Here is a 72089-nt window from a genome sequence, read left to right as displayed (position 1 = left end):
AAAGAGTACCCAAATACACAAAATCACGAATGAAAATAAATTTATTATAACCAATTCCTCAGAAGTACAAACAATTATCAGGGAACACTATGAAAAATTATAGCTGAGCCAACAAAAATTATCCAGCCAACAAACTGGATAAACTGGAAGAAATGGACAAATTCCTAAACACACACACACTACCAAAACATAAATGAGAAGAGATAGAAAACATGAACAGACCCATAACTAGTGAAGAAATTAAATCAGTTATCAATAACCTCCAACAAATAAGAGCCCTGGGCCAGATGGCTTCCCTGGGGAATTGTACCAGACATTTAAATGAATTAATCCTCTTCTCAAACTATTCCAACAAATAGAAATGGAAGGAAAACTTCTGGACTCATTCTACGAAGCCAGCTTCACTTTGATTATCAAACCAGACAGAGACCAAGCACAAAAAGAAAACTACAGGCCAATATCCCTGAAGAATATGGATGCAAAAATCCTCAAAAAGATACTAGCAAATTGAATTCAACAGCATATAAGAAGAATTATTCACCATGATCAAGTGGGGTTCATTCATGGGTTACAGGGCTGGTTCAATATTCACAAATCAAAGTGATACATCACATTAACAAAAGTTAAAAACCATATGATTCTATCAATAGATGCAGAAAAAGCATTTGACAAAATACAGCATCCTTTCTTAATAAAACCCCTCAAGAACGTTGGGATAGAAGGAACTTACTTCAGCATCATAAAAGCCATTTATGAGAAGCCCACAGCTAATATCATCCTCAATGGGGAAAAACTGAGAGCTTTCCCCCTGAGATCAGGAACACGGCAGGGATGTCCACTCTCACCACTGTTGTTGAACATAGTGCTGGAAGTCCTAGCATCAGCCATCAGACAACAAAAGGAAATAAAAAACATCAGAATTGGCAAAGAAGTCAAACTTTTACTTTTTGCAGACGACATGATACTCTACATAGAAAACCCGGCAGACTCCACCAGAAGCCTCCTAGAACTGATCATGAATTCAGCAAAGTCGCAGGGTACAAAATCAACATATAGATATAGGTTACATTTTTATACACCAATAATGAGGCAACAGAACAAGAAATCAAGAAATTGATCCCATTCACAATTGCATCAAAATCCATAGAATACCTAGGAATAAACCTAACCAAAGATGTAAAAGATCTGTATGATGAAAACTATAGAAAACTTATGAGGGAAATTGAAGAAGACACAAAGAAATGGAAAAACATTCCATGCTCATGGATTGGAAGAATAGTGTTAAAATGTCAATACTATCCAAAGCAATCTACACATTCAATGCAATCCCATTCTAGCATTCTTCTCAAAGCTAGAATAACCTATCCTAAAATTTGTATGGAACCACAAATGACCCTGAATAGCCACATTAATATTGAAGAAGAAAACCAAAACGGGAGGCATCACCATCCCAGACTTTAGCCTCTACTACAAAGCTGTTATCATCAAGACAGTATGATATTGGCTCAAAAACAGACACATAGACCAATGGAATAAAGAACCCAGATTGGACCCACAAATGTATGGCCAACTAATCTTTGACAAATCAGGAAAGAGTATCCAATGGAAAAAAGACAGGCTCTTTAACAGATGGTGCTGGGAGAACTGGACAGCAACATGCAAAAGAATGAAACTGGACCACCTTCTCACACCATACACAAAAATAAACTCAAAATGGATGAAGGACCTGAATGTGTGACAGGAAACCATCAAAACCCTAGACAAGAAAGCGGGAAACAACCTCTTTGACCTCAGCCACAACAATTTCTTTCTCAACACATCCCCAAAGGCAAGGAAATCAAGAGCAAAAATGAACTATTGGGACCCCATCAAGATAAAAAGCTTCTGTAAGGCAGAGGAAACCATCACTGAAACTAATAGGCAACTGACAGAATGGGAAAAGATAGTTGCAAATGACATATCAGATAAAGGGCTAGTATCCAAAATCTATAATGAATTCCCCAAACTCCACACCCGAAAAAGAAATAATCCAGTGAAGAAATGGGCAGAAGCCATGAACAGACACTTCTCCAAAGGGGACATCCAGGTGCCCAACAGACACACAAAACAATGTTCAGCGTCCCTCATCATCAGGGAAATAAATCAAAACCACACTGAGATATCACCTCACACCGGTCAGAGTGGCTAAAATGAGCAAATCAGAGAACTCTAGATGCTGGTGAGGATGTGGAGAAACGGGCACCCTCCTACACTGTTGGTGGGAATGTAAACTGGTGCAGCCCCTCTGGAAAACAGTGTGGAGGTTCCTCAAAACATTAACACTAGAACTCCCCTAGGACCCAGCAATAGCACAGCTGGGAATTTACCCAAGGGATACAGGGGGGCTGATGCATAGGAGCATATGCACCCCAATGTTCATAGCAGCACTCTCAACAATAGCCATAGCATGGAAAGAGCCTAAGTGTCCATCAACTGATGAATGGATCAAGAAGTTGTGGTTTATCTATACAATGGAATACTACATGGCAATGAGAAAGAATGAAATCTGTCCTTTTGTAGCAACATGGATGGAACTCATGGGTGTTATGCTAAGTGAAACAAGTCAGGCAGAGAAGGACAGATACCATATATTTCCACTCATATATGGAACAGGAGAAACTTAACAGAGGACCAGAGGGGAAAAGAAGAGGAAAAATAGTTGGGGAGAGGGAGGGAGGCAAACCATAAGAGACTCTTAAATACTGAGAACAAACTGAGGGTTGATGGGGTGGGAGAGAGCGGAAAAGGGGTGATGGGTATGGAGGAGGGCACTTTTTGGGATGAGCACTGGGTGTTATATGGAAACCAACTTGACAATAAACTATAAAAAATAAAAAAATACAATACAAAAAATAATATTTTTTAAGTTGCATTGGGATGCTTGGGCAGGTCATTTGGTTAAGCGTCCGACTTAGGCTTAGGTCATGATCTCACAGTTTGTGAGTTTGAGCCCCGTGTAGGGCTCTATGCTGACAGCTTGGAGCCTGAAGCCTTCTTCAGATTCTGTCTTCTTCTCTATTTCTCCCTCCCCTGCTCACACTCTTTCTGTCTCTCCCTTTGAAAAATACATAAGCATTAAATTTTTTTTATTAAAAAGTAGCATGAAATTCACCTGTGAAGTTGTGTGGTCCTTTTTTGGTGGGAGGTTTTTCATTAATGATTGAATCTCCTCATTAGTAATTGGTCTGTTCAGATTTTATATTCCCTCCTGATTCAGTCTAGGTAGATTTTATATTTTTAGGAATTTATTCATGTCTTCCAGATTGTCAAATTTTTTGGTTTATAATAGTTCATATTAGTCCTTTTGATCCTTTGTATTTCTGTGATATCAGGTGTAATGTCTCTTTTTTCATGTCTAAATTTGAATTATTTTTTTTCCTCAAGGAATTTAGTTAGAGGTTTGTCAATTTTGTTTAAGTTTTCAAAGAATCAGCTCTTAGTTTCATTGATATCCGCCCTCCCATCACTGTCTTTTTAGTCTATATTTATTTCTACTCTAAGAATTTTTCCTTCTTTCTCCTACTTTATCTTTCCAGTTCTTTGAGTTGTAAAATTAGGTTGTTAATTGAGATACGTCTTATTTCCTGAAGTAGGCCTTTTTTTGCTATCAACTTTCCTCTTAGAACTGCTTTTGCTATCTCTCATTGATTTTGGTATAATTTGTTTCCATTTTTAATCGAGGTATGTTTTAATTTCTATTTTGTTTCTTCATTGAGCCATTGGTTGGTCACAGTATATTGTATAATCTCCACATGTTAGTGAACTTTCTAGTTTTCTTATTGAAGTTGATTTCTCATTTCATAATGCTGTGGTGAGAAAAGATCCTGATTATGATTTAAATCTTCTTAAATGTATTAAAGCTTGCTTCGTGGCCTGACATGGGATGTAACCTGAAGAATGTTCATGTGTGCATGAGTGAATGTTTATGTTGTTGCTTTTGGATAGAATGTTCTCTATATATCTAAAAGGTCTGGTCTAATGTATTGTTTAAGGCCAGTGTATCCTTATTTATTTTCTGCCTTGATTATCTACCCATTGATGTATGTGGGATCTGCACATTCTTGACTATTGTTATGCAGCTCTCCATTTATCTCTTTAAAATTTGTTTTTACATTATATTTGAGAGAGAGAGAGAGAGAGAGAGAAGGAGACACAGAATCCGAAGCAGGCTCCAGGCTCTGAGCTGTCAGCACAGAGCCCAGTGTGAGGCTGGAACCCACGGACTCTGAGATCATGACCTGAGCCAAAGTCAGACACCAATTCGACAATTCAGGTGCCCCTCTCTGTTTCTCCCTTTAGACTTAATATTTCCTTTACCTGTTTAGGTGCTACAGTGTTGGTTGCATAAATATTTACTAATTTTATATGTACAAGTTGAATTGACCCATTCATCATTGTATGATGACCTTCTTTGTGTGTCTGCTATTACAGGCTTTGATTTAAAGCCCATTTTGTCTGGTGTAAGTATAGCTACCCCAACTTTCTTTTCATTTCCATTTGCATGAAATATCATTTTCCAACCCTTTGATTTGTTTGTGTGTGTGCTTAAAGCTGAAATGTGCCTTCAAAGGTAGCATACAGTTAGGTTTTGTGTTTTTTTTAAACCATTTAGCACGCTGTCTTATGAATGGAAAATGTACTCCATTTATAATTAAAGGAATTACTACAATTTGAATTACTTATAACAAGTAATTGTCTATTATTACAATTTGAATTCTTTCCTGGCTGTTTTGTAATTCTTCTTTATTTCTTATTATCTTATTCTCCTTATTTGTGGTTTGAGGACTTTCTCCAGCGGTATGAGTACACACTTCAATCCTTTGCTTACTATAAGCTTATGCTATGTGCTTACCAGGAGGCTACATATAACAACCTAGGTTTATAACTTTCATTTTGATAACTTAAATGCATTCTAAAGTTCTATGTTTATACTCCCTTCACCACAGTTTGTTTTTGATGTCACATTTTCTATCTTTTTATACTGTAAGTCAATTTTTTAATTTCTTTTTTTAAGTTTTTATTTAAATTTTTGTTAGTTAACATACAGTGTAATATTAGTTTCAGGTGTACACACTTCAACACTTCCGTACATCACCTGATGCTCATCACAAGTGCATCCTTAATCCCCATCACCTATTGCCCCCCCCCCTTGTAACCATCAGTTTGTTCTCTATAGTTGAGTCTGTTTCTTGGGTTTCCTCTCTCTTTTCCCCTTTGCTCATTTGTTTTCTTTCTTAAATTCCACATAGGAGTGAAAACATATGGTATTTGTCTTTCCCTGACTGACTTATTTCACTTAGCATTATACTCTCTAGCTCCATCCATGTTGTTGCAAATGGTGAGATTTCATTCTTTTTTATGGCCGAGAAATATTCCATTGTATGTGTAGATGCCGTGAAGTAGATGGCAATGCCCTAATTGTATGAGTGTTGTCAAGCCAGCAGCCTCTTCTATCCTGCTCAAGCACAGTGCTAACTTTCTCTCTTTTCTTACAGTAGTTTGTGTGTGTGTGTGTGTGTGTGTGTGTGTGTGTGTGTATACATACACCACCTCTTCTTTATGCATTTATCAGACAATGGACATTTGGGCTGTTTCCATAATTTGGCTATTGTTGATAATGCTGCTATGAACCATTGGGGTTCATGTATCCTCTTGAATTCATATTTTTGTATTCTTTGGATAAATACTTAGTAGTGAAATTGCTAGGTCATAAAGTAGTTCTGTTTTTAACTTTTTGAAGAACCTCCATGCTGTTTTCCACAGTATCTGCTCCAGTTTGCATTCCCACCAGGAGTGCAAGAGGGTTCCCTTTCTCCACACCCTGGCCAGCCCCTGTTTTGTTATTTTGTCATTGATTTTAGTCATTCTGACAGGTGTGAGGTGATGTCTCCTTGTGGTTTTGATTTGTATTTCCTTGATGAGTGATGTTGAGTATCTTTTCATACATCTGTAGGCCATCTCTTTGTCTTCTTTGGAGAAATTTCTATTCATGTCTGCTGCCCTTTTTTAAATTGGATTATTCATTTTTGTGAGTTGAGTTTTATAAATGCTTTCTATTTTTTGGATACTAACCCTTTATCAGATATGTTACTTGTAAATATCTTCTCCCATTCTTTAGGTTATCATTTAGTTTTGTTGATTATTTCTTTTGCTCTGCAGATGCTTTTCGTTTTGATGTAGTTCCAAGAGTTTTTTAATTTTTCTTTTCCTTGCCTTAGGAGATATATCTAGAATGAAGTTAGTGTGGTCAATGTCAAAGGCACTACTGCCTGTGTTCTCTAGGATTTTTATGGTTTCAGGGCTCACATTTAGGTCTTTAATCCATTTTGAATTTATTTTTATCACATAAGAAAGTGGTCCAGTTTCATTCTTTTGCATGTAGTTGGCCAGTTTTCCCAACACTGTTTGGTAAAGAGACTCTTTTTTCCACTGGATCTTCTTTCCTACTTTGTTGCAGATTAATTGATCATTCAGTTTTGGATTTATTTCTGGATTTTCTATTTTGCTCTATTGATCTATGTGTCTATTTGTGTGCCAGTACCACAATATTTTGATCACTACAACTTTGTAATATAAGTCCAAAATTGTGATGCCTCCAGCTTTGCTTTTCTTTATTTGAGGTTGCTTTGGCTATTCAGCATCTCATGTGGTTCCACACAAATTTTAGGATTCTCTGTCTGGCTCTACAAAAATTGTTGTTGGTGTTTTGATAGGAATTGCATTAAACGTGTTGATTATTTTGGATACTATAGGAATTTTAACACTATTTGTTCTTGCAATCCATGGTCCTGGAATATCTTTCCATTTCTTTGAGTCATCTTCAATTTCTGTCATTAGGGTTTTATAGTTTTCAGAGTACAGATCTTTCACCTCTTTGGTTAGGTTTATTCCAAGGTATTTTACTTTTGTGGGTGCAATTGTAAATGGGATTGATTCATTAGTTTCTCTTTCTGCTGCTTCATTATTGGTGCATAGAAATACAACAGATTCCTGTACCTTGATTTTGTATTGTACAACTTTACTGAACTTGTTTATCAGTTCTAGCATTTTTTTGGTAGAGTCTGATTCATTTTTACATAGAGAGTATCATGTCATCTGCAAATAGTGAAAGTCTGACTTTTCCCTTGCCAATTTGGATGATTTTTATTTCTTTTTGTTGTCTGATTGATATGAAAAGCTGTATGTTAACAAATTGGACAAATTTGAACAAATGGCTAAATTCTTATAAACATAAAAACTACCAGAACTGAAACAGAATGAAATAGAAAACTTGAACAGAGCGATAACCGTCAAAGACATTCAATCAGTAATCAAAATATCCCCAATGAATAAAAATCCAAGACCGGATGGCTTCACAGGTGAATTCTACCAAGCATTTAAAGAAAGTTAATAAAAAAAAAAGAGTTAATACCCATTGTTCTCAAACTATTCCATAAAATAGAAATGGAAGGAAAACTTCCAAATTCATTCTTTGAGGCCAGCATTACCTGATACCAGAGCCAAATAAAGACTTCACTAAAAAGAAGAACTATTAGTCAATATCCTTGATGAACAGGATGCAAAAATGCTCAATAAAATACTAGCAAACTGAATCCAACATACATTAAAAAAATCATTCACCAAATTCAAGTGGGTTTTATTCCTAAGTTGCAAGGGTGCTTCCATATTTGCAAATCAATCATTGTGATATACCACATTAATAAAGGAAAGGTTAGGAACCATATGATTATTTCAATGATGCAGAAAAAGCGTTTAACAACGTACAATATCCATTGATGATAGAAAAAAAACCTTAATAAAGTAGGTTTACAGAGAATACACCACAACATAATAAAGGCCATATATGGAAAAACCCACAGCTAATGTCATTTTCAACAGGAGAAAAACTGAGAGCATTTCTTCTATAGTCAGGAATGAGACTGGGATGTCACTGTTATTTAACATAGTACAGGCAACAACTTTTAAAATCTGAAAATATATACAGTTCTTTGGACCACAGTTGAAAAGCCTTCTAGCCTCTAAAGCAGATGTTCTAGAGGTATTCTCTGGTAAATATTGCGAAAATTGGGGCTCTGGTCGAATGTATAAGCTTCCTTCAGGGAGACAGCAGAAAACTGCAGTGAGGTAGAGAGAGGGCACAAGGATGGTATCCCCATTGCTTATTTTCCCTAATGAGAACTGTAGACTCTAGATATATGGCAAACCTGAAGATTGCCCCTTTAGCTGAAGCTCCAGGCTAAGCAAAGTGGTCTCTTTCACAGAAAGTCTGGGCAAGGGTTGGGGGGGGGGGGTTATAGCTACTCTCTGTGCAGTCCTCTCTGGGGGTGGTAGACATCCCAGAACTGTCTCTCAGATTGTTACAGTCATCAGGGACCCAGGAACACAAACTGCCCTGGCATCAGATCCAGGCAGTCAAAAGGTATCCCTTGGGTCACAGCCACACAAGCAGGGCACCAGGCATAAAAACTAGGGGAACAGACACGTAAAAGAGTTCTCCTTGAAGTGATACTGGTGTGGCACAGAGTGAGAAAATAATGCCCACCTTCTGAGTTCTCTGGAAAAGTTTACAGTGAGAACTGGATGGGTGTTTAATGAGAAACCTACCCTTTTTCTTCTCTTTGATAAACTAAGAGTCCTCTTTCATAGAAAGATTGAGTTCCTGGGGTTTTTTGTTTGTTTGTTTTGTTTTCGTTTCCGTTTTTGCCTCTTGTCACACTCTTGAGTGCGGTTGATATTGAAGATTTTTTTCTGTATTGGTTATGGTCCTATGGGACCTGTGAGCCTAATGCCACTGGGGCCTGGTGATTTAGAGGGACTCCCTAAATGTTTGCAGCTACAAAAGTTAGGGTACTAGACAAGGGTATCTGCTCCTTTCTGGGGGATGCTGTCAAGCTGGAGGAAGGCAGAGAGAGAGAGAGATCAGAAAGATAGAGCTGACCGACCTTCTTTTCTTGAGAGAGAGTCTGTGGGCTCTGAGATGTGTTCCAGACCAGAAGCCTACCCTTCAGGCCAAAGCTCCTGGACAAGCAACTCTTCCTAAGAAAGACTGGCTTGTGTTTCTGTCTGTTGTCTTTGTAGCGTCCTTGATGTGCATGTCTGCCAAGAACTGTCTCTGATTGTTAGAGCTCCATGTGTTTTGGGAACACAATGCCCCCTTGGGCTCCAGAGCCAGGTAATCAGTGAGTGTCTCCTGGGCAGCAGCTGCAATAACCACGGCAACAGAAGTGAAAGATGTCTCCTGGTAAAATCACGCCTGCCAGTATTAGCAAGACAGGGAGAGCATGAATATGGTCCCTATCATTTGGGAAGTAGAGATGGTACTTGCTAAAAGAAAGAAAAAAAGTGATGCCCGTGGCTGTAACAAGGGAGAGAACAAAAACAGTGCCTGCCAACACCTTCGTCTCTGGGGAATGTCCTAACAGGCCTTTGCTCCTCTGGTTGATGCTTTAAGTTGAGCAAAATAATTTCTTCCACATGGTTTCTTAATTTGTTAGAGCCCTTTAAGCTTTGTGGATGGAAGTCCCATTGGCTTTCCAAGGCAGATGTTATGGGGAGACCACTGTTGGGGGCAGGTCTTACAAGTTGAGGTATTTGATGTGGGGTACGACATTTTTCTCCTTAGGGAGAAGACCTGGGTTTTTGGGTTCCCTCCTGACCATGGATCACAATACCAGGGGTGAGTTTTATGGTGGGGTTTAAGGTCTCGGCCTCCTCTCCTGCCATGATGTGGGCCTGTGGTGATCGCCAGTGATGTGGACCTTGTGGTGATCGCCAGTGTGAAGGAGCTGCTCCGCTAGTTTGCAAGTGTTTTTCAGGTGAAATTGGTCCACATGTAGCTGTAGATTCGACATGCTCATGGGAGAAGGAAGTTCAGGATATTCTTACGTCGGCATGTCAGGCTGCCTCCAAGATGGACTTTTTTATAAATTTTTTTTCAAGAAGGACTTTTTAAAAATAAATGACTTAATTTTGGTATAACTTGAGACTTTTCAAACTTTAAGTATAGTACAAATGACCTTTGTATACACTCGACCAAGTTTCACCTTTTATAGTCATGGTACATTTGTCAAAACTAAGAAATTAACATTAGTGCATTGCTATGAACTAAAATCTCGACTTTATTTGGATTCCACCCATTTTACCACTAATGTTCTTTTTCTGTTTCAAGATCAGATCCAGAGTACCTGATTTTGCCTGCCATATTTGGGTTTTGTCATTAGTTAACAAAATTTTTCCACTTATTCTTTTATTAGCTTTTAGTTTTATGGTCTAATTCTCTCTGAATGTTCAGCTTTGAACAAAGAAACTTCTCATACTTCCTGGAATAAGCTGGTTCTTCTTTATACTTGGATAATGTACTAATGAGTTGCTTTCTGTGATTATTACTTAAAATCTGTTAGAAGTTGGGAGGTACCTATTAAGAATGACAACTGTTGTTTTAACATTATAGATCTGTAGCTCTTTCTTTTTTAAAATATTTATTTATTTATTTATTTATTTATTTACTTGCTTACTTATTTAGAGAGAGAGCAAAAGCGTGAGTTGGGGAGGGACAGAGAGAGAGGGAAAGACAGAATCCCAAGCAGGCTCCTCACTATCAGTGCAGAGCCTGATGTGGGGCTTGATCTCAAGAGATCATGACTTGAGCTGAAACCAAGAGTCAGAAGCTTAACTGACTGAGCCACCCAGATGCTCCAGATCTCTGGCTCTTTCTTCTTCTTCTTTTTTTTTTTTTAAAAGAAGATTTAATTTTTTTAATGTTTTATTTATTTCTAGGAGAGAGAGAGAGAGAGACAGGGTGAGCAGGGGAGGGTCAGAGAGAGGGAGTCACAGACTGAAGCAGGCTCCAGGCTCTGAGCTGGAAGTCAGCACAGAGCCCGACGCGGGGCTCGAACCCACGAACTGCGAGATCATGACCTAAGCGAAAGTCTGACGCTTAACCGACTAAACCACCCAGGCACCCCGATCTCTGGCTCTTTCTAATGGCAGTTAGGTTACAGGGCCAGTTGTCTGTCTGGAATCTCCTAGTGTGTGATAAAGTCTGTGTCCTCACATGGATGACAAAATACATCCTTCAATTCTTCATGGTAGAAGGAAAAATGCCCCAGTTTAAGCAAGTTACCATAGGAGGAGCCGAGAAGGACTGTTGGAATGTTGAGCTAGCCTATTATCTTAAAGATGAGGAAATGGGGCCCCACAGATCCTGTCACCTGCCCAGGTGACACAGCTAGGAAATGGTAATGCTGGGATCAAGCTACACAACCTGTCGTCCAGTCCGTCACTGTTCTTTCCACACTTTTCATTTATTTATTTACTTATTTTGAGAGAGAGCACGCAAGCGAGTATGCACATGTAGGGTGAGGGCCAAAGAGAGAGGGAGACAGAGAAGCTCAAACAGACTTTGCACCATCAGCACAGAGCTCAATGTGGGGCTCGAACTCACAAACAATGAGATCGTGACATGAGCCAGAATCAAGAGTCTGAAGTTAACGAACTGAGCCATCCAGGAAACCCTGTTACTTCCACTCTTAGACTCCATCTGCACTTGGCCTTATGTGTTTATGTATATGGTAAATCAATAATATTTTACGTGCTGATTTAAATTTGGCTTCATATGCTTGTATCTTGACAGACGAAATGGATATTAAAGGGAGCATTCTGATTCCTTTCTCTGCCTCTTAACTTCAATTGTATTACAGTATGCACCCAGTAAGACAAAAATCACATTTAAAGACTTGATTACAAGCTATTAATTTGCAAACAAAAAGTATAGGCTTTAAGAGTTCTTTTTGGCTGGTCACCTAGGTCACTAGAGGGTGGAAAGTGTTTCCCAGCTTTCTTCAGGAGTAACTGGTAATCTTTCACAGTTTATTAGTACTGTCACCAGTGCCGAATTGTCCTCTTCACCTCACCCACTCAGGACCATTGTTCTTTATGTCTACAACTCAGTCATTCTCAGATTTGCCAGAATTGGAGGCAGTACTGTTCATTCAGTTTTTGAGGACTTTCATTCTTAAAAACAAATGCTAAAAATACTTTTCATAAGTCTTTTCTTATGAATCTCTTTGAAAGTTTTGAAATAAGACTGTTAAGAGTCAACCATACCATCTCTCTAATCTGTACTCCAATACTTTCTGTCATATAAACACATGGTCCTTTTTCTGTCAAATGATATGCGTTTTGGAAGTGTTCCTTTCTTTCCTGTAATGAAGACACTGTCACTGGAGACAGATCATTTGGATGAGCTGTGGCTCTTTGTGACAAAACATCAATCACTCTTCTGTTCCAGAGAGTCCCCATTATAATTCCCCTTGTCATCTGCCAAGAGATGTCAACAGCCATTCTATAGAATGCCATTCCTTCTGTCCTGATGACCCTAGATAAGTGTCACTTGTCTTGACCTGTGACCATTTTATTATCTGGCTTCTGAGTGTCTGATAGCTTCATTTGACCAAATACTGATCCCTTATGGAACAGCTAGAAAGGATAGCTCCCATTGTCTCTGGCTTTCAAGCCTTTCATTGTGTATTGTTCACCGAGAACAATGAGCTTCCTCTCTTCTGTCACGTTCTATACCACAGAGTATTACTATTTTTCTTATCAAAACTCAAAGCCTAGATTGTTGAATGATTGAGGTTTTTTTCTATTTTGGAAATCCATGCCAATTTCTATTGTTCTCTGAATAGTGTATTACTTTCAGGCTTGTTCTCTCTGCCAAGAGCTTTATTGCTTTGTTTCTTATTTAATATTCCGAACACAAAATCCTTCCCCTTACATCATCCAAAACCTGGTGTTTCTATAGAGTTTTGCCATTAATCTCAACTTTTAGGCAGAAGACACATCATTCTTACAACATCTCAGATTTAAATTTCCTATATATGTTCTAGGTTAAATTCTCTTTTTTCTTAATACTTCAATATTTTATGGTTCATTCTTTGCCCACTATCATTGAATTCAATACTTATTTTGACCTTCTCCTGTACCGTGCTAGACCACGTACCAGTAACCTCACACGGGAAAACACGGAGACTATCCATGTCTTCATGGAGCTAACAGCCCAGTGAGAGAGACAGACCAGATCTGATTTTCATACAGTAAACTTTCACTTGTTAGTACCTAACTCTCTCATTGATTACAGTTAGCATCTCTGAAGAGAAAACAAATAGCAACTAACTGAAGACTGAAAAGTAAACAACAGTAGGCAAATGGGGAGAGAAATAAAAACTTCAGACAGGACAGGACAAGTAAGCATCATGGCATTTTTAAAAAATCTCCTGATTTTCACCTGAGGGTACCCTGGCGACCTGAGTTACAGAACCACATAGTGAATGCAGGAGAGTAAATCCTCCATGAGAAATGCTCCTCTTCTGGCCAGAGAACCAAGAAAAGGTGCTCCTGTGAGCCAAAGATACAGGGGATGCAAATCTGTTGTTTTCTTAGATTCTTTTCCTGTCCTGCCTCACGCATGAAAGCAAGTCACCTTACAGATAGACAGTCCTTTGGTGGTGACATACACGTATGAAATCCAAGGGGGAATTCTCTTTAGGGTCTGAAGAAGTGTGGGGGGAAAAGCTCGGGGGAGTCTGACAACCTCAGGAAAATCCAAGAGAAAAGAGACTGGAAAGAGGCTTTTCTTCCATCTGTGTATGAATCTGCACAAGCCCCAAGTTCATCCAGATCCGTGAACACACAAAACAAGCCCTAAGAAGAACAGAAAAGGCTTGGAAAACTGAATTCTGTGTTGGTAGGAAGCATTGCCCACAGAAGGCAAAAAGGAATTACCCGAATCGGTATGATTGCCTGCTGAGACAGACAACGAGAAATCCACATCCTAAAAGACCTAAACAGTCTAAACAACACAATTCTTACTATGTCCAGAATATAATAAAGAATTACTTGATAGTAAATTAGGAAAATATGACCATTTCTCAAGGGAAGTACAGTCAACAAAAGGGGATAATGAGATGACTCAGATATTGGCATTAGCAGGCAAGATCTTTAAGGAACTTTCATAACCATGCTCGAGATACGCAAAAAGAAATAAGTTTCCACAGAGAAATAGTTTCTATTTTAAAATGGAACAAAATACTTTGGGATTGAAAACTACAATGTAATACAAAAAAAATGTAAGCACCAATTGGATGGGCTCAGTAGAAGAGTGGAGAGAGCAGGAAAAGACGACAGAAAATGATCAGTATAAATTATCCAGTCTGAATTTGACAAAGAACGAAGATTTCAAACAAAATTAACAGAACCTCAGGGGCCTATTGGATGATGTTAAAAGTTCTAACCCTTATGCCATCAGAGTTCCAGAACAAGACAAAGATTGGTGCAGAGAAACTATTTGGGGGGAAAAGAAAGAAAGAAGAAGGATGCCTAAAACTTACCAGCTGGGGGGAAAACCTAAACCTCAGTCAAGTCCGTTCAGGATAAACTCAAAGAAAACCATGCCAAAGCGCATAATCAAACTGCAAAAGAAAGATGTGTTTGGGGGGAGGCAAAGTGAGGAGGGGAAAAAGGAAATCTAGAAACAGGTGAACTGAGAAGGAGAGAAAATAAGAAAGACCATGAAAGCAGGAAATAAAAGCACACATTATGTATGCAAGAAGAAAAACTTGAATTTTTGAAGACTTCTCAGCTGAGCCCATAATTGGCCAGAAGAGAGTGGAACAGCTTTAAAGTACTGACAGAAAAACCTATCAACATGGAATTATATACGCATCAAAAATGTCCTTCAGAAATAAAGACCATATATCTTTTCAAACAAAAGAAACTGAATTTGACACCAGCGTATGTGCTCTAGAAGATATGCTACGAGAGTTTGTCCAGGGTAAGAGAAATGTGGGAATTTAGAAATGAAGAGCAGGAGAAATTATAAATATCTAGATAAATATAAACTATGTTTCTCCTTTTAGCTGCTTAAAATACATATGCTTGAAAGCAAATAAGTTACCATTGTATAGTGAAGTTATCAATATGTATGTGATTATAATACATACGGCAATATAACAGTAAATGGAGGAGGGTAAGGAAACCGTGGTTGTTAAAGCTTTCATGTTTTGCTTGAAAGGAGAAATTAACTGTGACTAGACTATAAAGGGATCTATATTTCAATACTTCGAGCTACCAGTAAAAAAAAAAATGCAATGAAAGATAGTAAAAAAAAAAAAAAATTAAAACAGAATAGTAATGGGGGCGCCGAGGTGGCTTGGTCCCTTAAGCATCCAGCTTTGGCTCAGGTCATAATCTCCCAGTTTGAGAGTTCGAGCCCTGCATCGAGCTCTGTGCTGACAGCTCAGAGCCGGAAGCCTGCTTTGGATTCTGTGCCTCCCTTTTTCCCACAGGCATTCTGTCTCTCTCTCAAAAATAAACATTAAAAAATTAAATAGAGTAGTAACAAATATTCAAGTAAAACAGTTTTTTTTAGAAAAATATTTTTATTTATTTCTAGGAGAGAGAGACAGAGACAGCGTGAGCAGGGGAGGGTCAGAGAGAGAGGGAGACACAGACTCTGAAATAGGCTCCAGGCTCCGAGCTGGCAGTCAGCACAGAGCCCGACGCGGGGCTCGAACCCACGAACCGCGAGATCATGACCTAAGCGAAAGTCGGACGCTTAACCGACTAAGCCACCCAGGCGCCCCAAGTAAAACAGTTTTAAAAGGCAGGAAAATGAGATTGAAAATAACAGGGCAAATAGAAAACAAAATGTGGTAGACCTGAAATCAACCCTATCAATAGCATTGAGTGTGAATAGTTTAAGCATACCCAGCAAAAGGCGAGTATTCAGACTTGATTTAAAAACAAGACTTTATTATTATTTACTGTCCACAAGAAACTCCCTTTAAATGCAGTAGCAGTGTTAAAAGTATGGGAAATGTAACATGCAAACACTAATGCTTGAGGGGCCTTATTCATCTATAAAACAGATTTCAGAAGGGGAAAACTTACCACAAATAAAAATGAATTACACAATGATAAATAGGTAATTCAAGACCCTAACACAGGATCAAACTACATGGAGCAAAATCTGATAGAATTACATTCAAGAGGCAACAAAAGATTCTGAGAGCTAATAAATTCAGCAAAGTAGTAGGATACATAAACAACATGTAAAAAAAATTGTTGCATTTCTATACACTAAATGAAAAAAATGAAAATTTCATTTATGATAGAATAAAAATACTTATTAAATGTAAACAGTAAATCAAAGGACTTGTACACTGAAACTAAAAAAAAAATAAAAAATATAAGCAAATACATGTTTATGAATTAGAAGACTGATTATTGCTTCTAAATATTCTGAATATTGCTAACATGACAATACTTCCCAAAGTGATCTATATATTCAATGCAACATTTCTCAAAATGCAATGGTATAAAAAAAAAAACCCTCCAGAAAAGCCCATTGTAAAATTCATGGGGAATCTCAAGGACTCCATATAGCAAAAACAGTTTCAAAAAAGAACAAAGTTGGAGGAGTTACATTTACTGATTTCAAAGCTCCAGTAACCAGAACAGTGTGGTACTAGCATAAGGACAGACATTAAATAAACGGAAACAATGGAAATCCCAGAAATAAGCTGTTGTGTATATGGAGGGTTGACTTTTGACAAGAGTGCCCAAACTATTAACAGGCAAAGGATAGTCTGTCTTTTCATTAACAATGCCAGTAAAACTGGATATCCTTATGCAAAAAGAATGAAGTTGGACCCTTCCCTTACATTATATACAAATATGAACTCAAAATGAGTTGAATACCCAGGTGTACATTTTGTTCATTTGTTTTTGTTTTAAGATTCCACATTTAGGTAAAATCCTATATTATGTGTCTTTTTGTCTTATTTCTCTTATAGTACCCTCTAGGACCATGCATGTTGTCCAAATGGCAAGATCTTTTTTTTTTTTTTTTTGTAAGTTTATTTATTTAATTTTGAAAGAGAGATGGAAAGAGAGAATCCAAAGCAGGCTCCACACTACCAGTGCTGAGCCTGATGGGGGGATCAATCTCACCACTGTGAGATCATGACCTGAGCTTTAACCAACTGAGCCACCCAGGTGCGCCACAAATGGCAAGATCTTAATCTTTTTTTATGCATACCCTGTATGTATAAAACACATTTTATCCACTCATCTATTAATAGTTATTTGAACTGTTTACATATCTTGGTCATTGTAAATAATGCTGTATATACATAGGAGTGCATATGTCTTTTCGTAATGTTTTCATTTTCTTTGGGTAAATTCCCAGTAGGGGAATTGCTGCATCATAGAGTAGTTCTATATTCAATTTTTTGAGGAACCTCTATACTGTTTTTCACAACAGTCACATGGTTTATATTTCCATCAACAGTGCACCAGTGTTTCTTTTTTTCCACATCCTCATCAAGACTTGTTATTTCTTGTCTTTTTGATGATTCTGACAGGTGTGTGGTGATCTCTCATTGTGGTTTTGATTTGCATTTCCCTGTTGATTAGTGATGTGTTTGACCGTCCAAATGTCTTCTTTGAAAAAATGTCTACTCAGATCCTCTGCCCATTTTTTTTCCCCATCAGATTGGCTCTTGGGTGTTGAGTTGTTTATGTTCTTTATATATTTTGGGTATTAACCACTTACCAGATACAATCTTTGCAAATATCTTCTCCCACTCACTGGGTTGCCATTTTGTTTTGTTGATGGTTTCCTTTGCTCTGAAAAAGCTTTTTATTTTGGTATAGTCCCAATAGTTTACTTTTGCCCCCATTTTTCTTGCCAGACAGACATATTCATAAATAAGTTGCTAAACATGTTTCAGAAATTACTGCATATGTTTTCTTTGAATTTTATGGTTTCAAGCCTCACATGTAGGTCTTTAATCCATTTTGAGTTTATTTTGGTGTACATTGTAGGAAGGTGGTCTAGTTTCATTCTTTTGCATATTGCTATCCAGTTTTGCTTTCACCATGTACAGAAGACTGTTTTTTCCCATTTTATATTTTTGCCTCCTTTATTATAGATTATTTTCCCTTATAGGTATGGGTTTATTTCTGACCTCTCTGTCCTGTTCCACTGATTTGTAGGTCTGTTTTTGTGCCAGTATATTACTGTTTTAATTACTGTAGCTTTGGAGTAAATCATGAAATGTGGGATTGTGATAGTCCGGTTTTGTTCTTTCTCAAGATTGCTTTAGTTGCTCAGGGTCTTTTGTGGTGCCATACAACTTTTAGAATTATTTCTTTTAGTTCTGGGGAAAATACTGTTTGTATTTGATAGGGGTTATATTGAATCTGTGGATAGGTGTAGGTAGTATGGACATCTTAATAATATCTTTCCAATGCATAAGCATGGTATATCTTTTCAGTTTTGACATCTTTAATAATTTTTTAAATTAATGTTCTGTGGCTTACAGAGTATAGGTCTTTTACTTTCTTGGTTCAATTTAGTTCTATGTTGATTTTTTTTTTAACAAAATTGTAGAAAGGATTGTTTCCTTAATTTCTCTTTTTGCTACTTCATTATTAATGTGTAGAAATTAAGATTTTTTTTCTTTTAATTTTGTATCCTACAACTTTACTGAATTCATGTATCAGTTCTAATAGGTGTGTGTGTGTGTGTGTGTGTGTGTGTAGTGTTTAAAGTTTTCTACATATAGTATCATGTATTCTGTAAATAGTGACAGTTTTACTACTTCCTTTACAATTTGGATGCCTTTTATTTCTTGTGTAGTTACTGCAGCTAGTACATCTAGTACTATGTTGAATAAAATTGAAGGGAGTATATATCCTTGTCTTGTTTTTGACCTTAGAAGAAAAGGTTTTAAGTTTTTCACTACTGAGCACGATATTAACTGCGGGTTTCTCCATCTATAGCCTTTATTATTTTGAAGTATCCTTCATTTATTTTTTTAAAAAGTTTTATTTATTTATTTTGAGAGAGAGAGAGAACCAGCCTGAGTAGGGGAGGGGCAGAGAGCGAGCAAGAGAGAAAGAGAATAGTAAATAGTCTCCACAATGTCAGCATGGAGCCAAATGCAGGCTCAAACCCATGAGCCGTGAGAGCATGACCTGAGCTGAAACCAAGAGTCAGATGCTTAACTGACAGATCTGCTCAGGTGCCCCAAGGTATGTTTCCTTTAAACTCATTTGGTTGAGAGTTGTTATCATAAAAAAAAATGTTGCATTTTGCCAAATGCTTTTTCTGCATTTATTGAGATGATCATGTGATTTGTGAATATTGAAGCATCTTTGCATCCTTGGAACAAATTGCACTTAATCGTAGTGAATGATCCTCCTAACGTATTGTTGAATTTGGTTTGCTAATTTTTTTAATTTATACTCACCAGGAATAGTGCAGTTTTCCTTTTGTTGTATTGTTTTTGTCTGGACTTGTCATCCAGGTATTGCTGGTCTTGTAAAATGAATTTGGAAGTTTCCTTCTTTCTTTTTTTGTTCCTCTTCTGTGTTTTGGAATAGTTTAAAGAGGACAGGTATTGATTCTTCTTTAAATGTTTGGTAGAATTCACCTTTGTCATTTGGTCCTAGACTTTTGTTTTTTAGGGAGAATTTTGATTACCAATTCAATTTCATTCATTACTAGTAATCAGTCCAGATTTTTTACTTCTCCCTGACTCAGTTTTGGAAGATTGTATGTTTGGAAAGATTTACTTTTTGTATGTTGTCCAATTGGTCGGCATATGACTTTTTATACTGTTCTTTTATAATCATTTGTACACTGTCATGTCAGTTGTTATTTTTCTTTCATACCTGATTTTGAGATTTCGAGTCCTTTTTTTCTGATAAATCTGGTGAGAGTTTTATTAATTTTACTTTTTAAAAGAACCAGCTCTTTTTTTATTGATCTTTCTTTTTTTGGTCTTTATTTCCTTTATTTTTGCTCTGATCTTTATTAATTTTTTCTTCTAACTTTGGGCTTTGTTCTTTTAAGTTTCTTTTACTCCTAGAGATAGGCCTGTATTACTCTAAATCTCCATCCTAGTATTGCTTTTGCTGTGTCCCAAAGGCTTTGGACTATTGTGTTGTCATATTTATTTGTCTTCATGTATTTTTTTATTTCCTGTTTGTATAAAACTTTAATTAAAATTTTTGATAACCTCTCATTGCCCCCCTCGATTTTCACCACAATATAAAACAGAAACATAAATTTTACTGACATTACCTATTTTCATTGTTCTTACTTTGCTTAAATTTGCTGTCATTTAGAAGACAATCTTACTTTCTTCCCAGTCAAAAATAACCACCAGCAGAGGTTGCTAGAATGCAAGCATCCCTCTCTAGAGAAATGAGGGAATTCTGCATTGCTTTGTCTTTGCTCTAACTGTCACAGGCATGTGCCATGGGAAAGCATTTAATGGTAGGGATTTTTCATAGAATGTTGAATGTTTGTGTGTATTCTCAAGGATGATTTGTATATACTCTTAAAGACAAAAGACAAATAGTCTGGACACCTGACCACTGGAGTGGATTCTTCTCTCTTTTCTGGATGTTAATGTATAAGGAGAATTAAAAGAAATATATTTATTTCACTTTGTCGCCACCAGAGTTCTGATTCTACCTAAGGTCTTAAGAAAAAGAACAAATTCATTTAGGTTAAGTAACAACTGTTAAGTAAGTGCTCCAGGTTTTGGCTTAAAAAACTTTTTTTGAAAGAAAAGTTCTAGGAAGGAAAAGAATAAAGACACTAAAAACTTGATTAGAAATACATTTCTCAATTAATTTGTGAAATCATCTTATTTTCAGATTTTTCAGTACCCAAGGAATGTTTTGAGTTGCTAATAGGTTCCTAAGGAGTTTCATTTAACTCCCTCAATAAAATTCTGAATGCGATTGTGCTTTATTCCCAGAGGTTATCCAAGAAAGGAAGTGGAGAATGTTCTTTTAGAAAGCATGAAGTGGGAAAATGTTTAAAACTATTTATAGCAGCACTTAGCAGTGGAAATCCCAGACTTTACCATCTATTTATAGTTATTCTTTGGGTTAAAAGGGTGAAACCAGAAATCTTGAAAATGCTGTGTGCTTTTACCCAGCAGTTGAAACTAATAAGCTGTCTTTTTGTGGTTATGATAACCAGATACTTATAGAATAATTCTGGAAGTTACAATAAATATATCTTGGCTAGGGGGAAAAGACCAATTAAGTCTAAAAGAGCAGTATTTTTCTTGATAAAGTGACTCTTACTTAGTTTTCTTAGGTTTTCAGGTTAGCTGCAAGTTGGATTCTGTGTGAAGCATGAAAGCTACCTAATGAAAAGTGGCAAAGAGAATGTGCTTACAAAAATTTCTGGTTGAGCTAACTGGTTGATGAATCTGAATAGAAAGAAAGCCAGGTAAAATTACTAGGCTTCTAAAGAGCAGACTTGAAACATTCCACTGAGGAATATCACTTTCTGAAAATTCCACCAGACTAGAACGGAAATTTTCCTATGGTCTTTAACACGTAACACAGGATTTGCACTTAAGATGTATGGACCATATAGTGTATTGACTCTTAGGAATTTGTGTTATTTTCTTACTATGTTTTTCTGGAGGAATAAAGACAGGTTATTGCAGTAGAAGTTCAGGTTTACGGAAGGTGGTCATGATCCTGGAGGGAAGACCTAGCCGTGAGTCTTTAGGAGTATAATCAGCTGGCCTTGTTGAAGTGGTAAAGTGTTAGGAATGAACTCTTTGAACCAAAGGGAACATTTTTCTGCAGGTATAATGTTATCTTTGGCATGTATAAAAATGTGGAGATGCTTAAGAATGAATAAATAATGATGGATAAACAAAAATCTCATGTTGCTGCCTTAACTTCCTTTGCATACATCTCACGCTAAATCCCACCTAACTGGAAGTTAATAATCAGCATTAATGTGAATCCAACATGCTTTGGTGTCAATCAGCTTAGAAAAATCAGGCCTCCCCCAGGCAATCGTGTATGCACAATGCACTAAAGTACATTATCCACCATTACCATTTTTTAAATGCCATTGTGTTGCGTGGGTAGTATATCCTAGAATTCCCTAAGAGCATAACCTAACTCTCCTCATGAACCTGACATGTTCATGCCTTTTAAGCAGAAGGATAAAATTTACCCAATGATTTCCTTTCCATCCACCTATGCTAGTGATCTTTTTACAATTTCCAAAGCACCAGTTGCTGGAGGCATGCATTTGTACTTAATGACATGCTGCCTTACGCCACCTCTGACGCCATTGTCCTTTCTATTTGTTCCTGTCACTGCTCCACTTGAGCACTTGTTTCCTGTGGCATTTTTGTTTGCATGCATCACTGGAACCTCTCCTAATCCCCCTGGTTTTCTCTAATTGAGGGCCTGGCCTATTTCCTTGGAAACCATGTGTGCTGCACTCACCAGAGGAAGCCTGGAGTGACCAGTTAGAACCCTGGAGCTCTCACCCCATCCCTGCCATCAACATTTTGGGTAATTCTGGACAGCTGCCTAACCTCTCTAAGGTTCTAATTTTTCTGGTCTGAAATGAAAGATTGGGCCAGATCATCTCTAAAGTCTCTACATGACTTCGTTCCTGTCCCTTCTAGCTAGCCCCTAGCCGGACTGTACTAAACACCAAAGACCTGTAGACCATCCATCCCACTTAAAACCTGGTCACAGGACTTGTAGGTAATATGTGCAGCCCTACCCTCCCTCCACCAAAATCTCCCTGGGAGGGAGTCCAGGCAGGTTAATGAAGAGATGGTTACTCACAGAGACTACGGAAACACCCTCTTCTACAGTGGATGCGCCCTGGCTGTATATTGAACCTAAGTATTGCTTTCCATATTTGCATGAGAAAATTGGCATAAAGCACTTAGCCTGAGGGCCCTCAGTAAATGGGGCTGTGATGATGATCATGAGGACTCTACCTCTCTGAGTCAGGTCCTTGAATTTTGGCCACTCATGTCTGCTTGACTTTGCCTAGTCTTGTCAGGAGGCAGAATGCCCTTCTGCAGGGATGCTGGTGGGGTGGTTCTCAGTGGGGCTGAGTCCAGATTGCCAATTAGCAGGAATTGAAAGTGGAGTTGAGCTGGAGGTGGATAAGTGGCAGTCAGGCCAGGGTCTGGGATCCTCAAAGATGAGACCTCTGCTTCCCTTTCCTCCTAGATCACAGCTGTGCTCCCTGGTAATGGTTTCGGAGTCCTAGCACCCAGCTCCAAGACTTGTCAGCCAAGGCCATCATTATTCATTTGCCATGACAGAGCCTTGAATGAGGAAGAGACAGAGACCTGGTTGTTACTGTTAATCTTTTCTGGCATTATTGCACTTCCCCTAACCTACGATGGTGACTCTCTAATAGCTCAGGGTTGGACATGTACACCTCCCAATTCCCTTTTTCCAGGCTGACTAGTGTCTTTGGGCAGATCTGGTGGGTTTTATTTTTTCTGGAGAGAGGGAAGGATGGGCTAATGTGTGTTTAAGTTACATGATGTAACGTTGACCCAAATGTAAGTTCAGAAACACCCAGGAAATCTTGGGGAGTATGAGTTGTCTCAGAAACATGCTGGTAGGTACCCTGAGAACACACATTCTTGTACAGGCCTTATTCCACTCCCTCCAAGGCTGATATATTCTGGGTATGCATACTTTGGCTAAAGGAATGACGTTGAGGGTCATTTTTAGTTTCTTCTGAAAGGTCATTTGTTTTTATGTATCATGAATACAAGACACAGTAGAAGAATGAATCATTTGGAAGTACACACGGAGGGCTGTACTGACTCTCTGGGACTGCGGCTTAGGCACAGTACTTTTGTATGTGTGTGTCGGGGGAAGAATAGTCCACTCACGTGGCTCAGATCCATAGCCAGGGTTGAAATTCACTGCATTGGAATCATGACAAGAAAACAAATGATTCAACTCTCTGCCTTCTGTCTTTGGCCTCATTTGTATTCAATCGCGCTGCAAATCTTGTTTCACATTGGATTGATTTTTTTCTGTGTTCTACCCTGGTAGCTACTTTGGCAGAATTTTTGAAGGAATCACATTGCTTACCATACATCACATCAAAGTAATTTAGCAGTACAATCAAATCAATCATGAAACTAACTTCCCAATTTTATATGAGAAAATTAACTATAGGAGCACCTGGGTGGCTTAGTCAGTTAAACTTAGTCCAACTTTGGCTCAGGTCATGATCTTACAGTTTGTGAGTTCCACCCCCATGTCAGGCTCTGTGCTGACAGCTCAGAGCCTGGAGCCTGCTTTCGATTTTGTGTCTCCCGCTCTCTCTCTCTGCTCTTCCCCTACTCATGCTCTGCCTCTCTTCCTTCAAAAGAAATAAACATTAAAAAATAAGAAGAAAATTATCATTGTGCCTAAATTTTTGTGATAAAACTCTTTCATGTGCTCAGATAAGAAAGTGGCCTTTTTGCTTGAACCAATAAGCAACCATTACAGCTATGTGGTCATTGGTAGTGATAGTAGAAGCCTGGTATGGAGTTGGAATTGAACTCTGAGCCCGTGCAGTGGATGATTTGCATGACACATGGAATCTTTCTGCATTCCAGCGTATATCATAGAAAGATATATGGTTGAAGGCTGTGTAGCTAGAGGCTTTGAAGAATTGCCTGAGACACTGTACATGGTCAGCACAAGAGCATAGAGGAGGAAAGAAAGATGACATCCACTAAAATGAACATGATAACTTATCCACCATATTTTTCATTGAATCCGAAAGGACACCCTGTTGAGAAATCAATAAATTTGAGCATCCACTGGGAAGTCCATGGGAGCCACCAACATTAGTTGACTTAGGGAGTTCTTCTGCAGCCAACGTAGAGGTTCAGTAGAGCCCTAAGATAGTGGGAAGCCTGAGGACTGAATTACAAACACAACTTCAGACTTCTCATTGGGTGTGACAAATGGCTTTTGTGGCCTTTCAGTGTTTATTCATAGACAACAGCTTAAATCTTAAACATTTGTATTATTTAGTGTTCTTCATTCACTAGGCTTAATGAATTAAAATGTTCATTTTAATTCACGGATTAAAACGTTCTTTCTGGGATTCAGTCATTCAAGGATCCATCCAACTGGCCCTTAGAGATTTTCCTTTGGGCATCCTACAATCTCCCAAGATTTACTTAGTATGTATTCAAATCTTTGTTCATTCTTCTAAGGCTCTTTGTCCTTCTAGTATCCATAGCTCATGGAAGTAAACTATCCTCCTAACCATCTGTATTCCCTATAATCTAAGGCAATCAACAGGTCCTACTTGTTTTCTATTTGAGAAGACTCCCAAATCTCTCCCTTACTTTCCGTCCTCACTGTCACAGCCCTAGCCCAGATCCTCACAACCTTTCAACCATCTCCTGCAATAAGCCTACAGGCCTTCTTGCCTCCAGTCTTGCCCCACCCAAGCCATCCACTACGCTCTCATCAGAATGACCTTCCCCAAACACAAATTCAGCCGCACTATTTTCCTGCCTAACATCTTCTGGTGGCTTTCCAGTGCTTTCTAAGTTAAGGCAAACTGTGTTAGCATGTAACTCCCTGCTTTTCACTAACTTGTTCCAGTCTTCACTTTTGGCTTTATAACCATCCTCTCCCCTTCTCAAACCATATGCTCTAGTCTACTTAGGTGGGTAAATTACTACTTTGTATATTAGGACCATAGAGTTACATCTACATGTCTTTATCAGTACTGCTTCTTTCTTGAAAGGCCTCTTTACCACCATCCCTCCATCCAGAAATCCCATAGACATTTTTCAAGGCTAATTCAAGCGCCATCTTCTTCTCCCTCCTCTTTTCCTCTGCATCCCTCAGCCGGTTTAATTCTTATCCTCACTGTAGTGTAAATACACCTCTATGTGATAGACTCAAATACAGCTCTTTATTGTAGTCAATGAGTTTCCCAGATATATCTATTTTTTGAAACCTCTATGTCAAACAGATACTTAGAGTGCATTTGATCAAACTGGGAAACTGGAAGTGACTTATTTACTGAGATAGAACTCCCTGAAATTTCAAATAGATCCCTTGGCTTTACTTCCCACTCTTTCACTTGGAAGAATTTACTTTACAGCTCAATGGATTCCTGTTCGAGACTCTGAAAAGCAACAGACTGTTTTCCAGGGTAACTACAAATTCAGCCCAATCTCTTAGGCTTTCCACAAACCTAACATGGTCAGTAATTCTGAGGTACTGGAATAAAGATTCTCTGGTGAGTATATTGTACTTACTAGGACAAGAAAACATTTTTGAAAGATTTTCAGAAAGAAAGATTGAACTCAAAAAGGGTTTCTGGTTAACCATACTAACTAGGGAATTCAGAGAAGTATGACATTCCTGTCTCTGAATATCATGATTAGCTGAAGGCTTATTAAATTTGAAAGAAGTAAATAATGTGACATATTTTTTAGCAGGCTGTGGAGCTCCATTTGTGAACCCAAGATCCTCATCCCTAGTTGCCTCCCCCAATCCCCACAGCTTAGTTTTACTGTATTAACATAATTCAGTTAGAGGGCATATTTGATTCTTGACATCATTTTAACTTATCTATGACTTTTCTGTTATTGTGTGTCCTGGCAACTTTGAGAATCTCATCCACTGCATGAGAAGTATGCAGCCATTGTACTGAATTCATTTGGCTATTTTTATTCCCAAGGGATAATTTATCTTGTTGGGTGGAGGTAGCATTATATTATTAGTTAATTCTAAATTATCTCAAAATTAGCATTTTGGTTTGAAAACCAAAATTCGCATGGTGACCACGAAATGTATTGGATTTAAATCCTCCCATTTTCCCCTTTAGAGGCTGTTGTTCGTTATTTGGCTTAATTGGTACCTGCTGGCAAGTAAAAACTCCAAAAAGGAGATGGCATGCCATCCTGATGCAGCAACTACTTGGGGCTGGCACATTTGTGATTTGTGCCAACCCGTGTTCCCTCCTCCAGTAATGCCTCTGTTCTAGAAATTTCCCTGGGCTGTGAGGGAGTCCTATGCGGCTGCAATCAGAATTTCATGCATTTATTTCACTGGAGAGGAGGGGGAGGAGAAGGCAGAGCACTGTAAACCCAGAGTAACTGATCCGTAAAGAGCCTTTCCATCTTTACGGAAAAAGTTCCCTCACATTGTCAGTCTCCTGCACATTTATTTGGAAAAAAGCTAGGTTTTGGAATCATACTGTTGGAATTTGAATGTCCCTCTTGCCACTTAGGCAAGTTACTTAACACTCAAAAGTAGCCATTTCTTCTAGAACGTTAGTCCCTTTTACCTGTATCACCAATATCTTAAAGGGTAGCTGACTTTCAACCTTGCTGGCATCTTTGATGCAGATGGTCAAGGAATGCAGGGTCTGATTTGGGAATAGAGATCTGCCTGTTTCTTCATGGTGCTGCCCTAAGTAGGACTGTAACTTTAGACCCCAGAGAGCTCCTCCACAAGGCTGCCCAGGAATGATGGCAGGTGGAGGGTCACAAAGGGACATGAAGGGGCAGAGCTGGAAAACAATGCTGACTTTGCGGCTTTGACTGGGCACCCCCTTGCAGATAGCACCACTGGGTAAAGCAAGTACTTAAGGCTGCCAGTCAGGTGGGAAGACCAAAAGTCTTCACGCCGCTGATCTCCAGATTGTTCTGATCTTCTTGTTCTAAGCCTTACTCTTCTTTCACTGGAGGAAGATGATGAGAGGAGAGCCAGGTATATTCTTGCAGCTCCCTCCTCCCCATTTTATCTGTACGGTGCATTTCAGTGCACCAGGCACGGAGGATTTGCCTGTTGCTGACAAATGCTGGTAGAAAGCTAGGATGCAGGACTGAGAAACAACACTGTGTGAAAAACACAGATCCTTGCACTGTGACCTTTTAGGCTTAAGCCTCAAAAAGAAAAAGGGAAATGAATATTCATCTGAGCTGACAGGGAGCCTCTCACCACTATCTTAGACTTTCCAGCATTGGCAAATTGGGTAAAAATAACTAAACAACTGCACTTTAGTGCCTTGACTGCATGTACAAACACATATGCACAGATAATGATAGGGGCCCCAACTAAGTGTTCAGACCTCAATCCTGGAATCACAGAGTTGGGGGCATAGCTGACGAGCCCCTCATTACTTTTCTGGGACTAGCCAGAAGCAGGGGACATATTTTCCTTCTTCGCCTCCTCTACCCAGGAGTCTTGGGGCTCTTTTCTGAGGAGGTGCTCAGTAGTTGATTGAGCTGAGAGCTGGGGTCCCATCATTGGCCCAGCAATGGGGGGTCATAGAGGCTCTGGATCAACAACCTGACAAACTTGGGTCTTCTCAGGCCTGAGGCACCAGGGCCCCTCTGGGAGCCTTCTGTGAAGCCTCGGAGGTGAGTGTCCCTCACCTCAGCTCCAGAGGGAATGTCCTGGCAGAGGGGAGCCCGGCAGCCCCCATCACAGCCACACAGCTCCTTGGAACTGGCAGCCAAGGCACAATTCAGCCGCCGTGTGAGCCTTCCCTGATCTACGGAAAGGATGGAGAAACTCGGAGGTACCTTACACTCCAGCCTGAAAAACACTGTGAAGATGTCCTGAAATCCATAAAGTAGACCTGGGGCCCTGAGGCCCACACCTCTCCGCAGCTGACCTCAGCCTCATCATCGGCAGCCTACCTATGGTCACCCGAGCACCTGGGACTCCACAAGCCTGAAACGCTTCCTGCTTATATGGCAGCAGAAGCCCTGACTCCTCCATGTGCGTGTTCCTGTCATCCCCTTTTCCCACACCCGGCGTGGCCTGACCCCATTTCAGGGATTGTCCCGCAAGTCTTAGTCGCCTCAGGTCATGCCACCCCAGTGGTGCCCCGGGTAGGAGCCCCCCTGACACAGGAAGTGTTTAAGCTAAAACTGAATACAAGGAGTTTGGAGCCTAGACAGGGAGGCAAGAGTGATGGAATTGGCCCAAGGCTTTGGTTACTCTCAGTCTTTAGATTCTTGGGGTCGTCCTGTGGGAACTGACTTTCTCCTTCCTGATCCAGGAAGTGAGGGCCCTGGCCCACTGCAGCCTCTTTGTCTGCCCACTGGCTGGCTGCCCGGCAGGCCAACGGGGCTTCTCTTGCCCTTGCCTTTCACCCTTTCCCACTCCTTGTAAAGGGTGGGGCGGAGCTCCAGAGATAAGCTCCCTTTCCTTGGGTGGAGACCACACACCTCCTTCCCACCGTGCACAGTGGCCCCTCCTTCAGAGCAGGTCCTCCCATTCCCACACCCTCCCTCGGGCCAGTGGTCAGGTTAGGGCACAGTGCAAATGGCCTGGGAAAAATAAATGGAGGAGACAGAGCCTAGGGCTAGGCTGGTTGTCCAGGGCACTGAGGACCATGTCTGTATTGAAGATGTTTGGGGAAAATGTATCATCTTTAGCATTATTTTCTACTTATTTCAAATGTATAATAATTCAATAATAGTTCTATGGATAATAGTTACATAAGAGTCAGACCAAGAAGCAAGTGCTAGGTAAGACATTGTTTCTGTAGAGTTCCAAACACCTGACTAACAGATTTATCTATACTGTAATCTGGGGATGGTTGGTAACTAATAAGATGCAGATATAAGTGACCTCTTCTGAATTACCTTTAATCCTAGAAGGCACCAAAAGGCACTATCAACTGTAGCATCCCACTGGTCAGAGAGTCAAAGATTTATAATGATATTTTATGGTTGCTCTCTAGAACTCAAGAAATAAGAACCCCTTGGTAAAACCCACTGGGCCAGGAGTTAAAAACAAATAGTTTACTAAAATTACAATGTAAAACTGAGCAAAACAACATATAATTTGGTTGACGTTAAAAAGAAGAAAAGCTAAAAAGGAGTCAGCTTAATGGATGGGAAAAAATCAGTTGGTGAAAGTTTCCCATTGGAATAGCAGATTGATTGTGAGAGCCTGTGCTATGAACCAGAGGATGGAAAGCATTTCTGGCATCATCTTCATTGAATTCCAATCACAAAATATCCTTTCTCACTGTTACAGGGTCTAAGTGCTCTCCCTCTAGTATCCGAAGGGAACGCCAGAGCTGGGGCACAAAAGCAGTCCTTATTCCCCAGCACAAGGCACCACCAGTAGCCACCAGTGCTCACGGTGGCATTGCTCAGGTAGTTAGAGGGACGGTGAGCACTGAGAAGAGGGAAGAACAGCCACTCTACTACAGTAGAGTGGTACCTACCCCTGGAACTTTTAAATTGGGTGTAGATTTAAAAAATAAAACATTGTAATAATTAATGGATGTATCCAGTGTTCATAAATAATAGAGACAAGTAGGAAAGTATAAAGAATTATTCCTTCATTTTCATCTTAGCCTGTCAAAAAGGTGGCCACTTGCTCTTTCTTTTTTTTTAATGTTTTATTTATTTCTGAGAGAGAGAGAAGGACAGCGTGAGCACTGGAAGGTTAGAGAGAGAGGGAGACACAGAATCTGAAACAAGCTCCAAGCCTTGAGGGGGCTGTCAGCACACAGCCCGAAGCGGGGCTGGAACCCACAAACCATGAGATCATGACCTGAGTCGAAGTCGGATGCTCAACCGACTGAGCCACCCAGGCGCCCCGCCACTTGCTTTTTCCGAATGGTCTGAAACTATCCTGAGTTCCCACAGGAAAACTCAAGAGGCTACTTGATTTATTAATTCTAAACTGCTCAAAGCAGTTTTCAGCCTTAGCTTTCCATTTGATGTTGCATTCCATTTATTTCTTTTTGCAGATTTAGTAGATTTATGCATATCTCTATTCTTTTAGTGGTTAGCTTTGAAATTATTTATACATACTTCATGATGTAGAGTTAATAACTATTTTACCATTATCCTGAATGATACAAAACCTTTAGGATGCCTTTTGCTTCATTTACCTCTATTTCCAACTTACATGCTACTGTGATAGCCATATTTTGAATGTTTTAACGTTTCTGTTTTTAACCTCATAGATGGCATTACTGTTGTGATTAACTTCAGGTGTATTTAAGCTTATCTATATGTGTTTACCATTTTGTTTACCAAATATTTCAGGCTTTCTGGCATTGTCTCTTTCTTCCTGAAGCCTATGCCTTTGCTGAGTTTTTGGTGGTCAAATGGTCTTGATTTCTGGCTACCTGAAAGTGTCTTTATTTCACTGCATTTTTGGAAGTTAATTTCACTGGATTTGTAATTCTAGATCTATAATTATTTTCTGGCACATTGCAGATATTCCACTTTCTTCTGGTTTCCATGGTTGCTATTAAGACTATATTCATTCTAATTGATATTCTTTTATAAATAATCTGTTTGGTTGCTTTTTAATTTTGTCTTTGGTATACAGCACAACTAAGAGGTATCTACGCATAACTTTGTATATATACAAACTTTGGGTTTGTATATTATAGCACTTTTTCAATTCTAGATAATTCTTGGTCATTATCCTTGAAGTACATACTGTCCCTGACTTATAATGGTCAACTTACAATTTTTTGACTTTATGATGGTATTAAAATGATATCTATGTATTCAGTAGAAATGATACCTGGAAGTTAGATCCTTTCATGGGCTAGCAATATGCAACATAATATTCTTTCATGCTATTCGGCAATGGAACCAAGCACAACCTCCAGTTAGCCATGCAATTATAATGGTGAACAACACACTGACATTCTGTATCTGTACTATCATTGTTTTTTCATTGCCATTGTAGTATTCAAAACATTACATGAGATACTCACTACTTTACTGTAAAATTGGCTTTCTGTTAGATGACATTGTCCAACTACAAGCTAATGGAAGTGTTCTGGGAATGTTTAAGGCATGCTAGGCTAAGCTACGATGATTGGGAGGTTAAGTGTATTAAATGTTTTCAGCTTACAGGTTTCTCAGGACATGACTCCATTGTAAGTTGAGGAAGGTCTGTAATTTTTTGAATATTGTTCAGATCTTTTTGTCCTTCCATTATTCTGCTGTATTCTGAAATTTGAAATGGACATACATTCGACTACCTCGTTTAGTCTTTACTTCGCTTTCATATATTGTGATGCATGATGATGGCCAAAAGACACATGAAAAGGTGCTCAACATCAGTAATCATCAGAGAAATGCAAATTAAAATAAGATATCACCCCATACCAGTCAGAAGGGCTGGTATCAAAACAAAACATAACAGGAAATAACAGGTATTCTTGAGGATGTTGGTGGAAATGTAAATTGGTACAGCCACAATGGAAAACAGTATGCAATTTGCTCAAAAAATTAAACAAGAACTACCACCTGATCCAGCAATTCCACTTCTGGGTATTTATTCACAGGAAACAAAAATACTAATCTGAAGAGATACATACTCCCTAATTTCACTGTAGCATTATTTATACGAGCCAAGGAATGGAACAACCGAAATGTCCACTGATAGGTGAGAGGATTAAAAGAGTGGATTCTGAGCAATTTCTTTGGATATATTTTCCAGTTTACTAATTCTCCTTTAATCTACATTTAGTTTGTACATTGTATTTCCATTAAATTAAAAAAATATTTATTTTTGAGACAGAGACAGAGTGAAGTGGGGGTGGGACACAGAGAGAGGGAGACACAGAGTCTGAAGCAGACTCCAGGCTCTGAGCTGTCAGCACAGAGTCCAATGTGGGGCTGGATGGAACTTACGAACCCTGAGATCATGACCTGAGTTGAAGTTGGATGCTCAACCAACTGAGCCACCCAGGTGCCCCTCAATATTTTTTTCTTACCCATAGGTATTTAATTATTTTTGGATGTGCTTTTAAATCTTTTAAAATCTTCTAAAAATCTCTGTGTTCCTCTTCTACCCCTTCACTAACTTTTTTTCTCTTGAAGAACACTAGTGATTTGATCTATACATTTTCCTACCATGTAGAGTTTGGTGATTGCATCTTCATGGTACAATTCAGCATGTTCTTTTGTCCTCTGTATTTTCTAGTAATTGGTGGCTTGAAACTGCTGACTGAATCATGTTCTGACTGGATGCCTTTATCAAGCCTGCTGGAAGAGTAAAATGCCCATTTCTTTGTCTCTTTGTTACTTTAGGAGTCCCTGATGTACTTAATGTCTTTTTCCATTCATGGAAGTTGCAAAGGACAGTCTTCTATCATTTCTTTCCCACTTACTGGTTGTAATACTTTTATAAAGATACACTTGCCCTCATCGACTCCTTATTTACCAAGTGGCACAGTTTATAAAGGAGAGGCAGGATCAATGATTGATTGCTTCCCTTTGTTAATGAGTTTTCAGGTAATGAATTGGTTTCTTTTTATTCCTGCCATTTTCAATAGCATTAAGAACTCATGGACTTATGTATTTATTTTTAATTTTTTTTAGTATCCTTTTATTTTTGAGGGAGAGAGGAGAGACAGACCATGAGCAGGGGAGGGACAGAGAGAGAGGGAGACGGAGTCCGAAGCAGGCTCCAGGCTGTCAGCACAGAGCCCGTTGCGGGGCTTGAACTTGCAAACTGCAAGATCGTGACCTGCGCCGAAGTCTGATGCCTAACCGACTGAGTCACCCAGGCACCCCAAGAACTCATGGACTTAAACATCTTGGAGGGGTTTTAATCCATTGCAAATATTACTATTAAAGCTAAAGTTTCTCACTGTCACTGTGTCTAGCAGGAGCCTCTTCTAGTTGACCTCTATGTTCTCTTGACATCACTTTAATAGTCTTTGAAGATGCAATTGCTATTTGGTATGTATGGCAAAGTGTCCCATAATCCTCTCATTCTTTTGTTTTTGCAGCCACGAAATCAGCCATTCCTCCAGAAAGCCTTGATTTCTTTCAGTGAGAGAAGGTATCGTAAGTTTGTCACTAAGGGATACTTAGTGGGCAGAGTGAATAATATACATATATATAACATGTATATGTGTGTATATATATTTAATATATATTATATATATTTAAAGGTAAAGTACTTCATGAGTTTAATTCAAATTAAAATCTGTAGAGCTTAACCTAGGTGCAATTACATCTTTAGTGTTTCTTCCACACCAGAGAACCTAATCCTCAAAGACACAGGAGACATTAGAATGATAATATTCAATCAAGTTTTTTATTGGTTGATATGCAATCTTACATATACAGCCATCTCATAATAATAATACCAGTTTCCTATGATTCTGCAAAACATTATGTTTTGGGGGCATCTCTTCTTCCATTCTCCCTTTACTTTTTCTTCCCCCACCGTGTTTTGAATGGCTGTACGCTATCTACAATGTCAGAGCCCTATACGTAGCTTTTACACACTCACTCTCAATCCCCATTTGTGTGGATGTAATATATACAGACCTCACCAGCAGTGCGTAAGTCAGTAGCTGTTTAGTCATGTTGGTTATCTGGAGCTTGATCTCTCAAGCATAGGCTCAGGGGAACAATATATTCTAAGTTCTAGCATGCTGACAACAGTTTGTGCTGTTGATACTTAGAAGTCAGTTCAGTTTTGCTGGAGATAAAATTCTCATCTCATAAACTTCTTGAGCATCTTAAGTATGTTGCTTCATTATTTTTCATAAAGCATTGCTGTCAAGAACTTAGATAACTATATTTTTTTCCTTTCAAGAACTTAATTGTTTTTTTTCTTAAGGATCATGTGATCTTTCTTTTTTTTTTCTTTCTTGGACGTCCAAAGGATTTTTTCCTTTTTTTTTTTTTTAAGTTTAGTACTTTTATCACCCTGGTTTGATAGTTTCAGGAACTTCTTCAATATATCAATCATTTTTATTGTTATTCAGAAAAGGTTCTTGAACTGTAGTTTTTAGCATTCAGGGTCTTTTCCTCTTTCATTTGGTTTCTTTTTCCAGAACTCCTATTCCAATCTCCTTTGCCCATCTTTAATATTTGCCATTTTCTCTGACATCTTTTTTCAAGTCTTTATTTTTATTTTTAAACCTTTCCTCATTTTTACTTTCTATCTTTTTTAAGGACAGTGTATGTTTATTCTATTTTGTCTTTGCTTCTGAAATTAATTTAAAAAATTTTTAATTCTTGCCTGAATTCTGTAGCCTATTGGTGAGTTTTTCTAATTATTCTTGTTATTTCATGTCTTATACAATTTTCTTAAAGTCATGTAGCTTGTTTCGAAATGGTATGCGATCTGTTTTGATGCCACGTTTTTATTGTCTGTACTACTCTCTTTACTTTCTGCATACAATATCTTTGTATGGGATTGACCTTGATAATTTTCTGTTGCTTATTTTTATGTGAAATTACTTTGCCTGAACTTTTAGGATAAAGCATGGTTGACAGTGGCTTTTCTAATTCCACAAAACTTCCTCTTTTCCTCCATTTTGGTAATGTTAAAAAAATAAAATAACTTGCTTTCTGGGATTTTTAAAATTTTATTTATGGAGCTATAATTGACATAAGATTGTGTACATTGTTGAACATGTACACGTTTGATACATTTCTACATTGCAATATGGTTACCCGTGTAGTGTGTGCTAACACTTTTTTTTTTTGAAGAATAATTTTATTGCTCAGTTATGGTTTTTTTTTTTTTTTTTTTTTTACAAATAGTTTATTGTCAGGTTGGTTTCCATATAACACCCAGTGCTCCTCCCCACAAGTGCCCTCCTCCATGCCCTTCTCCCCCCTCTCCCCCACCACCCCCATCAGCCCTCAGTTTGTTCTCGGCATTCAAGAGTCTCTCATGGTTTGCCTCCCTCCCTCTCCCCCACTATTTCCCCCCTTCTTCACCTCCTATCATGTCACATGTTTTATCATTTACTCTTTGTGGTGAAAACAAGATCTAGTCTGTTAGAAACTTTGATGTTTATGATACAACTTTGTTGACCGTAAACATTATGCTGTACGTTAGACTGCCAGGCCATATTTAGTAATTGTTCATACCCTTAAAACTCACTCCAGTTGTCTTAGTCCTTGGTAAGCATCATTCCACTCTCTGTTTCTGAAATTCTGCATGTGTCACCATGCGGTATTAGTCTTTTTCTGACTTATTCCACTTATTATAATGCCTTCAAAGTCCACCCATGTTGTTGCAAATTTCATTCTTTTTCATAGCGTAATAATTTACCATTATAACTTTTTGTTTTGTTTGTTCTTTCTTTTTCTTCTTTAATTTTAATTCCAGTATCGTTAACATGCAGTGTTCTATTAGTTTCAGGTGTATAATAGTGTTTCAACAATTCTGTATATTACTCAGTACCATGAAGATAAGTGTACTCTTAATCCTCTCCACCTATTTTGCTCATCTCTCCACTAACCTGCTCTCTGGTAAACCTGATTTTGTCCTCTGTAGTTAAGAATCTGTTTTTGTGTTGTCTCCTTTTTCCTTAGTTTGTTTCTTATTTCACATATGAGTTAAATAATAATGGTATTTGCCTTTCTTTGACTTTCATTCACTTAGCATCACACTCTCTATATCCATCTGGGTTGTTGCAAATGACAAGATTTCATTCTTTTTTTATGGCTGAGTTATATTCTGTTATATGTAGTGAATCATTTTTATTCATTTGTCTATCGATGGACACTTGGGCTGCTTCTATAACTTGGCTATTGTAAATAATGCTGCAATAAATATAGAGATGCATATATATTTTTGAATTATTTACCTTGGGTAAATAACAGGAGAGGAGTTACTAAATCATATGGTGATTCTAATTTTGATTATTTGAGGAAACTTCGTACTACTTTTCACAGTGGCTGCACCAGTTTGCACTCCCACCAACAAAGCACAAGAATTCCTTTATCTCTACATCTTCACCAACACTCAGATTTGTTTATTTTTAATTTTAGCCATTATGACAGGTGTAAGTTAATATCTGATTATAGTTTTTTTAAATTAATTTTAAAAATTTATATCCAAGTTTGTTAGCATATAGTGCAATATGATTTCCGGAGTAGAATTCAGTGATTTATTCCCTGCCATGTGACACCCAGTGCTCATCCCAACAAGTGTTTTCCCTAATACCCCTTGCCCATTTAGCCCATCCGCCTACCCAAAACTCCTCCAGGAACCCTCAATTTGTTCACTGTATTTAAGAGTCTCTTATGCTTTGTCCCCCTCCCTGTTTTTACATTATTTTTGCTTCCCTTCTATTATGTTCATCTGTTTTGTATCTTAAATTTCACATATGAGTGAGGTCATATATTTGTCTTTCTCTGACTAATTTCACTTAGCAAAATACACTCTAGTTTCATCCATGTTATTGCAAATGGCAAGATTTCATTCTTTTTGACTGCCAAGTAATATTCCATTGCATATACATACCACATCTTTATCCATTCATTTGTCGATGGACATGTGAGCTCTTTCCATTCTTTGGCTATTGTCAGTAGCGCTGCTATAAACATTGGGGTGCGTGTGCCCCTTCGAAACACCACACTTTGGAAAAATACCTAGTAGTGCAATTGCTGGGTCATAGGTTAGTTCTATTTTTAATTTTTTGAGGAACCTCCATACTGTTCTTCAAAGTGGCTGTACCAGTTTGCATTCCCACCAGCAGTGCAAGAGAGACCCTCTTTTCTCCACATCCTTGCCAACATCTGTTGTTGCCGGAGTTGTTCATGTTAGCCATTCTGGCAGGTGTGAGGTGCTATCTCACTCTGGTGTTGATTTGTATTGCCCTGATGATGAGTGATGTTGAGCAGTTCTTCATGTGTCTGTTAGCCATCTGGATGTCTTTGTTGGAAAAGTGTCTTTTCATGTCTTTTGCCCATTTCTTCATTGGATTATTTGTTTTTTGGACGTTGAGACTGATAAGTTCTTTATAGATTTTGGATACTAATCCTTTATCTGACATGTCATTTGCAAATATCCTCTCCCATTCTGTTGGTTGACTTTCAGTTTTGCTGATTGTTTCCTTCACCATGTAGAAGCTTTTAATCAGAAGCAGTAGTTCATTTTTGCTTTTGTTTCCTTTGCCTCCAAAGACATGTTGAGTAAGAAATTGGTGCAACTGAGGTCAAAAAGGTTTTTCCCTGCTTTCTCCTCTAGGATTTTGATGGCTTCCAGTCTTATGTTTAGATCTCTCATCTACTTTGAGTTTATTTTTGTGTATGGTGTAAGATAGCTTTGTCAAAGATTAATTGGCCATACATTTGTGGGTCCATTTCTGGGTTCTGTTCCATTGGCCTCTGTGTCTGTTTTTGTGCCAGTACCATACTATATTGATTATAGCTTCATAACACATCTTGAAGTCCAGAATTGTGATGCCTCCAGGTTTGGTTTTCTTTTTCAGGATTGCTCTGGCTATTCTGGGTCTTTTTGGTTCCATACACATTTTTAGGATTGTTTGTTCTAGCTCTGTGAAGAATGCTGGTGTTATTTTGATAGGGTCATTATAGTTTTAATTTGCATTTCTCTGATGATGAGCGAGCATCTTTTCATGTGTCTGTTGGCCCTCTGTATGTCTCCTTTGGGGAAATGTCTATTCGTGTCTACTATCCAGTTTTTAATTGGATTATTTGGGGTTTTCTTTTTTTTGGTATTGAGTTGTGTAAGTTCTTTATATATTTTGGATATTAACCCTTTATCAGATATGTCATTTACAAATATCTTCTCTCACTCTGAAGGCTGTCTTTTAGTTTTGTTGATTGTTTCCTTTGCTGTGCAGAAACTTTTTATTTTGATGTAGTTTCAATAGTTTATTTTTGCTCTTGTTTCCTTTGCCTCAGGAGATATATTTATAAAAATGTTCTTCTGGCTGATGTCAGATAAGTTATTACCTGTGTTCTATTCTACTACTTTTATGGTTTCATGCCTCACATGTAGGTCTTTAATCCATATTAATTTTGTTTTTTGTGTATGGTGTAAGAAATGGTCCAGTTCCACTGTTCCATTCTTTTACACATAGTTTCCCAATTTTGCCAACACTATTTGTTGAAGAATACATAATCATAACTTCTTTGTCAAAGATTAATAACCATATACTTATAGGTTTATTTCTGGGCACTCTACTCTGTTCTGTTGATCTATGTGTCTGTTTTTGTGTCAGTACCATACAGTTTTGATTACTACAGCTTTGCAGCACATCACACAATCTGTGATTATGGTACCTCCAGTTTTGTTCTTTGTCAAGATTGCTTGGCTAGTCAAAGACTTGTGTGGTTCTGTACAAATTTTAGGATTGTTTATTTCTTTGAAAAATGTTGTTGGTATTTTGATAGAAATTGCATTAAATCTGTAGGTTGCTTTGGGTAGTATAGACATTTTAGCAATATTTGTTCTTTCAGTTCATGAGCTGAGATATCTTTCCATTTGTTTGTGTCACCTTCAGTTTCTTTCATCATTGTTTTATAGTTAACAGAGTCTGGGCCTTTCACCTCCATGGTTGAATTCATTACTAGGTATTTTATTATTTTTGGTGCAATTATAGATGGAACTGTTTTCTTTTTAAAAATTTTTTTTAATGTTTATTTCTGAGGGGGGGGGCAGTGTGAGCAGGGGAAGTTCAGAGAGAGAGGGACACACAGAATCTGAAACAGCCTCCAGGCTCTAAGCTAGCTGTCAGCACAGAGGCTGATATGGGGCTCAAACTCACTAACTGTGAGATCATGACCTGAGCTGAAGTCGGACACCTAACCAACTGAGCCACCCAGGTGCCCCGGAATTGTTTTCTTAATTTCTCTTTATGCTGCTTCATTATTAGTGTATGGAAATGCAGCAGAGTTTTGTATTAATTTTTGTATACTAAAACCTTACTGAATTCATTTATCCGTTATAGTAGTTTTTTGGTGGAGTCTTTTGGGTTTTCTAAGTATAGAATCATGTCATCTGAAAATAGGGAAAGTTTTACTTCTTTATCAATTTGGATGCCTTTTATTCCTTTCTCTTATCTGATTGCTGTGGCTAGGACTTCTGGTTCTATTGGTGACAGTGGACCTTACTGGTCACCATGGAAAACCTCTTAGTTTTTACCACTGGGTTTGATGTTAGCTGTGGTGTTTTTTTCATATATGGCCCTTATTATGTTGAGGTATGTTCCCTCTAAACCTACTATTTTGAGGGCTTTTTTAAAAATCATGAATGGATGTTGTACTTGGTCAAATGTTTTTCTGCATATAATGAAATGATCATGTGATTTTTATCCTTTCTCTTTTTGATGTAGTGTAACCAATTGATTGACCTACAAATATTGAACCATCCTAGCATCCCAGGAATAAATCTCCCCTGCTCATGGTGAATGATTTTTTTTTAATGTTTTTATTTTTTATTTGAGAGACAGAGTGTGATCAGGGGAAGAGCAGAGAGAGAAGGAGACAGAATCTGAAGCAGGCTCCATGCTCTGAGCTGTCAGCACAGAACCTGATGCAGGACTTGAACTCATTAACCACGAGATCATGACCTGAGCTAAAGTTGGCCACTTAACTGACTGAGCCACTCAGGCACCCTGTGAATGATTTTTTGAATATATTGCTGAATATGGTTTGCTACTATTTTGTTGAGGGTTTTTTCATATTTGTTTATCAGAGATATTGGCTCGTGGTTTATTTTATTTTATGAGAGAGCACATGTGAGTGGGGAAGAGGGGCACAGAAAGAGAGAACAAGAATCTCAAGTAGGCTTCATGTTCAACATGGAACCCAACATGAGGCTTGATATCACGACCCTGGGGTCACAACCTGAGCCAAAGCCAGGAGTCGGACACCCAACTGACTGAGCCACTCAGGTGCCGCTGTAGTTCCCTTTTCTTTTAGTATCTTTATCTGGTTTTGGTATGAGTGTAATACTGGCCTCATAGTATGAATTTGGAAGCTTTCTTTCCTCTTAAATTTATTTACACTATAACTTCTCCATCCATCCCTTGAAAGACACTTATTTCCCCCTCACCCATTATCTTGGCTATTGTGCATAATTCTGCAATAAACATGGGAGTGTAGCTATCCTTTGAAATTCTGATTCATTTCCTTCAGATATATACTCAGGAGAAGGATTGCTGGATCATATGATAGTTCAATTTTTAATTTTGTAAGCCACTGTTTTCCATAGTGACTGCGTCACTTTACGTTCCCACCAGTGACGTGCTACGCTCCCTTTTCTCCACAGCCTTGCCAACATTTATTTGTTATCTCTTTTTGAAAAAATTTATCCTAAAGATGTGAATTGATACCTCATTGTGGCTTAATTTGGATTTTCCTGATAACTAGTGAGGTTGAGCATTTGAGCTTTGTCTTCTCCCCGACTTTAACCCCAGAGCTTGCAAAACTAAATCTGGCTCACATAAGTTTTTGTATGAATTAAGAGTGGTTCATATACTTTTAAATGGTTTAAACAACAGCAACAAAACAAAAACATAAGAATATTTTGTGACACGTGAAAATTATATGAAGTTCATATTTTATTGTCTATAAATAAAGTTATTGGGATACAGCCACATCTATTCCTTTTCATACTGCCGAAGGCTGCTTTCACACTGTGACGGCAGAACTGCATAGTTGCAACAGAGTCTGATCCTCAAAGCCTAATATACTTACCATTTGGTCCTTTACTAAAGAAATTGGCCCACCTCTGATCTTGACCTTCTCTTTCTTTTGTCTCTGTCATGTCTGTCTTGATCAATTTTGATTATACTCCCAGAAATGTCTCTTCAGTGTGGGACCCTGGGCTATAATATCACTCCTAGGTATAGAGGTGGGTCAGTTTTGAGAATTCATAGGGCACTATGCTATTGAATTGGGCAAAATCCACAGGCTATTCTCAAATTGGCCCCATTTTCCTTTCTCGTAATAACTTAGGTATTTGGGAATCCTACTGTCCTCAGGTCTCTACTGCTGCCCCTTAACCTCCTCCATCTTCCTCCTTTATAGACATTGGCACAACACAGATCTCATGGCTGGTAGTGATTTATCGCCACATGCCAGTATTTTGGAGCTCATCAGAATACCATGCTTTCCTTTTGCTATCCAGGATGTCTATTTGTATGTGGAGATTCAGAAAGGTGTAAACACTGTTAACATTTCTTTTAAATTTTTTCTCTAAGTTCTATTTGGTTCTTTTTCAACTTACCTTATTGTTTCGGGACATTTTTTGCTTCTTTCCCCTTTTTAAAAATTTTTTTTAACATGTTGAACATGAAACAAAATTTTTAAGTATGTTTTATTATTTAATGTTTATTTCTGAGAGAAAGAGACAGAGAGACAGAGCATGAGTGGCGGAGGGGCAGAGAGACAGGGAGACACAGAATCTGAAGCAGTCCCCAGGCTCTGAGCTGTCAGTGCAGAGCCTGACTCAGGAACTCGGGCCCACAAATCATGAGATCATGACCTGAGCTGAAGTCAGACACTCAAGCCACTGAGCCACCCATGAACCTCATTTTAAATTGTTTTAAATGTTTATTTTTGAGAGCGAGAGACAGATTGTGAGTGGGGGAAGAAGCAGAGGGAGAGGGAGACACAGAATCTGAAGCACGCTCCAGGCTCTGAGCTGTCAGCACAGAGCCTACGGTGGGGCTGGAACTTGCAAACCATGAAATTGTGATGTGAGCCAAAGTTGGATGTTTAACTGACTGATCCATCCAGGTGCCCCAGAACACTCTTAATTTATAATCTATATCTGATGATTTAGTATAATGAGGTCTTGGTTGGTCTGTTTCCATTGTTTACTTTTCCTAAAGTTTGCTTTCAAATTTATTGGCACTTTATCTGTGAGAATTATCAGAAGCCCAGATTACGGGACATAATTCTTGGAAGATACCTGTTGCTTCTTCCAAGTGAGTAAGGATATTGCGGATACAAATTTCCTTGGTGTTTGCCTTTGTAGAGAGGTCATCTTTCCCTCTCCTTAACCCTTCCTTGGGAGCATGACCCTTCCTGAGTTCTAGCTTTACCAGGGTTCTCTTTCCAATTTCCTCTCTCTGTGTACATACACACGCGCGTGCGCGCGCGCGCACACACACACACACACACACACACACACACACACACACACAGTTCTAGGTCAGTAGGATCTTGCCAACCTCAATACCGACCCACCATTCTATGTTATTTCCAACCCTAGAGTTTATGGGTCAATCCAGTATTCAATATTCAATATTTAATTCTGCATTTTAAATTCATTCAATTTTTTTTGCAAATTTTACATATAATTAGTTTTTAAATTTTAAAATTTTAAATTATTTTTTTAAATGTTTTTTTATTTATTTCTAGGAGAGAGAGAGAGAGAGAGACAGTGCGAGCAGGGGAGGGTCAGAGAGAGAGGGTTTTTTTTGACTGAAACAGGCTCCAGGCTCTGAGCTGGCAGTCAGCACAGAGCCCGACGCGGGGCTCGAACCCACGAACCGCGAGATCATGACCTAAGCGAAAGTCGGACGCTTAACCGACTAAGCCCCCCAGGCGCCCCAAAAATTTTACATTATTTTAAAAAGATTTTTGAGTGTACTTGACAGTGTTACATTAATTTCAGGTGTATGACAGTGATTTGACAAGTTTATACCATACGATCTCAATTATGTGTAGAAATTAAAAGAAAATGAATAAACAGAAAACAGAATTGGACTCATAGAGAACAAACTGGTGGTTGCTGTGGGAGGCAGGTGGGGGGATGGGCAAAATGGATGAAGGGGAGAGGGAGATACAGGCTTTGAGTTACAGAATGAGTAAGTCACAGGAATAAAAGGTACCGCATAGGCAGATGTAAGTGGCGTTCTACTAGCATTGTTCAGTTACATGTGGTAGCTACCCTGTGGTGTGCATAACATAATGCATAAACTTATCGAAATCATTCTGCATTTTTAGATAGTCATTATAATCATTAACTTGATGAAAATGGAAGTCACCTATTTACCTCCTTGGATAACATAATTGGCTAGGTTTAGAAATCTGACAACTACTTTTTTGATTATTGAATACACCTACAATAGAGTTATAAACATTTTCACTTCTAATTCCATCCACCCACCCACGGTATCTTTCTGACAAATGTCTTCAACAATAAGAGCTTGACTTCTTTATATCCACTAGACTCTGTGCTCCTTTAATGGCTAAAGTACTCTGATACATTTTTCCCATTAGCTCATTGGATCTGATTCTATTGAAATGGAGATAGGTTTGAGGGTTCCAATACTGTGTGTCTGAGTCCAGAGACTGTCCTCACTCAGCTCTGTCTTCTTGCTTATGCTACATAGCTACTCAATTAGCAAGTTGTATTCATTCCATATCCTGAGTACCCTCAAGCCCATGTCATTCTTTGCATCTCCATTAGCATAAATCCAGCACCCCAACACTCCTCTTCAGAAAATTCTAGGCACCTCTCCTAACTAGCTGATGCCCATAGGTAGCCTGGGCTCTGTCACATTTCCTCTCACTGGCCCCTCCCACTCAAAGCCCCAGAGCTTCTGAAGCCCAACACCTTCACGGCCTCTTCTTTGCTGTGTTGCCCACAGCGAACATCTCAGCTTCCTTTGAAGCCTAGCGTAGATGACACTTTCTCCTGGAAGGATTCCCTAAGCCCTTGCCCTGTAGAACTAACCACCCTTTCTCCAAGTTGTCTCTTTCCCTGGTCTCTCTGATCTTATCACACTACATTGTAATTTTCTTCCACCTTGACTCCGTTCAAGACTGTTCGTTCTGGGTTCAGCTGCTCTGTCCCTGAGCCACGTGTAGATCTATATCTGATGTAGGATAGGTGCTCAGTAAATGTGTCTTATGAATTTGGGCTGATCATAGCTTGGCTATGAGCTAGAAGGTGAATATTGATTGGAAAAATGACAGCAAAAACACTGTAAATTCAAGGTGGGAAGAGCAAGTGTAGACACCCTCCAAGGAGACGAAGCTGACAGACTGTTGCCTTCAGTGACATATGGGAAAGATTTCCATGTCTTAAAAATGTTAACACTTGGCTACTGGTGACAAGCTGGCTTCACTTGGGTCCACCAAAGTCAAGGATCAAAAAGTCTAATCTCTTTGTGTCTCTTGTGCAGGAAGTGAGTCCTTAACCCCTCAAGCATAGATACCTTAGGTCTAAAGTCTAATTCAGGCTCAAAGGGTAGTATAACATGGCCCTGATTCCAATAAGTCATAAAAGTAGGTGGGATGGGAATTGCTCAGGAAAAGCAAAATGCCAGAGTTCAAAATAATCAAATTCCTCTGTTAATCCCTAACCCTGTGGGGAGGCTGCCTCCATCATCTTTGCTGGGCTCTACTGCCACAAAAAAGGGGTGATATTCTTTCGTCACCCCTCTGCAATGAGGTCTAGCTTGAGCCTTCTGCCTCCTGCTGTGCCATCAGTCCTATCCCCACATAATGTCCCCATTTCTGTTTTTGGAACCAATCTTGTGGGCTCATGACTCACAGCCATCAGCAGCTCTGCACACTTAGGACAAAGAGGCTTTCTCTCTCCTCTGACCGATACCCAACAACTTAATGATTGGGTTTCTGGCTGTGAGCTGAGCACATGAACTGGCTGACAGCTGGTTCTTCATGCCAAGCTTTGGGGTTTGGCAACCTCTTCTTTTCCCGCACTCTCTGGGCCTCTTTGGTGGCCACCAGCTGATAGAACTGCTCAAGTGCCTCCTTCCTGCTTTCATGTTGACAGACGGATGGACAGAGAGACGGCTAGGCAATCTCCGGGGTGGGTTTACCCCTGACACTTTCCTTCTCCTTAGGTTTGGCTGAGATTTCATCTGCTAGCTTGCAGGAGGGAATACCAAGTTACCTTTTCCAGTTTATCTCTGGATTGCTAAAGATGGAAAACTATTTGTTCCCATAGATAAGCTGTGAATCCAAACACTTAAAACATTGAAGCGAGATTAATAAAGGTATTAGTAGGGCCAGTATCTTAGAGTTCTAAGTGGAGCTTAGGACGTGGAAGGCTCCAAGGCTTTGGGAAAATATTAATGCCTGAACTGGGAATGCACGCCGCACAAAATGCTGGTTTAGCCTAAAATCAACCTTTGCGTGTGCTTGTTTGCTTCAGTTCAATTATTTTGATTATTATCTTTTGTTAACAGTAGAAATATTATGAGTATAAAAGTAGATATTGTTTTGCTGGCACAGGAAATAGACTTTTTAGGTTTAAGTGCCTGGTGAGCATTAATTTTTAAATGGTTATTTTTAATAAAAGCACTAATCATGAGCAAAAAGAAACTCAAATATCTTACAACAAAAGAACTGATGATTCAATAAATTGTACACATACTTCCATGGACTTTTGAAATGTATAAAATATTTTATGTGACAATGTAGCATTTCAAAATAATAGGAAGTATAGAGTTGTCCTTGGTTAGACTTTATAGTATTTTTTAAATGTTTATTTTTAAGAGAGAAAGCATGCAACTAGAGGAGGGGCAGAAAGTGAAGTGAACAAAGGATCTGAAGCAGGCTCTGTGCTGACAGCAGGCTTGAACCTACGGACCATGCGATCATGACCTGAACCTAAGTTGGACGTTTAACAGACTGAGCCACCCAGGTGCCCCTAGACTTTATAGTTTTAAATTAAAAGAAAGATGAAGTAAAATTGAGAACAGGGAACATAAAACTTCAGTTACAACCACAGATCCCTTTAAAATCTATACATTTCCTCCATAGGGTATGATCAATGGTAATTGCTAAACATGAGAATTTTAAGTACAAAAGGTTTTTTACACTTTTTTTTTTTTTTTTCTGTTTCAATTATTTGGAGTGGACCTGCTTGCTTTGCATTCCTTAGTCTTTCCTGGGAATTCTCATGGATTGGCTGTTGGTGATGTGTTATTGGGTAGACGATGATTCCCTGAACAATGCAAAGTGGGCTTCGTTTTGCTGCCACACTTTTAAGAAGTGCCCTGTCATGTCGTCTGGCCTTCACACTGTGTTCTGTCTGGAAAGGTATTACTGTGAGTGTGGAAGAAGATTCTTTGCTGAACCAAACTTAAGTCAGGCTCCTGAATCTTCTCTTAGGCACATCTGGGGACCTGCTTGTAAACTCCAGTTTTAGCAAGAACCCTGCTAAGTCCGTTTAATCAGAACCTCGACTATTGATATCTGGCTACCCTTTATATCTGATGGTGTTTTTTACCGCCCCCCCCACCATCCCTCTGGTGAGGTTTCATCACCTGGGCTGCAAGCATCCCATTGGGTCAGTTTACCTGGAAGCTCTCTTATCCCATCCATTGGCCCCACCCTGCTCCGTGGCTATAACTTCCCATTTTCCTGTGCTGTGTTTAGAGTTGAGCCTTGTCTCTCCAACCCACTGCAAGATCCCATTTTACTGTGCTTCCCACAACTATTATCACGGCCCCCTGGAGTAAAGCCTGCCTTACATACTTTAACAAGAGTCATGCATGTTTTTATTTCTCTGACAATATTGTCAGTTGAAGAAACTACAGCTCTGAGAAGACAAATGGCTTGTCCAAGGCCCTAGGGCTGGATGCCATTGAGATGGGGGACTAGTAAGTCTGCTGTGGATTTCATAGAAAAAAGGGGGCAGGCAGTGTGGTAGGCAGAAGAATGGCCCCTGGCTCGTGACTATGTTGGCAAGGGGGAACCAAGGTGCAGATAGTAAGAATGATAATCAGCTGATATTAAAATTGAAGAGATTATCCTGGATCCTCTGGGTGAGCTCAAGGTAATCAAAGGCACCACCAAGTCCCAAATTAAGGAAGAGGAGGACAGAACAAGGAAGTCTCCCCTGAAGCCTCCATCAAGAATGGCAGCCCTGCTCACACCTTAATTTGAAGCCTATGAAACTCATATCTGACCTCCAAAAAGGATAGGAAAAATAAAGTAGAAGAGAAGACAAAACAGTTGAGTTGAATATAGAAAGACAAAGGACACAGAGATGTGAAGAAGGTTGAGAATGATGAAATTGGAGGGAAGGCAATTTGGAGAAGAGCTTGATGGGGTCTTCAGGTTCACTTTGCAAAGAGCTTTATGATCCAAGCAACATGACCCCCTAAAAGGGGGTTCTGAGTAGGTGTGAACACCCCCATTTTAGAGATGAGGAAAGTCAGGCCTTGAGTGTTTGACTCAACCAAAGTAACTTAGACGGACTTGAAGGCAGAGAAACAGGAGGTAGTCGGAATTTGACATGCAAACTACTGTGTGCATAAAGCTTTGAGTGCAATTGGCTTTTTTTCTTTTTTTTTTTCAAAACTGATTTTTTTCTTTTCAAAACTGATTTTTTCTTTTCAAAACTATTAGCAATATTAATAAACAAACATTGTAACACTAACCAAATTTAAATTAAAAAATTAATCCTGATCCAGCTAATCCACGCAAATTATGTCTTTATGATACCTTCTGATTTTTTCAGAAGGTATATTCACAGTTTTGCATGGTTCTGATTATCGTATAAATATAATTTTGTTTTTTTTTTTACTTTATTTCATAAACACTTCCTATATTGTGTCAGCCTTCATAATTCTAATTTGTAATGGCTGCTTGACATTTCATCACACTGATGTATAATAACAATACATTTCCATATTGTTGGACCTTGGTTCAGTTTCTTCTTGATCTAAATAATGGTGCAATGAACATATTTAGATACATACCATTTTCCTTTTATTTTTTATTTATTTGTAAAAAATTTTTATGTCTTTATTTTGAGAGACAGAGAGCAAACAGGGGAGGGGCAGAGAGAGATGGAGACACAGAATCTGAAGCAGACTCCAGGCTCATGTGGAATTTATGAAACAAAACAAATGAGCTCGGGGATAAAAAGAGAGAAAGAAAGACAAACCAAGAAACAGGCTCTTTACTATAGAGAACAAACTGATGGTTACCAGAGGGGAGGTGTGGGGGGGATGGGTGAAACAGGTACAGGAGACTGGAGTACATTTACCATGATGAATGCTAAGTAATGTACACAATTGTTGAATTATTATGTTGTACACCTGAAACTAATATTACACTGTAAGTAACTAATTGGAATTTAAATAAAAAAAATTTTAAAAAGGAAAATGGGGGGCACTTGGGTGGCTGAGTCAGTTCAAGTGTTCGACATTAGCTCAGGTCATGATCTCACAGTTTGTGAGTTCAAGACCCACATCAGGCTCTGTGCTGACAGCTCGGAGCCTGGAGCTGCTTCAGATTCTGTGTCTCCCTCTCTCTTTGCCCCTTCCCTGCTCACACTCTGTCTCTCTCTCTCTCAGAAATAAATAAAAATTTAAAAAATTTAAGATTAATTACTGGGATTGTGGGTATGCATATTCTCATTATTCCATATTTATTGACAAATCACTTCCAAAGCCATTGAACCAATTTATACTGTATGAAGACACAAGTTCACCAAACCTGGGCAGTCTTGGAGGTTATACATTTTCCCCCTCTAGTTTTTAAAGCTATTATTTGTCTTAAGGACCTCAGATTGCTCATCCATTACTGATGAGCAAAAGGGTAGAAAGACCCCTCGGTGCATTCTTCTATATTGGTTTGCTGAATTAAATAATTTGTCTTTATTTACATTTCCAAATATCAAGAAGTGTTGAGGAAAGGTATAAATTCACCAAAATCAACGATCAGCCTTAGAAATGACAGAGAAAAGGGGGTACCAATGACTTGCTTTATCCCAGTTTAATAAGCTCTGCCTGTGGAGAATCCCTATGAGTGAAATCACTTAGGAGGACAGTGAAAGAAGTGGAAGATCACGCTGCCTGAGCTTTTGGCCACAGACACCTCAAGTCTCAAGACTGCTTGGTGACAATATTTAGAAACAGTGACTGACCCCAAGGACAGCTTCACAGTAAAAAGTTCGGTGGTTTACAACCATGTAGAATTGTTTTTAGGTTGTCTAGAAATATTGAGACACCTGTCATTTGTTTGTTTTTAATTTTTTTAAGTTATTGATTTTTGAGAAAGAGAACAGGGAGGGATGGGGAGCACAGAGGGTCTGAGACAGTCTCCACGCCGACAGCACAGAGCCTGATGAGGGGCTCAAACCCATAAACTGTGAGATCATGACCTGAGCTGGAGTCAGATGCTCAACTTGCTGAGCCACCCAGGCGCCCCTGTTTATTCTTTTAGATAAAAAAAAATTTTTATTACAAGCAATGTATAATATTTTAAGTTGAAACTATATTGATTCAATATTTTTTTAAATGTTATAAAACAAAAAAGACTATCATACTGCTTTGATTGCTATAGCTTTTTATTATAGTTTGAAATCAGAAAGAGTGATCCCTCCAGCTTTATTCTTTCTCTAGAGAGCTTTGGCTATTCAGGGTCTTTTGTGGTTCCACATGAATTTCATGGTTATTCTAGTTCTGTAAAAAAGTCTTTTTTGTTTTGATAGAGATAGTATTGAATCTGTAGATTGCTTTGAGTAGTATGGGGATTTTAATTATATTTATCCAGTCCGTGAACATGGAATATTTTACCACTTATTTGTGTCTTTTTCAATTTCTTTAATTAATGTCTTAGAGTTATCAACATACAGGTCTTCTAGCTACTTGGTCAAACTTATTCCTATGTATTTCATTCTTTCTGATGCAGTTGTAAATGGGGTGGTTTTCTTATTTCCCCTTTTGATAGCTCTTAGTGTATAGAAACCACAGATTTCTGTATATTAATTTTGAATCCCACAATTTTGCTGAATTCATTTTTCGAAAAGGTTTTTGGTGGAGTCTTTAGGGTTTCTATATATAGTATCATGTCAGCTGTAAATAATGACAGTTTTACTTTTCTAAATGGATGCATTTTATTTCTTGCCTCATTGCTGGGACTATGGCTTCCAATACTTTGTTGACTATAGTGAGAGTATGCATCCTTTTTTGTTCCTGATCTTACAGGAAAATCTTTTCAGCTTTCGACTACTGAGTGTAATGGTGGTGATGGGCTTGTCATTATATGGCTTTTATTATGTTGAGGGATATTCCCTCTATACTCTGTTGAGAGTTTTATCAATAGATGGCGAATTTTGTCAAGAGCCTTTTCTGCATCTATTGAGATGATTGTATTACTTTAATCCTTTTTATTAATGTAGTAGTATATCATGTTGACTGATTTGCAGATGTTAAATCACCCTTGCATCCCTGGAATAAATCCCACTTGGTCTTGATGTATTATACTTTTATTATTCTTAAAAACAGGCAATTAATATTTCATTGAGTATGTTGCATCTATGTTCATCAGGCATATTGATTGGCCTGTAGTTTTTTTCTTTAGGTAGTGTCTTTGATGTTGGTATCAGCATAATGCTGACCTTTTATAATGAGTTTGGAAATGTTCTTATCTTTTTAATTATTTGGAATAATTTGAGGAGAGTAGGTATGAACTCTTCTTGAAATGTTTGGCAGAATTCACCTATGGAGCTGTCTGGTCCTGGATTTTCTTGTTGGAAATTTTTTATTACTGATTCAATTTTGTTGCTAGTAAAAAAAAATAAGATTATATTTATAGAAAGTTTTCCATTTCTTCTAGGTTGTCTAATTTGTTGGCATATAATGCTTACAGCATTTTCTTATGATCCCTTGTATTTCTGTGGTATAGATTGTAAATTCTAACTTTATTTATTTCCTTGGTAAGTCTGGCTAAAGGTTTGTTGATTTGGCTTATCTTAACAAGGAACAAGCTCTTATCTTTCAAAAGTTTTACTTATTTAGTGATTATTTCCTGTGTTTCTGCTCTGATCTTTATTATTTTTTTTCTACTAACTTAAGGGTTTAGTCTTTTTAAAAAATTCCTTTATAGTAAAGTTAGATTTTATTGTTTAGGTTTTTTTCCTTTGTTTTATAAAGTACTCTGCACTGCTATGAAATTCCTTCTTAGAACTGCTTTTACTGCATCCCATCGATTCTGGCACTTGTGTTTCCATTTTATTCGTCTCAAGGTAGTTTTTTATTTCCTTTCTGGTTTTTTTGTGTGCACATGGCTGTTGAGTAACATGTTGAATCTCCATATTTCTTTTCCAATTTTCTTTTTGTAATAAATTTCTGTTTCATACCATTGCAGTCAGAAAAGATAGATGACTTGATTTCAGTCATCTTAAATTTATTGAGACTTGTTTTGTGGCCCAACATGTGATCTATTCTGGAGAATGTTTCATGTGCACTTGATAAAAATATTTATTCTGCAGTTTTTGAATGGAATGTTCTGTCTAAACGTCATCTGGTCTAATGTGTGTGTGTTTTGATTACAAATTGGATTTTTCTTCAGTTGGACTTCAAGAGGCTGGATAGCCCGAAGGCAGGGCAGGGAACTGTGCCCTGTAGCTCAGCCTGTATCCACTGTTCCCTCGGCCAAGGGTGGGTGCAGGTCCTTGGAGGCACACAGATAAAGAATTTTGGGGCTCCCAGAGTGCCGTTGAGTGGGACATTAGGTTGGCTTTTTGGACGTGGTCTTGAGGTTCAGCTTCTCCAGGAAGCCCATTTTGAAGCCACCACCTAAACCAGTCAAACCAGGGCAAGTTAAAGTGTTCAAAGCTCTTTATACAGTAGAACCGTGAATTCCAGATGAATGGTACTTTCAGGAAGGTGATATTACCTACCTTACTGACATGAGACCAGTTGGTGGATAGGCATCTCCAAAGCCAGGACTAGACTAATTGCAAGCAAGTATGTGGCCGAGCTCACAGAATCCATTGACAGTCCATTGCCTGAAGCTGCAAAAAGAGGCAACTTGAGCTGTTTGAGAGAGTGTTTGGACAATTGGCTCAGTATCAATGGCTTAGACAAAGCTGGAAGCATTGCCTATACCAGGCATGCCACGGACGGCACAAAGATACAGGGGGTGCTGTTAACCCAACCAAACATTGGACTGAACCAACAGAACAGATTGGGAGACACAACTTTGCAGGCTGCTACCTGGAAGAGTTTTGTAGATATTGTCCAATTGCTTCTGGAAAAAGTACAAGAACAGACTTAAGAAACAATGAGAAAAAGCATGTCCTGGATGTGACTACTCATGCTGCCTGTGCATCTCTCCTGAAAATGAAACCGGGAACAGATGCTGCTCAAACATTAAGCAATGCTGAGGAGTATCTTGATGATGAAGACTCAGATTAATTCCCTTCTGGAAATAGGTTGCATCATATTTCAGGAAAGAGTTTTAAAGCTTGATCACATTTTCTGCCACAGAATCCACAATATTAGGTAGAAATCCCATCTTCTGTTCAGGCCAGACAGCCTGTTCCTTTCTGATGCTTTCTACAATATCAATAGGTTCTTTGACAATGGCCTTTGTCTCAGCAGCAACATCGTCAATGTTGATGCCACCTTGAGAACTTCCTGTTAATACAGGACCTTGAAATGACCTTTCCATTGTTATGGCAAAGCAGTCTTCTCTCCCAGTGTATCTTCGCTCACAAACCAAATACTTGATTGCATATTCTCCTCCCCGTTTTTTGCTGTTTGCTCGGTAAACAGCTCTTCCCCAATCCTTTCTAAGGAAACAAGATTTTGCTTCTTGTGGAGAGAAAACTGTCTCCAGTTCCCCTTTGAAATCACTCTCAAATGTTTCTCTTCCTCTACCGCCAGCTAAAACCTGTGGCTTTATCACAAAATCTTTTGAATCTAGTTTTTATGGTAATTGCATAAATTCTATCTGGTGATTTTGCCACATGTTCTTTGGGAATTGAGACACCAGCTTGTTGTATCTGTACTCATGTGTTCAAGCAGTGAGAGATCCCTTTGTTGTTGCTGCTGTATTTGGAGTCCATGGTTGTTAAACAGTCTAGAACTTCTTAGAACCTGGGCAGCAGCCTATGACACAAACCTGGACCTAGAAATTGAATATTTTAATGAAGTTTTTAATTTTAATTCAGGTATAGGTTAAGATGAGGTGTTATGTTATTTTCAGTCACACAATATAGTGATTCAACAATTCTATACATTACTCAGTGCTCATTATGGTAAGTGTACTCTTTAATATCATTTACCTACATCCCCCCTTCCCTCCACCCCTCTGGTAACTATCAGTTTGTTCTCTATAGTTAAGAGTTGGTTTCTTGGTTTATCTCTTTCTCTCTCTCTCTCTTCTTTTTTCCTTTGCTCATTTGTTTGGTTTTTTAAATTCCACATATGAGTGAAATCATATGGTATTTGTCTTTCTCTGATTTATTTCATTTACCATTATACTCTCTAACGCTACCCATGTTGTTGCAAATGGCAAGATTTCATTCTTTTTTTATGCCTGAATAATATTCTATTGTGTATATATACCACGTCTTCTTTATCCATTTGTTCATCAATGGCTGCTTCCATAATTTTGGGTATTGTAAATAATGCTGCAACAAATAGGGGTATGTGTTTCCTTTTCAGTTAGTGTTTTTGTATTTTGGGGGGTAAATACCCGGTAATGCAATTACCAGATTGTGTGGTAATTCTATTTTAAAATTTTGAGGAACCCCCGCACTGTTTTTCAGAGTGGCTGCCCCAGTTTGCATTTCCACCAACAGTGCACAAGGCATTCTATTCCTCAACATCCTTGCCAACACTTGTTGTCTTTTGGGTTTCTTATTTTAGCCATTCTAATGTGTGAGGTGATATCTCTCTATAGTTTTGACTCTGTTGAGTGATGTTGGGCATTTTTTCATGTGCCTGCTGGCCATCTGTGTGTCTTTCTTTGGAGAAATATCCATTCATGTCTTCTGTCCACCTTTTAATTGGATTATTTATTTTTGTGGCATAGAGTTGTATAAGTTCTTAATATGTTTTGGATATTAACCCTTTTCAGATATGTCATTTGCAAATACGTTATCTGACTCAATAGGTTGTCTTTTAGTTTTGTTGATAGTATCCTTTGACATGCACAAGTTTCATTTTGATGTAGTCCAATAGTTTATTTTTGTTTTTGCTTCCCTTGCCTTAGGAGACATATCCAGAAAAATGTTACTGTGACCAGTATCAGAGAAATTACTGCCTGTGCTTTCTTCTAGGATTTTTATGGTTTCAGATCTCACATTTAGGTCTTTAATCCACTTGAGTTTATTTCTGTTTATATGGTGTGAGAAAGTGGTCCAGCTCCATTCTTTTGCATGTTTCTCTCCAGTTTTCCCAACACCATTCGTTAAAGAGACTGTCTTTTTCCCATTGTGTAATCATTCCTCTTTTGTTAAAGGTTAATTGACCATATAATTGTGGGTTTATTCTGTTCCATGGATCCATCTGTCTATTTTTGTGCCAATGCTACAGTGTTTTGATTACGACAGCTATGCAGTATATCTTCAAATCTGGGATTGTGATATATCCAATTTTTTTGTTCTTCAGGATTGCTTTGGCTATTTGGGGTCTTTTGTGGTTTCATATACATTTTAGAAGAATTGGTTTCAAGTCTGTGAAAATGCTCTTGGTATTTTGAAAGGGATTGCATTGAATATGTAGATTGCTTTGGATAGTATGAACATTATAACAATATTTGTTCTTCTGATCCATGAGCACAAAATGTCTTTCATTTCTTCATGTTGTCTTCAATTTCTTTCATCAATTCAGAGTACAGGGTCTTTTGCCTCTTTGATTATATTTATCCCTAAGTATTTTATTTTGGTACAATTGTAAATGAGATTGTTTTCTTAATTTTACTTAATGCTACTTCATTATTAGTGTATACAAATGTAACAGATTTCTTTACATTGATTTTGTATCCTATGACCTTATTGAATTCATGTATCACCTCTAGTAGTTTTTTTGGTGGAGTCTTTAGGGTATCCTAGATATAGTTTATGTCATTACCATGAAAGTTTTACTTCTTCCTTATTCGGATGCTGTAATTTCTTTTTGCTGTCTGATTGCCGTGACTAGGACTTCCAGTACTATGTTAAATAAAAGTAACGAAGGTGGACATACTTGTCTTATTTTTAACCTTAGGGAAAGAGCTGAGTTTTTCATCATAGAGTATGGTATTAGCTGTGAGTTTTTCATATATGCCCTTTATTGAGTATGCTTCCTCCAAACCTACTTTGTTGAGGGTTTTTATCATGAATGACTATTGTACTTTGTCAGGTGCTTTTTCTGCATCTATTGAAATGATCATATCCTTTCTCTTGTTGATGTGATGTATCACATTGATTCATTTGCAAATATTGAACCATCCTAGCATCCCAGGAATAAATCCTACCTGATTGTGGTAAGTGATTCTTTAAAAATGCATTTTTGGATATTGTTTGCTACTATTTTATGAAGATTTTTGCACATAGGTTCATCTGAGATATTGGTCTTTGATTCTCTTTTTTTGTAGTGTCTTTTTCTGGTTTTGGTATGAGTGTAATCCTGGCCTCATAGAATGAATTTGGAAGCTTTCCTTCTTCTTCTATTTTTTTGTAATAGTTTGAGAAGAATAGTATTAAATCTTCTTTATTTTTTTATACATTTTTTAGTGTTTATTTATTTTGAGACAGAGAGAGAGAGCAAGAGCGAGCAAGCATGAGCAGGGGAGGGGCAGAGTGAGAGGGAGACACAGAATCCAAAGTAGGCTCTAGGCTCTGAGTTGTCAGCACAGAACCCAGTGCAGGGCTCAAACTTGTGAAACACAAGATCATGTCCTGAGCTGAAGTCAGACACCCAGTCGACTGAGCCACCCAGGTGCCCCTGTTAAATCTTCTTTAAATATTTGGTAGAATTCACCTGTGAAGCTCTCTGGTTCTATACTTCTGTCTGTTGGGAGTTTTTTGATTATTGATTCAATTTTATTTCTGGTAATCAGTTTGTCAAATTTTCTTTCTTCCTTATTCGGTTTTGAAGGTTATATGTTTCTAGGAATTTATCCATTTCTTCTATGTTGTCCAATTTGTTGGCATACTTTTTTTAAAAAAAAAAACAACATTCATGATCTTTGTATTTGTGGTGTCAGTTGTTAGTTCTTATGTTTTCTGATTTCCTGTCCTCTCTTATTTTTTCTTTTCTTTTTTTGATGAGCATGGGCTAAAGTTTTAACAACATTATTGATCTTTCAAAGAACCAGCTCCTGGTGTCATTGATCTGTTCTATTTTTTGTTTGTTTGTTTTTGTTTAATTATTACTGCTCTAATTTTTATTTCCTTCTCTCTATTGTTTTGGGGGTTTGTTTGTTCTTATTTTTCCAGCTCCTATGGGTGTAAGGTTAGGTTATTTGAGATATTTCTTGTTTATTTATGTAGGCCTGTAGCACTATAATCTTTCCTCCTAGAACCACTTTTGCTGCATCTAAAAGATTTTTGAACTTTGTGTTTTCATTTTCATTTGTCTCTGTATTTTTGGATTTCCTCTGATTTCTTGATTGACCCATTAATTATTTAGTAGCATGTTATTTAACCTTTATGTATTTGTGTTCTTTCCGGGTTTTTTCTTGTGGCTGACTTCTGGCTTCATAGTGTTGAGGTCAGAAAAGATGCATGGTATGACTTTAATCTTTTAAAATTTGTTTTGACTTGTTTTGTGGCAGATTATGTGATCTGTTCTGGAGAATGTTCCATGTGCACTTGAAAAGAATGTATTTTCTCCTTTGGGATGGACTATTTTGATCTATTAGATCTATGGATCTATTAGATCCATCCCATCCAATACATCATTCAAAGCCACTGTTTCTTCTTTTTGTTTTTGGATTATCTATCCATTGATACAAGTGGGGCTTCAAATCCCCTACCATTAGTGTAGTACTCTTGAATACTTCTGTTTTTATCTTGAGCTGCCATATGTATTTGGGTGTTGTCATGATGGGTGTGTAAATATTAATAATTTCTATATCTTCTTGTTGGATTGTCCTTTTTGTATGACGTAGTGTCTGTCCTTGTTTCTTGTTATAGTCTTTTTCCTTTTAAAGTCATTTCATCCCATATAAGTGTTACTACCCTGACTTTTAAATTCCATTTTCATGACAAGTGCTTTTCCATCCCTTCACTCTGATTTTGCATGTGTTTTTAGGTCTGAAATGAGTTTCATGTAGGCAGCACTGGGTCTTCCTTTTTTATCCATTTCATCACCCTATGTCTTTTGATGGCAGCATTTACTACATTTACATTCAAAGCAATTTTTGATAGTTACATACTTATTGCCACTGTGTTAATTTTTTTTAAAGGTTTCTGTTTTGGGTTTTTTATTTTGTTTGTAGTTCTTCTCTGTTACTTTCTTCTCTTGCTCTTATCTCTCATGGTTTGCGCTTTCTTTAGTGATATATTTAGGTTCCTTTCTCTTTAGCTTTTGCATATCTATTGCTGAGTTTTTAATTTGTTGTTACCGTTAAGTTTATGTATAACATCTCATGCATATAGCAGTCTATGTTAAGTTGCTGGTGGATTAAGTTTGAAAATCTTCTTTACTCCTTTCCCCACCATATTTAGGTATATTATGTCATAATTTACATCCCTTTATTTTGTGAATCCCTTGAGTGATTTTTATAGATATACTTAATTTTACTTCTTCTGTGCTTCCTACTTTTCTTACTCCTCTTTATGGTATTTCGTTGCCACTCAAAGAGTACTCTTAACATATATTGTAAGGCTGGTTTGGTGGTCATTAAGTTTTTAACTTTTGTTTGGGAAACTCTGCTTCTCCTTCTATTCTCAATGATAGCATTGCTAAATAATATATTCTTATCTGCAGGTTTTTCTCTTTCAGCACTTTGAATATATCATGCCACTCCCTTCTTGCCTGCCATTTCTGCTGAGAAATCAGCTGATCACCTTATAGAGTTTCCCTTGTACGTAACTGCTTTCTTTTCTCTTGCCTTTAAAATTTTTTTTCTCTTTATCACTACTTTTTACCATTTTAATTACTATTTGTCTTGGTATGCACCTCCTTGGGTTGATTTTGTTGGGACTCTCTATGCCTCCTGGATATGGATTTTTGTTTCCTTCTCTAGAGTCAGAAAATGTTCAGCTATTCTTAAAATTTCTGCCTCCCCCTTTCTTATTCTCTTTCTGGGATACCTATAATATGTATGTTATTAAACTCGATGGTGTTGCTGAGTCCCCTATGTCTATTTTCATTTTTTAATATATTTTTCTCTCTCCTAATTAGATTGATTGTTTTCCATTACTCTCTCCTCCCGGTCCCTGATCTCTTCTGTAGTCCACTATCTATTCCATGTAGTGCGTTTTAAGTTTCAGTTATGGAGCTTTTCACCCTGATTGGTTCTTTTTTATGCCCTTCTTTTTTTATGAAGGGTCCCACTGGGCCCTTCCCTCTTTTCTCAAGTCCAAAATTGTTTCAAATTCTCAATCAGGCATTTACTTCTCTCCACTTTGTTTAGCCTGCTTTCTGTGAACTTCTTTTCTCTTATTTGAAACATATGTTAGATCCAACATATCTGTCTCCTTGCTTTGTGTAACTCTCTGTGTCTGTTTCTATGTGTTAGGAAAGTCACTTATGGCGACTGCTCTTGAGAGTAGTAGTCTTATGAAGGGGACGTACTGTGGTGACTTGCAGTGCAGTGATGCCTATTTATCAGAACCTGGTGACTCAGGGGGTGTTTTATGGGGTTTGCGTTCCCTCTACCATTGTGGCTGGACCACTTCTGCCTTTAGTCCAGTTATTTGCCATGGTTCTCTTTGAGTCTTGACATCAGGGTTTGGTGCCTATGCTGTGTAAGTGGGCCATTCTGGGGCCAGTGTGGACTGGAGTTTCATCAGACCAGGCATTTGCCAGGGATACAGTAGCACCAAACTGCAGAGTGTTTTCTTTTTGTTGTCCCCAGAGAGACTTTCATGTGTGGACGGGGCCTATAGTTAGACTAGATATCTGCCCCCAGCCCACTACCGGGGCTGCAGTCAGACCGGCATTTGTGTTTATCTTCCTCTCTATCTGAGGTAGAAGTCACTTTGGATGGCACAGGTCTCTACTGGGGCTGCTTGCACAATGCCAGGCTTATAGCACCTCTTTGGATGGGCTCCAGCCAATGGCATATTAGAGGGGTCAGGTCTGCAAGAAAATGGTGTCGAGACACATGGTGTTAGCAATGTTTGCATGGGTCTGCTGTGCGAGAAGACCTAGAGTGGAGGCCTGGCTGCAGCGGAGGCTTGACTGGAGGGGGCATGTCCACAGGACAATGCAGGGCAGGGCACACTGTTAGCAAGTTAGGTAACGTTGGCACTTTGCTCCTTTCTGCAGGTTTCCTGTATCTCTACTGGGGGGCAGGGGAGGGAAATGGTGCCACCAGCTGCTTTGTTCCAGTAGGTCCCCCAAAGATCCTGCCCCTCCAGCACATATTATGAGATTAGTAAACAAATCTCCCTCCTGAATACTGCAGGGATTTTTCAAACTGCTGCTCTTATGCTGGTATTTCTAAAGGGCTGTTTGTTGTGCTGTCTTTTTAAGGGCAGGAACTTGGTTTCCTATCACTTCGTGCTGAGCCCACTGATTTTCTTTAAATGTTTTTTTTTTAAGTTTTTAAAATGTTTTTATTTATTTCTGAGAGAGAGAGAGAGAGTGAGCAGGGGAGGGTCAGAGAGAGAGAGGGAGACACAGAATCCAAAACAGGCTCCAGGCTCTGAGCTAGCTGTCAGCACCGAGCCCGACGCAGGGCTCGAACCCACGAACCCTGAGATCATGACCTGAGCCGAAGTCAGACGCTTAACGGACTAACCACCCAAGCGCCCCTTAAATTTTTTTTATTTCTGAGAGAGAGAGAAAGAGAGAGAGCGCGAGTGAGCAGCGGAGGGTCAGAGAGAGAGGGAGACACAGAATCCGAAACAGGCTCCAGGCTCTGAGCTGGGAGTCAACACAGAGCCCATAGGGCTAGAACTCACTAACCGTGAGATCATGACCTGAGCCGAAGTCAGACGCTTAACTGACTGAGCCACCCAGGCGCCCCTAAGCCCATTGATTTTTAAAGTTCCAGGTGTTAAGCTGCATGCACTATAAGAACTTGTGACATTATGCCTCTCTGGTTTTCATGCAAGCTTCTTATATTTGGGGTACTTGGTATGAGGGTCTGTTCATTTCTTTCTATGCCTGTGGCATTTCTCCCTTCCATGGACAGTCCCATAGGTCTGTTTGGCTTCCAACCACCTCTTTGCCTTCTTACCTTCTTCAGTGTGACCTCTTCTCTACAATTAGGTGTGGAGCATCTGTTCTGCCAGTCTTCAGGTCATGTTCTGCGTTATTAACACTGACGTGGGTGTTACCTGGCTGCATCGTGGGACCAGCTGTGCTTAGGGTGCTCCCACTCCTCCATCTTCCCTGGAAGCCTCCCAGATCTATATATCTTTATCCTTCCCCAGATTAGAGAAATTTATACCCATTATTATTTCAACTATTTTTTCTGGCCCTTCTATCTTCTTCTGGGACCCCTATGTGAATATTATTCCACTTAATATAATCCCAGAGGTCGCTTAAGCTGTCATCACTTTTCAATTCTTTTTTATTCTGCCACTCTGTGTAGGTACTTTCCTTGCTTTGTCTTCCAGCTCACTGATTCATGCTTCTCTGCTATTGAACTGCTCTAGTTTTCTCAGTTCAGTTATAATTTCTATTTCATTCTTCTTATATTTCTTGTCTCTTTGTTGAGGTTCTTGCTGTGTTCACTCATTTTTCTCCTGAGTTTGGTGAACATCTTTATGACCATTACTTTGAACTCTTTATCTAATTGCTTATTTCATTTTTGTTAAGATCTTTTTCTGGGATTTGCCTTATTATTTGTGTCAGAACATAGTCCTCTATCTCCTCATTTTGCCTGTCTCTCTGGGTTTGTCTATATGTATTGGAAGAAATGGCTACTACCATCAGTCTTGAAGGAGCTATTTTGTGTAGGAGCTGTTCTGGGTGGCCCAGAAATGCAGTCTTCTCTGTTCACAAGAGCCAGACACTCTATGGGCATCCATGAAGTAGGCTTATGTGGCTGCTGGCTGTGATCAGGCCATTGGTGCTTCCTGGAGAATTCAGGGTTCATGCCCCTTGGTTAGCCCAGTTTCTGTTCATCCATAGGGTACAGTTTGGGGTACTCACCTAACCCTGTTGTGTCTCAGGTACTGCATGTTGTGGATAGGGAACGAGGAGGCAGAGCTTGCTTTCTAGCGCTAGCAGGCTAGAGAGAGGACATCAGTAATGGTTTCTGTCAGCTCAATCACCAGCCGTTGAGCACAAGATTATAAAAATGACACTGCCAGTGCTTCTGTCCTGGGTAAAGTCCCTGCAGATTCTGGTATCTCCTGCAGCCACTTGAAAATTAATAGGTTTCCCTCAGTTATGGTCTAGGTTTATTTGTTGCTCTTGTACTGGATTTCAGGGCAAATGCATTTGCACATGAGCCTTTTAAGAGCAGGATTTCCATTCCCTATAATTACATGATTGTCATGGTCTTAATCCCCGTTGATTTCCAAAACCAGATATGCTGGGGCTTGTCTTTTTGGTGCTGGCCACCAGATTGGGGGTGCTTGATGTGGGGCATAATCCCTTGAGATAGTGTTCTGTATGTGGGGCATTCCTTCTGTGATTACGGAACACTAGGTCTGGGTTGGGGGGGGGGTGGAGGTCTAGTATAAGGTGTATCTTTGATTCTCCTACCCTCCTTGATACATTGCTTTTGTCTTTAGTTATGGAGGCATTGTTCATCCAGTCCTCAGATCCTTTTCAGAAGAAAATATATCCTTATGTAGCTGTAAGTTTTTGTGCCCTTGAAAGGAGTTCTGTCTTTTCATCCACCATCTTGAATCACTCCTGAGATGCTTGTCTTTTTTGCCCTGTTGTCCTGGTGAAAATGTATTCATGTCCTTATTTTGCCAGAGGAATTCAGGGAAGGATAGCAGTTAAAGGCCCTTCACTCTTGCTTTTACCATGTTGTTATTATTTTTATTGAGGTATAGTTGACATATATTAGTTTCAGGTGTAAAACATAATGATTATATATTTGTATATATTGTGAAATGATCACAATAATTAACATCCAGCACGACACTTGGTTATAAAACTTCTTCTTATGATAAGTAAGATCTAGTCTCTCAGTGGCTTTCAAATATGCAAAACAGTTTTGTAAGCTATAGTCACCTTGCTGTGTACATTATATTGCTAGGGCTTATTTTATATTTGAAGTTTGTACCTTTTGGCTTCTTTCACCAATTTCACCACTCCTCAACCCATGCTTCTGGCAACCCCCAATCTGTTTTCTATATCTAAGGATTGACTGTTTTTGTTCTTATGTTCCACGTATAAGTGAGGTCATATGGTATTTGTCTTTCCCTGTCTAACTTACTTCACTTAATATAATGTCCTTGTAACAAAACCCAAGTTCATCTGCTGGACACACATCAAAGCTAATCACTGAGACATTCGGCTATGCACCAAGGAAATGGTTTATTTGAGAAGCGGGTAAATGAAAAGACAGTAAAGCAAATGTCAAATCCCCTTCCTGAAGGAGGAGAGTCAGGGAAATTTAAAATAATCAAAAAGCTGCCATTGTAGTTATTGGTTCCATTAGTGCTTTGATTACAAAGTTTCAATCCTACTATCTTTGACCATTCCTTATTCTTGAGGGAACTGGGACAATGATGGCTCTAATTTCTTCTTACTGAAATGGGATGAAGATCAAGTTTCAAGGAATATACTTATTTAGAAATATTCTTCAGTTTCAGATCGAAACCCAGCAGTCTGTGTTACCAACATTTTTGTTCTTTGATTAATAGTTCTTGTACAACAGTCTATTACTATATTTTATGACTAAGGAGCACAAGATAATTAAGAATATAGACATTTTACATTTGAGTAATTCTAGTAAGATTGAGCTAATTCCTTTGGGAATCCTGAAAACCGTTTCCAGATCTGATTCTAGGGCCTTAGGGTAAATTTGTCGTAACCAAGTAGCTTGTAGTATGATGAATTAGCTACTGTACAAACACCTCTTTGTTCTGCCAAAATGTAATCTAAATAATTCTATTATCTAAAACTGCTTGGCCAAAAAGTCTAGGGCCTTTTAGACTACTTAAACATTTATATTGCCAAGAGAAATATTTTTATCCACAGACAAAAATGTAACCTAGAAGTATGCATAGTACTTCTGTTAATTCATGGGGATCAATACTTTTGTTTTGCAGACGTATTGATTTCTTTGGAATAGCCTTCCTAAATAATAATTTCATGTCTGTCAGAGGCTTATTGATCCCCGCAGAGTTTTTTTTCCTCCTTGCTGGCAGAGTATATTAGACTTGTAGATTCTTGTGGGACCAGTTTAATTAGAGTATGTTAAATCCACAGTTCATTTCCCTTTAGTTCCACTGAAGAATGTGTGCTCTGTAGCACCTCATAAGGTTCTGTCCAAGCAGGTTGGTTCTCTGGGTGCTTGCTTTTCCAGGTCTTTCTTATTTTCTTTTGGAGACAGAGAGAGAGGATGTGAGAGAGCATGAGAGCCAGAGAGAGCGAGAGACAGTGCGCAAGAAAGTGCAAGAGAGTGAGAGAGAGTACGAGAGCATGATCAAGAGGGGGGAGAGAGAGAGAGAGAAGGGGAAACTCTCAAGCAGGCTCCAAGCTCAGTGTGGAGTCTGACATAGGGCTCCGTCCCAGAACCCTGAGGCCATGACTGAGCCAAAATGAAGAGTCAGAGGCTCAACCGACTAAGCCATTGAATGCTCATCTTCCCGGTCTTTACAAACACTAAGTATCCAGGATTCAAGTTGTATGAGGGCAGGTTGGTGGTGTGCATTGACCAACCTGCTCTTGTTTTGGCATCATGGTAAAGACTGTCTGCTAGTCTTCTCCAGATTAGTGCCTCTATGTTGTATACCTTTGAGAACTGATGGAATCCCAGACGTAGGATTTTTTTTTTTTAGCATAAATGTCACATTTTGGACTGTCTTTTCATCCGTCTCTGAAGATTAGGAGCCACAAGCCGTTTCTGGATCCAGTGAAATGTGTCATCTCACTTATAATAGCTGTGTTGATAAACATGACTACTTATTTTTCCACAATATGTTCTGGAATAAGGATGATCTCTTGTTCATTCAATTTCCAGCTGCCTTGTGCCAGCTATCTGATTCCCCACTCCTTAGCTTTTCTTAGTGTCTGGTATTAAAGCCATTATGCTGGGCTTTGAAGCCTTTGTGTGGGTTTCTGGCTTGGTAGATCAGTTGGCTTCATGGTTCCCTTTGGCAATCAAATAGTTCAATTCATGGTGTGCTTGGCAGCAGAAAATAGCTAACGGGTCACCACTGCATCAGCTCTTAATCCATAAAACTATTCTCATATGTGAACTCTCAAGGTCTGGATTTTCCAATGGTAGATTTGTCAGATAGGGACTATTGGAATAACTTGTCCTGGTGATCTTTCTGAGTGGCCCATACAGGAACTGGCAAACAGGCTGTTGTGGCAATTTTCTGTGATGTTTACCTCACGTTGCCTAGCTTCCGTTTGTGAGGTTTCAGGAAAACAGTAAAGTTTTAGTTCTATTCAAGGAAACCAGAAGAATTTCAGGATCTTGCCCAGTTTTATGGGCGAATAACAACACTCAAAGACTGTTAATCAGAACTCAAGAATCTAACATCCACAAAGGTGTTACACTGAAACATAATTTCTCTCCAAAATCACCTTTTTTTCCACCAAAGATAGGCAAATTTAATTTGTTTGTAAAATAAGTTTTAACAAATTTGGCCTAATTATTTATATAAGCACAGTGAGACTAGTGATTGGGCATGTAGTCTTGTGCTTTTTTAATCTGCATTACTGGAACTCTTTATAAAGAATTTCAGATCAAACTTTTAACAGCCTTGTCAGGCTAAGAATCTAAGCCAAGTACTTGCCACCAGACTTCACCTGCAATACCTACAGATTTGGGTGAGTTCTTCTCTTGTCATGGTTCCCAAAATACTCTGGTTCCTGAGTAATCCTTTTTACTCACCTGGAAATGTTGCTGGGAACCCTTAAATAAGGTACCAGACTGATTTTTCCAAGGGGCTGTATTGGCTCCATGAAGTCAACCCTAGTTCCTTAAACTTTTCTGTTCATATCTGAGTCTATGCATGTCTGTCTCAAATTTGCCATTCCAGTCAAAGTGTTGGTAATATAACCAATTGTGTCCTGACATAAGGAGAATAGATTCTTGCCTTATGAAAAGAAATACATTGCCTTGAAAATATAAGAATAGTCCCTGAGAATTGGAATTCTGGAGTGATAATGTAGGGAGAAAACGATAAACCTTTTTTTTTTTTTTTTTTTTTTTTACCAATTTTTTTGTAAGTCAGAGATAGCTTAAGAGAAAAAGTTTTCTTAAAACTGGAAGAGAAACATTAGAGTACCAGCCATGTATCAAACAAGAGTCATAAAAAACATAGAATTTTGTTCAACTTATTCAGCCCCGTGTTATTCTTCATCTGTTTGAATGTAGTTTTTTTTTTTTATTAGTTCCAGAAATTCTTACTCAGTTTAGTTTTATGATCTTAAAGATACCGGAGATCTGCATTTATCTTGACAAGAAAACTCTTGTTTTCAATAATTAGAATTACAAGCGATGACATTTTACCAGGACATATCAAAACCTTAGGAATTTTATATATTTTGTTCACATTCATCCATACAATATAACTTAAGAAGGTTTATCATCACTTGCCTGACCATGATTCTCAGGTAATTTGCATACCAAATAAACTATTTAATATCAAAGACCTACTGAAAATAAAACATAGACCAATAATCTAAGAAGACTGATTTTTAAATTTTTAAAAAAATTTTGAGAGGCAGAAATAGAGTGTGAAGGGGCAGGGCAGAGAGAGATGAAGACACAGAATTTGAAGCAGGGTCCAGGCTCCAAGCTGTCAGCACAGAGCCTGACGCGGGGCTCGAACTTACAAACTGTGAGATCATGACCTAAGCTGAAGTCAGACACTCAACTGACTGAGCCACCCAGGTTCCCCAAGAAGACTCTGATTTTAACAGAAAAATCAATTCCAATCTTATACTGGTATACTTCTAATATTAAAGTCAACAAGACGATTTATTGCAACAAGACAATTAAAAAAATTTTTTTAAGTGGTTATTTGTTTTTGAGAGAGAGACAGAGCACAGGCAGGGAAGGGGCAGAGAGAGTGAGACATAGAATCCTAAACAGGCTCCAGGCTCAGAGCTGTCAGCACAGAGCCCAATGAGGAGTTCCAACTGATGAACCTTGAGGTCATGACCTGAGCTAAAGTCAGATGCCTAACTGACTGAGCCACTCCGGTGCCCCACGAGAAAATTCCTAAAAAAATTTGTACACAGTCCCTCTTTTTTCCTCCCTAATCACCCATGTTGACATATACTGATGGAGACATGGACACACGGGGCAGGGCATGGATTTCAGTTCTGCTGGTGGATGCCATCATGTGCTGATAAGAATCTCCATCAGCAATGGAGGACTCTCGACTCTAGGAATGCTGCCCCAGCCCCAGCCCTAACTCTACTAATAGCTATTAGGCTCCAGGGACAAAGGACTAATAGATCCATAAATTGAAATACCATTTTAGGATTATTGCATCTTGTTTGTGTATTTGTCCAGGTATGTTTTAAATGCGAGACATTTTCTCTACTTTTGCTAACATTGGGGAAAACCTCTGGTTGGTTTAAAGGCAAATGCTTGGGGCGCCTGGGTGGCTTAGTCGGTTAAGCGTCCGACTTTCGCTTAGGTCATGATCTCGCGGTTCGTGGGTTCGAGCCCCGTGTCGGGCTCTGTGCTGACTGCCAGCTTAGAGCCTGGAGCCTGTTTCAGTCTGTGACTCCCTCTCTCTCTGACCCTCCCCTGCTCACGCTGTCTCTCTCTCTCTCTCCTAGAAATAAATAAAAATATTAAAAAAAAATAAAGGCAAATGCTTGTGAGAATTGGCTGTTCTAAAACTCAGAAACATGGAAACTAACCCAAACATGGGTGAGAAGGGAGGAAAAAAAGAGGGAATGCATAACATTTTTTTAGATAAGGTACCAGACTGGTTTCTCGAAGGGGTTGTATTTGCTCCATGAAGTCAACCCTAGTTCCTTAAAGCTTTCTGGTCATTTCTGAGTCTATGCATGTCTGTCTCAAATTTGACGTTCCAGTTAAAGTGTTGGTAATATAACCAATTGTGTCCTGTCATAAGAATATATTCTTACTCAACTTATGAAAATAAATACATTGCCTTGAAAATATAAGAATAGGCACTGAGAGTTGGAATTCTGGAGTGACAAGGTAGGGAGAAAAAGATAAACCTGTTTTTTGGGGTTTTTTAACCAATTTTTTTGTAAGTCAGAGATAGCTTAAGAGAAAAAGTTTTCTTAAAGTTGGAAGAGGAAACATTAGAGAATCAGTCATGTATCAAACAAGAGTCATTAAAAATTATAATTTTCTTCAACTGATTCAGCTCCATGTTATTCTTCATCTGTTTGAATGTAGTTTTTTTTTATTAGTTCCAGAAATTATTACTCAGTTTAGTTTTATGATCTTAAAGTTCGTTCTAACTATTGTGGCCAAGCTGACTTAGAAAAAAAATTTTTTTTATCCTTTTCATGGGTTCATAACTAACCATTGCCCAGTTTTGGAGAATACAGCCTAAAAGGCCACATTCAGGAACTGAATTATTATTTAACATTTTCCAGTTAGAACACAGCTATCTTTATCCAAAGGTACCAACGGAAGCAACAAACAGGCCAAGTGGAGCCCAGAGAACCTCTGTGAGCGTCAGTTCCTGTCCAAAAGTCAGGGCTCACTAACTGCACCAAATAGCTTCCTCCTCAGTGCTTTCCCAAGCAAGTGAAAAAGAAGGTCAGGAGGTCCAAACCAGACATGGGAAGACAAGAAAAACGGCTCATGCGCCTTCCCACACAAAGTATCCCCCAAGAAACATCTGTCCAAAGCATCTGCGCGGCTCCCCAGGTCTGTAGCCAGACCCCAGCTCATCCGCCTACCTGGTAACGGAGCCAGTCACTGGGACACGGAGTATGCATCAAAGGGAGAGTTTGAAAGGGCCGCCAAGTGAGAAGGGCAAGCAAATCTCAGATCTGCCTCCTTAAAATAGGAGAATCAGGGAAATATAAAGGCAAACTAAGAGGTCTGGGTAAAAAGTTGCAGCCGGACTTAGGAATCCCAGTAACCCTTTGGTTCCATTTTTCACTTTCAAGTTAAATCTCACACTCACACACACACCCACATCTTTTTTATCCACTCAACTACCGATGGCAGTGAGGTTGCCTCCACATCTTGGCTATTGTAAACGAGGCTGTGGTGAACGTGGGGGTGCATCGATCCTTTCAAGATACTGTTCTCTTATTCTTCAGAGAAAAACCTGGAAGTGAAATTACTGGATCGTATGGTAGTTCTGTTTTTAGTTTCTTGAGGAAACTCCATCCTATTTTCTGTAGTGACTATGCCAATTTATATTCTCACCATTGTGCTTATTATTGTCCGGCTCTTTTGTGATTCTTTTTGTGATTTTTACGATTTTCTGTAGTAATATGCTTATGTGCCTTTCCCTTTATCGTTTGTGTATTTATTTACAAGACTTTTTCTTCATGTGGTTTGTATATATAAAACCATTTTAAGTTTTATCAACTTAAGTTTCAATGCATTCTAAAGCTCTAGATTTTTACTCCCTCTCCCTACGTTTTATGTTCTTATTTCACAACTTACATCTGCATATCTTGTGTGTTCATTAATAGATTTTTATAGTTATCTGTACTACTTTTGTTTCTTAACCTTCATACTAGCTTTATAAATGATACTTCACTTATAATTGATTATCTCATCACATTTACAGCATTAGATTATTCTGAATTTTAGCATATATTTTTACCTTTCACAGTGTGATTTATATTTTCATATGTTTTCCTATAAATAATTAGCATTTTTCTATTTCAGCCTAGAAAAGTCCCTTAAACCATTCCTATAAAACTGGTCTAGAGTTGATGACCTCCTTTAGTGTTTTCTTACCTAGAGAAATCTTTTATTTCTCCTTTCATTCTGAAGGACGACTTTTCTTGGTGAGGTATTCTTATTTGGCAGTTTTTTCTTTCAGCACTTTTAATATAATGTGCTATTTGTTTTTCTTGTTTCTCTTTTTTCCTTTGCTCATTTTTTTTTGTTTCTTAAATTCCACATATGAGTGAGATCATAAGGTATTTATCTTTCTCTAACTAACATATTTCACTTAGCATTATACCCTTCAGTTCCTTCTATCCATGTCATTGCAAAAAGCAAGATTTCACTCTTTTTTATGGCTGAGTAATATTCCCGAGTGTGTATGTATATCACTGCTTTTTTATCCATTTATCAATGCGTGGACAATGGGCTTCTTCTATAATTTGGATATTGTAAATAATGTTGCTACTAACACATAGAGGTGCATGTGTCCCTTTGAATTTGTATTTTTGTATTTTGGGGATAAATATCCAGTAGAGTGATTACTGGATCATAGAGTATTTCTATTTTTAACTTTTTTAATTTAAATATTTTTTCAATTTATTTTTTCAATTTACATCTAAGTTAGTTAGCATACAGTGCAACTCTATTTTTAATTTTGTGAGGAAACTCCATACTGTTTCCTAGAGTGACTGCACCAGTTTGCGTTCCCACCAATAGTGCGACAGTATCCCTTTCTCTGCGTATCCTTACCAACACTTTTCTTTTTATGTTTTTGATTTTAGCCATTCTGACAGGTGTGACGTGATGCTTCATTGGAGTTTTGATATGCATTTCTCTAATGATGGGTGAGGTTGAACACCTTTGCCTGTGTCTGTTGGACACCTAGATGTCTTCTTTGGAAAAATGTCTTTTCATATTTTCTGCCCATTTTTTAAATTATTTGTTTTTCAGGTGTTGAATTGTATGAGTTCTTTACATATTTTGGATACCAACCATTTATCAGATGTGTCATTTGCAGGGGCACCTGGGTGGCTCAGTTTGTTAAGTGTCTGACTTCGGCTCAGGTCTGATCTCACTGCTCATGAGTTCAAGCCCTGTGTGGGGCGCTGTGTTGACACTTCACACCCTGGAGGCTACTTCAGATTCTGTGTCTCCCTCTCTCTCTGATGCTCCCTCACTCACACTCTGTGTCTCCCTGTCTCTCAAAAATAAATAAACATTAAAACTTTTTTTGAAAATTTACATCATTTCCAAATTTCTTCTCCTAATCAGTAGGTTGCATTTTAGTTTTATTGATTGTTTTCTTTGCTGTGCAAATAGCCCCAGTACTTTGTTTTTGCTTTTATTTCCCTTGCCTCAGGAGATAGATCTAGGAAAAGGGTTCATCTTGGTTTTAGATTCCTTCAGCTTGTTGGATTTAGATGTCTCTTTTTCTCCCAGGTTAGGAAAGTTTCAGCCATTATTTCTTCAAATAATTTTTCTTGCCTTTCCTGTCTTCTTCTGTGACCCTAAAACTTGAATGTTAGTATGTTTGATATCTTCACATAAGTCCCTTAAATTCACTACTTTTTTTATTTTTAATTTTTTTTAAACTTATTTATTTTGAGAGAGACAGAGACAGTGTGAACAGGGGAGAGAAGAAAAGGGAGAGAATCCCAAATCGGCTCTGCACTGCCAGCTGTGGAGTCCGATGCAGGACTTGAACCCATGAATTGTGACATCATGACCTGAGCTGAAACCGAGAGTCAGATGCTCAACTGACTGAGCCACCTAAGCGCCCCTGTCTTCACTATCTTTTATTCTTTTCTTTCTTTTTGCTTCTCTGATTGGAAGACTTCTACCACCCTGTCATCAAGTTCACTGATTGTTTCTTTCACTTCATCTAGACTGTTGCTAAACCTTCTATTTTTCAGTTCAGTTACTGTGTTCTTTAGGTCAATGACTTCTATGTGGAACATTCTTACATTTACCTCTATATTGAAAGTCTCTTTTGGTACATCATCTGTAGGGGGAATTTTTTTTCCCTAGACTTAATGAACTATAATTCACATATATCTCTGTATAAGTTTTTTTTAAGAGTTTACTTCTTTGCCAACTCTTTTTTTTCTTTTTAATTTTTTATATTTTTATTTTGAGAGATAGAGCGAGCAGTGGAGGGGCAGACAGAGAGGGAGACAACAGAATTTGAAGCAGGCTCCAGGCTCCGAGCTGTCAGCACAGAGCCCGACACGGGGCTCAATCCCATAGACCGTGAGATCAAGACCTGAGCCGAAGTCTGATGCTTAACCAACTGAGCCACCCAGGCGACCCAATCTCTGTATAAGTTTAAGGTGTACAGCAAAATGGTTTGACATATATATTATGAAATAATTATTGCTCTAAGTTTAGTTAGTACTCACTGTCTCATAAAGATATAATAAAAAGAGGAAATAGATAAAAATCTTTCCTTATAATGAAAATTTTAATAATATTGGTATATATACTGCAACATCTAAAATAGTTTAGTCATCATGCTGTACAGTACATTCCTAGTACTTAAATATGTTTAGCTGGAACTTTGAACATTTTTGATCACCT

The 72089-nt window shown here is 38.5% G+C and overlaps 3 pseudogenes; 1 reads left to right on the top strand and 2 right to left on the bottom strand.

Annotated features, from left to right (window-relative positions):
* Positions 1–5404: 5404 nt before the first annotated feature.
* Positions 5405–5537, bottom strand: LOC120221659 (annotated as a pseudogene).
* A 41810-nt stretch (positions 5538–47347) lies between these two features.
* Positions 47348–52822, top strand: LOC120221652 (annotated as a pseudogene).
* A 4-nt stretch (positions 52823–52826) lies between these two features.
* On the bottom strand, positions 52827–68552 carry LOC120221651 (annotated as a pseudogene).
* Between the last annotated feature and the right edge of the window lie 3537 nt (positions 68553–72089).

This window comes from Hyaena hyaena, unplaced genomic scaffold, assembly GCF_003009895.1.
Source record: "Hyaena hyaena isolate Hyena2069 unplaced genomic scaffold, ASM300989v1 scaffold_796, whole genome shotgun sequence".
Lineage (NCBI taxonomy): Eukaryota > Metazoa > Chordata > Mammalia > Carnivora > Hyaenidae > Hyaena > Hyaena hyaena.
The sequence above is the reverse complement of the archived record's forward strand: the minus strand, read 5'-3'. Positions and strand labels throughout refer to the sequence as shown.